This window comes from Anolis carolinensis, chromosome 3 (assembly GCF_035594765.1).
Source record: "Anolis carolinensis isolate JA03-04 chromosome 3, rAnoCar3.1.pri, whole genome shotgun sequence".
Classification (NCBI taxonomy): domain Eukaryota; kingdom Metazoa; phylum Chordata; class Lepidosauria; order Squamata; family Dactyloidae; genus Anolis; species Anolis carolinensis.
Genome location: NC_085843.1, coordinates 56,505,991 through 56,578,079, shown reverse-complemented (window position 1 = coordinate 56,578,079; position 72,089 = coordinate 56,505,991). Strand labels below are relative to the sequence as shown.

The following is a 72,089-nucleotide window of genomic DNA, read 5'->3' as shown; positions in this document are numbered from 1 at the left end:
TTCTTGTCTTGGAGTGTATCACGGATTCTGTCCAATTCATCCTTGGAAATGGTGTAGCTGAGTGGTTGGGCTTCCGCCCCGGTTCCTTTAGACATCCTGGCCTAGGTTAATTGGTGCTTAGGTCGGCGGAGTCAAACTGTCAGGACCCAGGCTGCAGAGCACCAATAACCATGCGCAGAGACCAGAATCTATCTAATATCTTTATTAAGGGAATATATAAAGTCAATAAAAACAAGTGAAGAATATAGTTCAGAAGTAGACCTTTCAGGAAAGGTCAATTATAGTCCAGAAAAACAATGTCCAATATGAGATATTAGAGTCCAAAGTTATAATCCAATAACCGAAACACACACTTTGCCAAGCAAAGTGTGGGGAAATGACAAGGTCCTTTAGTCCAATGGAGCTTGACAGCAAGGCTGGAAAAACAACTAGATTCTTGGCAAACAAGACTTGATACGAGGCAACAAGAGGCAAGAAGCAAGAACAAGGTCCGTGGCTAGGTCCGAAGAACAAGGCAGGCTTGGAACTAGAACAAGGTCCGTGGCAAGGTCCTGGAAACAAGGAACTGGAGTAGCGTAGTCCACACACGATCTCACTCCTGAAGCTGACGAATTGACTCCGCAAGGATTTCCTTGCGGTAAAACACCTATATAGGATCTTGTTTTCCCGCCAAGGAGCACTTTCCCTGGGGAACAAGAAGTGAAACCCAAACTGTGTCCAGATGCATGACTCCTTAAGATTTCCCAAGGGAAACAGGTTTAATCATCTAATTGTCTGACAGCGATCCTGGCGCTTCGGCGATTCGCCTCCCTAGCGACTCTATCTCGATTATAATTATCCTTACGAGAGAACGGGGGAGAATTTTGCCCAAGGCTTGTTTGGCTGACTTCTTGAGGGCAAACATCCTGCAGGTGCAAGGGCTCCGATTCTGGCTGAATCGGTGGGAAACCCAAGTTTTCCTCTTCGTCTGCCACAATAGTACTAGGAACGGGACTACATGGCCCATGAGACATCACAGACAGGGCCTTCTCGGTGGTGGCTCCCCGGCTGTGGAACACCCTCCCCACAAATATCCGACAAGCCCCAATTCCTCTGCATTTCAGAAAGGCGGTGAAAACATGGCTGTGTGCACAAGCTTTTAGTGAGTAATACAATAACATCAACATGGTCTGATTAAAGGCATTAGGCTTTTAGACAAATGGATCTAATTTATATATGTTTTAATTGTTATAATGTATTTTAATGATGTATTTTTATAGTTTTAATTGATTATATGTACTGTTTTTGTTTTATTATTATGTTATTGGCATTAAATGTTGCCAACTGTTGTAAGCCGCCCTGAGTCCCCCCGGGTGAGAAGGGCGGGGTATAAATGCTGGCAATAAATAAATAAATAAATATCTTTGACCAATAGCTGAGCACTTGGAGTGTCTCTGGTATTGCTATAAGAAGGTCCATCATTGTGCATGTGGCAAGGCTAATTGTAGTAGTCTCATTGTAGTAGGCTATTGTAGTAGGTGGTCTGTGGTTTGCTCTTCTCCTCACTCTCATGTTGTGGACTCCACTTTGTAGCCCCATTTCTTAAGGTTGCCTCCGCATCTCGTGGTGCCATAGATACTAAGAGCAGTTTTTTCATCTGAGTATGGATCCTTGTGAGTAGATCTGCGATGACAAACACATAATAATATTCAGGAAAGATTGAGAAAATTAGAGCTTTTCAGATATAACTGATTTTTTTGTTTACAATCATAGAATCAAAGAGTTGGAAGAAATCACAAGGGCCATGTAGCCCAATCCCCGGCCATGCAGGAGTACACAGTCAAAGCAGAAACCAGTCTAGATAGATAATAGACTGATAGATAAGTATACAGACAAATGAGGATGGGGAATGTTTGCAATCTTTGTTAATCACAGCCAAGGAATTGCAGGGGGCTGACTGTGAAGATGAAGTTCTGGGCTTCTATTTCTTCCTTCATTTCCTTCAGTAACTGTTTCAAGCCTTTGCTATTTTCTGCTGGTTCTATGATGTCCTCTTCATACCTTAAAATGTTGATGTTCCTCTCTCCCATTTTCATGCTTCCTCTGAATCTAGTCCTGCTTTATATATGATGTGTAAAATCAAACAGTATTGTTCTGCCCCGATGCTACCTTACTGCTTGGAAAGTGAACTGGTTGTGGAGGGAACAGATGGAGGATGCTTAGACAAACAGTCAACAAAGATTTCATAACTGATAAAGGCTTCAACCCCTTTCACCTCCCAGGTCTGACTGGCAAAGTCCTTGGAAGATAAAGTCCTTGAGAGAGAGCCTCTAAATTACTTATCTTCTCTGATGTTCTTCCTCTTGTTGATGTCTATCTGTTTCTGGAGTGATTCTGATATTTGACTTGACTTTGTAATAACTTGTGTGTGACGTGTTATTTTGTGGATCTTTCTAGCCTTCCTCTCTTCTCACCTTCCACTTGTGAAATGGCTGATTCTCCAAGGAATGAGAAGGGTTTTGCTGGAGGCTCTGCCATTGGGAGGATTCTTAAAGGGGCAGGGAGGGGGTGGGTTAAAGGAAAAGGGGCTATCTAGACTGACCCCCCACAAAACTATACACAAAATGCTAATTCCTTCTAACTAAAAAGGGCTTAAATAGGGATAAACAGTGAGAGTCTTTAAGGAGGACGGCAAGTATACAAGTTAAACAGGCAGTCTTCCTTGCCCCCTTTGCCAATTGGAAACCATCCAATTTATCTATATTCTGTGCTGACAGTAGCCTCTTTTTCTTGAGTAAAAGTTAGGCATCAGGACAATCAAATGTTATGGAATGCCCTTATTTTTTCATGATTTAAACAATCAAAAGGCTTTGCTATTAACTATAAAGCACAGGTGATTTTCTTTTAACATTCTATGCTACATATTTTCTTTACTGATGCATTTTAATTGATGTGTTGACTTAATACTGATTTAATATTGATTTGGTTTTCTGGGTCAATTGGTTTTTAAGTTAGTCTTACTTGGTGCTACCTTAAGCCCCACTTTTGTCAAAAAGGTGGGATATAATTCCCATCAATCAGTCAACAAATATAGCTGAACTCCCTGACATTTACTTGCAGGTGGAAGCACACAGATCAGGATGAGAGTCTTGGATTAACCTCAGATGCCCTTTTTGGATGAAAACCAGCTATTCTGTGCAAAACAAAACTGCAGAAAAATATATACAGCTTCTGGTTTGTCCTAACATTTTTGACAATGCTTTCATTTATGACATCATACCAATTAGAAAAGCTATGCAACTTCAGAAAACAATAATACTTGTAGAGTTCCTTACCCAAGCTAATCCATAACTCAATTTCTTTTCCTTTGGAGGAAAATGTAATTATTTCTCTGTGCACACAAGATGAGGTCTGAGGGGATGTCCTGCTGAAGGACTAGCTCTCCTTAATGCCCTTAGTCTTCCCTCATTATTCTGTTCTGTCCCATGGTAGAAACATTAATTTGACACAGCTGAATTGTGCTACCTACATTTCTTGTACAACATTCAGTGCCTGCGGCAGGGTTTCCTGCTTTCGGTGCTGAGGCCAGAAAGACTATCTATAAATCCCATGCTGTACAAGGAGCAATTAAGCTACAGGTTGTCTAGCTGTGAGCAGTTTAGCAGATGTGCCTAATAAATTATTTGATTATATTTATTTCCTGTCATTTTCGCTTTAGATGCTAGAATGGCTACCTTCTGTGTTTTCTCAGTCAATTAATATGTTTTAATTATGTAATTTAATGAGTCTTTTGCATGTGATCCAGTTCTGGAGAAAAGTGGGGTGTAAATCAAATTAAATCAATAATATAAATACATAAATACATAAATAATAGGCCTGTTTAATCAATGAAAAAATTCAATTCTCATTAAATTAGGGGGGGCACAGAGAATTGTTTCTAAAGTGTTTCTAAAATATCATTAGGTGTTTGTATAGTAACTATAACAATATAATGAATTCTTCATTACTTCTTCCTTGCCCGGCCATCCATCCAGGCATCCCACCCACTGGCCCTGGTCCCCATTTGCTGCCCCTATTGGGGAAAAAGCAGGCCTTCTTCCTTCACTCCGGCCTCACCATCCCCTTTGGGGCCCTTTGGGGGAGCCAAGCCCAGCCTTTTGGGGGAGAAGCGGCACCCACGACGGAAACCTGGAGCCATTTACCTGAATCCTGGAGCCATTTACAAGTCTTACATAATTTGTCTGAAAGGCATACATCAGTGTTTGGAATCTTAAGGGGTTTTTTTGCATGAGGGGCCCTGGCATTTCTTGAAATCAAGTCATATGTACAAAATTCATGAAATAGATCTGATAAATGAATTATAAACAAAGTTTTTCACACCCCTAGTAAATAAACATAATCTATGACTCTTCACTCTTGTGACTAGCAGTGTATTTGTTTCAAAAATATAGAAATAAAAAGAAGAGTGGATTCACTTGCTCAGGGTCACATGCTGGTTTAGCAGAATGAAGAAATAGGAACACAAAACATCCTCTTCCCAGCCCATTCTCCATGATTGTCAATCAGTGCAAATATTTTCCCTTCTCCCCCCCCCTTTGTTTTTCTATCTTCTGTCTATCTAGTTCAGCTTCTGTGTTAAGCTAAAATACTGAAATAAACTACCAAAGGTTATGTTGCAAAATAATTCATTCTGTTGGAGAATATATACTTTCTTTTATCAAGTTATCTATAGGTTCTATACAATTGCATACACACACACACACACACACACACACACTATACATTTACAGTTCTATGGGTTACAGGTATATAGGTTTTATACAATATATAAGATTACAGTTTATATACATAATGTTGCTTCCTTAATACATAAAAGAGAGTAACTGTGACATAATGTTTTGAGCATCCAAGGCAAGTAAATATCCCAATTCTCAGACTTGAGAACCACCAATCCACAGGGCCTTTGACTCATCAGGGTTCAGCATATTGGACCTCTTCCAGCTCATTACAGCAGCCAAGCCTTGCTCCGGCACCTTTATAGTTTTGACTGACTCAGATGACAAGGAGAATTAAAGCCAAGTATCATCAGCATATTGGTGGCACCCAATATTGATTTTTGTTTTCCTTTTTATATTGATTGTGGACTTTTATATCCCTGCTTTAAGTGAATGAACAATATAAGGACACCCTGTCATTTATTTTCTTTTTACATTTAACACTCTCATATGTTCATTAAACTAAGAGAATGCATTAGAACAAATATACAATTCAGTCATAATAGACCTTGTAGAAAATTTCAAATTCACCACTGGTTTGAGAATTTAGCTAACTTAGCAAATTATAATAATGCTGATTAGGCAATTACCAACAAGAGAACAACTGTGTTAAATATCCTACTCATACAAATGTGAATGAAGTGTTTATTTCTACTGTTCCAATATCATTACAAAATATTATCACCAAGCAATAATAATTAGGCAGTGATGCAGACTTCACAGAAAATGTGTGCAAACCATCTTGTAATGGAAGGTTTGAATATTCTGCAGTTTTTGGATTCTTTCCGAAGGATCCCAGGCTGATTAAAAGAAAATGAATTCAACCCCAAACATTACTAAAGATCTTTCTAGATAGTAGATATGAAGTCCAATATGAGAGTTCATTTCTGATTTATAATTCTATGGGGAATGTTTCAGCAAGAGAATTAGCAGCTTCGGTATATTTTAGAAATATACCATTTTTACTATGAAGATATAAAGGATGAAGAAACCAATGACATTCTCAATCAAATATGAACTCAAAAAGTGAACCGAGTAGCACTTTAGGTGTCATTTAGACAATAGTTAAAAAGGACAATGGTCTGCATGAATTTACATATGTTAATCTCTATGTTTCAATTCCAAAGCAGAAACAATAAATACAGATTATAAATTAGATGGATATATCTCAACACAGTAAGGAAGAATGGGACCTGACTGTTTTCATATCTTGCTGTCTGAAGGCCCATTTACATGGGCACCTAAATTTGGGGCTGGTCCAAAATATTGCTGCTTCAGACCAACCCTGGATTCTACCATGGCATCTATACTTCTCCACTCCCAAGCCACAGAATTTGGGCCAAATCCAATTCACTGAACATTTACTCTTATATTTTGCCTTGTTTGTTGCTGCAGCATTGGCCATGGAGCTCCAGAGAATTCCTGGCCATTGACAGGTGTTTTTGCAAATGTCAGTAAAGATATCTGAGTGACTTAGAGAGAGGAGGAAGCAAAGTGAGGCGTGAACCCTCTTCCTCTCTCCACATTACTCATCCCAGGAACTACAAATCAAAACAAAAAATGGATCCTTTGCCACATGAAGGCAACACAACCTTTGTACATTGGGATGTTGGGAATGAATCAATAGCATTGCTCAAACATATGTGTGGTTATATGCCTTCAAATCACCCATCAACATATGGTGATCCCTGAATTGGAATGAAATGACAATTTAGCTACTGACATTTCATTAGTCTGAAATATAGTCTACAACACTGTATAAGTGGCCTCTCTATTCAAAATGCTAGCCATATTCTATATTGACAATACTAGCATACCAGAATCAGTTCTCACATGTTCCTGAAATATTGATTTTCTTTGTTGACATGATCTGGTTAAAAAGCAAGACAGAACTTTCCCCAAACCAATTGTAGATGCATGCACTTAGAGTTCAAGTCAGAGCAACCACAAGTGAACCACAAGTAAACCAAAGAACTAAAATTAGTCATAGTAAGAAGCAAAGTGCTTTGTTTGACCTAAAAACTAAATAAAATTTAGCTCAATTGTAGGTTCTTACAACCTAATCACACTCACCAAATTCAGCATCCTTGGACGCTTCCAGTCAGTTTCAGGGATGGAGCCCCATGCCAGCCATTACATGACATCATGTGACTTCCAGCAGAGGCCCTGCCCCCAACTGGGGTGGAAGCATTCTTGGATGCTTCCCTCACAACACGGGAGGCTTCCTGTTCTGTGCTGACTCCAATGGAGGCAGCACAGATCCTCCCCAGAAGGGCGAGGCTTCCCACGTGCGGTGGGGCAAGCATTGCCAAGAAGGAACTGTGCGCAGGGTGATGAATTCGCCCCGACCCTCTCTTTCCTTCACAAAGCAAGGTGAGATGGGATGCTTCACCTGGCCTTTGTAATAAGGCAGTGGTTCTCAACCTGGGGTTCCCTGATGTTTTTGGCCTTCAACTCCCAGGTATGCTAACAGCTGGTAAACTGGCTGGAATTTTGGGAATTGTAGGCCAAAAATGTCTGGGGACCACAGGTTGAGAACCACTGCAATAAGGTCATTGGTCAGAACATAATTGTTTGACTTTATTGAACTAAGTAAGGATAGTGATATACTGTATTTATTCCTAAGGCCAATGTTTATTGTTCCTCACTAAGGACAGTTTCTGCATGTTCTAAACTGCATCTCCAAGAATCCTCATATAATGAGGAATACCTGTAATGTATCATATGTATAAAGTAAGCATGGCTGTTGCGGGCAAAGTATAGTTGTGGTACAGGAACAACAAAGAACAGATGTCTTTGCCCTACTTTTTTAACTCTGTGTTTTATCTCAATAGGATTATCTCAATATTTTGGCAGATTAGACAGTTCTTTGATATCCAAAAGATCAGCACTAGGGTATCTCTTTAGTGTATTTTGTGAGGTAAACTGGATTATCATAAGGACTCTGCTAGTCAATACTCACATGATCTCCAAATGTTTGTGAAGAATTTTACAATCTGTCTTTGGAATGAATTTTATTCAATGGTGGCTTACCTTAGATCGAGATAAAGCCCCCACAGATCTCTTTCCCTGCTTACCTCACAAACATCCAATCTCCCAGCAACCATACAGCTCAACTGCCTATGGTTTCCTGGCTAATAAAAGGGGCCAAGTGCACCTTTTAGTAGCTCACAGGCCACCCTTTGGCCAAAGTCAGAGGTCAGAATATGTTTTTCTTTGCCTCTAGAGACCATGGTGAAATTATAAAAAGTTGAAACCAAAGTAGATTTTGTATTAAATGCACAAAAGAAATTAAAGTACACATTTGTGTCATCCAAGTAATAGCTATGGAGTAACCTGAATAGTCTTAGATCATTGAAATGGAGAAGACTGGGGATGAGTAGTTCAAATCCCTATTTCAGTCACTGAAATATTATGGCAGTGGAAACTTCTCTTGAACTATAAATAAGAACTAGTAAGAAGTTTTGCGAGGTATGGAAAGAATTTTTTTGAACTTCTTTGCTGTGCTGCACAGTCCCAAAGCTGCTCACAAAATTAATGTAATGTCTAGACTGGTACTGAGAGGATGTATTGCTGTGTTGTTGGCCTTCAAGTAGTTTCTGACCTGAGGCACCTATCACAGGGTGTTCTTGGCAAAATTTATTCATAAGAGGTTTTGCATTACTTTCCTCTGAGACTGAGCACAACTTACCCAAGGTCACCCAAAGGGTTTCATGACCAAGTGGGGATTTGCACTTTGGTCTCCTGATATGGAACATTTATTCACAGTCTTTAGGATTAAAGTACTTAATGTACAAAATGTTAGAGGGGACATAGGAACCAGAGACTTAAAAATTCTACACACAATGCAATTCTACCTACAAGAGTTTTCTTTTCGACAGTACGAGATACAGTAACATCCAAATGTTGTTCTGTCTTGGTCATAAGATGTCTGTCTAGGTTCCAGGAACTACTGGAAGGTAATATTTTTCAATCACAATGTTATATGTCACTACCATGTAATCTCAGCCTGTGATTGATAAATCAAAACAAAATGTGCACACATTCTATATCAATCACTGGAAAGATGTGATAGATCTCTTTCCATTTAGTAATACACTTTTTCTTTTAACAAGCAAGGAAGGTGGAGAAATTGCAGTCTACCGGTCTTCCTAGAATATATATATATATATATATATATATATATATATATATATAATAAAAAAACCTACACAAACGTTTTGTTTTGTTACTAAAGAAACCTTCAAAAAGGTAGGAATTCTGTCAACAGCTTATTTGATACAGATGCTGTTTGGAGCTTGGAAAAAAAATAAAATTTATAAAACAAACTTGAGAGCTTCTTTTTTTTCCCCCAACAAGAATCAAGGCATCTGCAGGAAAAGATACACGTAACTAGAAACAAATTGCGTATTTTTATGTGCTTTGCAAATTCCTTTAGTCCATCATACATACATTTTATTAATGTGTGTCTCATTTAATTTTTATGGCAAAGAGGAATGATGATCTAGGAAAAGTGACCTTTAAGTGAAGGGCAAGTTTCTTCCATTCTAAAAGGCACATTTTTAAAGGCCCTATGATTAGTTTGAGCAAGACTTTCCTGATTTTCTATTTGCTTTGCTGCAAGCTCCACTGAAATAAATGGTGCCTGCCAGGTTGAGGTAGTATGCGGCTTTCAGCCAAAGTCCAGCTTCATCAACCAAGAACACAAAATGTATTTCTTAAGGGCGTTCATAAAACTAGCGCATATTTTGAGACCATTTAACTTGCAAACTCAGTATCTTTAAATGACTTTGCCCAAGGTAGAACAGATATTGGGGGTATCACCTCGGAAGGTAAATGGTTTTAGTATTTTATCATGGGCATCAAGATGTCCTTAAGGCATGGCATTTTTTTCAAAAATGAGATAGATAGATTAGATGAGGGTCCTTATTATTACAAACTGCACAGTCAACTGGGATTGGTACTAAATGCTCTTACTATCATAATAGCCAATCTTGTGTTAATTCTAGCCTGAAGCGCCTTGACTTTTTATGTGCAGAGATAATGGGGGGTAAAACTACATATTTTTTTTTGGTTATACAGCAGATTCTTTCCAACCATGTCAAATAAATTATACAGGCATGCAAACTCAAAATGGTTTGGGCATTGGAGGAATTCCCAGAAATAATATGCAAAAATTATTACCCTTGATAGTTAGGGAATGTTGTGCTCTTTGAATGAGAATTTTCTTTGTAGAGTCCTGGCAAATAATCTACGTTCTAACTTCATGTTTTAACAAACTACAAGGGAGTTTCTTTCAAACATAGTCTTTTATCTCCTTAATATTGTATATATATGTTTCATTTGAGTATAATGACATATTTTATTTACATTACACAGAGGACAGTTATCAATCTTTTTTACATATACTTTAGGTACACGATTATTTGCTCTTAAATTACATTAATGCTACATCTTTTTAACCTGCCATGCCCTTCATTATCTGAATTGCCTCAATTATTCCCAAACCAAACAAAATTACAGCACCCTTGATAACACAATTATTTAAGTCCTATTTGTTTAATTACTAGTAACCTTTTAAAAGTATCAAGACCCATATTATATTGTAGTAGAGTTTGAAACAGAATACAATGCATTTATAGAAATGTAGCATTTCAACCAAATTCAAACCAGTGGAATATATTCCACATCACAATACATATATTAAAACCTTATTTTGAATCCTACTTTGCTCCTCAGTGAAAATAATAGTTGATTAGAATAAAACAAGTTTGTATTAGAAGACAAACTAATGCCTTAATTTCTACAAAATGAGAATGAAACAGGTATAGTTATTACTATTTTTATACTAACTAGTATTTATTCACCCGGGTAAGTTGAATATCTCTGTCAGGTTTACAGCCTGAGAGTATATGAAATGGCTGTTCATGGAGTTAGTCTGACAATATGTTTCACATCTGCCCTAAAATGTGATGTAAAGCCATGGAAGTCACTAAAAATCTGTTCCCATGGCAGGCTCAGCCAGAAAGCCAGACATATTTTATGCTGAATTAGACCCTAAAGTGTTATAAAAAAATACCTTTTGCTCCCCCTCCCACTCTTTGTAATCACGACAAATCCACATGGACGTTATCAAATGCTTTATGGCAAATCTATTGTTTTTGCCTTGTGGCATTGCTACTCGCTGGGCCCTTGAACATAATCTCTCCCCCTCCACCTTTTTAGTATTATGAAATGGCCATCACTTTTCAAAATTCGAATCTATACATCATTTGTTTCCAATTTAAGTTCATATGTTTTAAAATTGAATTAAAACTGGAGTATCACTGGATTAGAGTCTAAAATTGTCATGTTTTAATCCTTCCAAAGTAAGTGAGAAAGTGCTGTCATTCTCATTAATTCAGAGAGACAAAAGGGTATACAGCAATCCCCTTCCACAGGGAGCTAAGCAATGGTGGTTAGGATGTGTACGAATTACTCCTACAAAAGTGAAAGGAATTGAATTATCTCCATGAAATGCTCTACAACACATAAATCTACAATTCCTGGCACATTGAGATGAAGACAGTTTTGGATTTGTTGGGTCCAACATGCCTTTAAGAAGATCTTTGGAACAGGCCCTATATTTACACCAGTTTTTGGAACTGTAGAGTTAACATCCCTACTCCCAAGTGATTTAAAGATTTAACCATGCAAAAGTGTCCAAGGAAGCCACTGCCATGTTCTGCCCTTGGTAGTAATGCTTAAGTGGGTGACCAACCTACTACTTATTCTTTTGGGTTGTTGTATGTTTTCTGGGCTGTATGGCCATGTTCTAGAAGTATTCTCTCCTGGAGAATTCTTCTAGAACATGGCCATACAGCCCGGAAAACATACAACAACCCTGTGATCCCGGCCATGAAAGCCTTCGACAACTTATTATTTTGTTTGCAATCATTTACATTTGTTGATTTAGCATGATGTAAATCTCACCCACTCACCCTCATACATAAAAGAAAGGAAATCCAAAGGTTTTCTCCCTGGCGTGTGAGACTATGAAAGTCCCTACATATCTCTGGTTTTATTTTTATTAAATTGTTTTGGGTCTTTTTGTATCCATTTATGGATCTTTTTCTGGTGAAAAATTCACACGCACAAAATACTTGTTTTCTGAGCAAAAAATGCAAGATGGGTTGTTTATTTACATAAAAGTGCATCATTTTGAGGGATTCTTTATTGGGGAGAGTTATTGAATGTATATAATCTTATAGCAGTTTACCATTTTCTAAATAGGGTGTCTTGACACATCAAAACACCTTTTCTCCTTGAGGATGAGAAACTGACACCTGTTCTTTTTTCTCTCTCTCCCATTCAGAATCCAACCACAGATATGTCAGTATGAACAGCATAGTCACCATTTTCTTTATACTTGTGTTAAATATTTGATGGTCCTGGCTTGGATCTGGTCACTTCTGTAGTGTTAGGACTTCTTAATCAATCCCATTCAAACTGGTGGTCCCTTGAGCCAATGGCAGCTAGGTCTACCGAGCGTCTAGGAAAGAAAGAATTGTAGCTAATGAGCTCAAACAACGTACCTTACCAATTGCTGATCCATCTATATCCAATAGGTTTAAGAAGCAAAACTCTAGTTGTAAGATAATTTTACTTGTTTCATGAACAATTAAGAAATCAGAAAATGTTGCTTTTAAATTTCCCCTTGCTATCACAAGTACTATGCCAGATAATGAAATGAAACCAATGAGAGAAAGACTGGCATGGGGAGGCACCATAATATGGAGGAATATTTCACTAAAATGTTTTTGCTAATAGCAAGATAGCATAATCTTGGCAAATAAAAAATATAGTCCTTCAAATGTTGTGCTTTTCTTCTTCAAATGATGGATTTATCTTTTAAATGCTTTAGAATAAAAATATACAGCTGCAGGGAAAGCAACTGTGCAAGGAGATTAATGTCAAGAGATAAAAGTAAGGAGTAGTTGTCTGCCAGTAGGTAATTTGTTGAGAAAGTTTATATGCTTGCAAATTTGAACACTGAATATGAACAGCTTACGCTTTTCAAAAAAGCATGAATTTATCAGAATTAAGAACCCATACATCTGGATTGTTTTGTCCAAAGGGAAGGATTCATTTATATTTCTTTTTAGGTTTTCCAAAATAATAATACTACGAACAAATATATCTCAGACTACAATCTTGTGTGCTTGTGGTAAGCCCAGAGTTGTACTTCAAAACATTTTAACCCTTCTCTCAAGTATGATGTATATGAAACCATTTCCCTACAATATCATAGCCAAAGAAATAGGCTAACAATTACCCCATAGGCATCCAGAGAACTTAATGAATAGTAGTGCAATCTTATATATGTTTACTCTGTAGTAAGTCCCATAAAGTTGAATGGGATTTACTCCCTAGTACATGATTTAGACGCAGTGGTTCCCAACCTTTGGGCCTCCAGGTCTTTTGGACTTCAACTCCCAGAAGTCCCAGCCAGCTTACCAGCTGTTAGGAACTGTGGGAGCTGAAGTCAAAAACACCTGAAGTCAAAAAAATGTTGGGAACAGCTGATTTAGAGCTTCAGTGAGGTTAGCGCTTCAGTGAAGTTTGAGAATTTTAGCTCTGGCATCTCTTTTGCCATACATAATCTGAAGGAAGACTATAATTCACATTCTAATAGAGAAGGAGGGGGTAGGCAACATAATGTAAGCCTTGTGCTGGAACACTGTTATTTCAGAAGGCTTTATATTGATTATCCAGTCATCTGTCATAATTACAAAATGCTGCTTAGTATTTTTATTGCGATATTGTCAACGTGGCTCAGAAATGGAGGAAGAATTGGTAATCCACATGATAACAGAGTACCAGTTCGGAACCAGAAACTTTCTGAATTGCATTTTTTAAAAACTATGGACCTCATCACACACAAAGCAGAAAATGTACTTTTATATGCAACCTGTAGTTTAACGCCAGCAGATAGGTTTACTTCTCCTAATCCGTCCTATGCTCCCTGGTGTCATTCCCCATCACCCCCCCCCCCCCTCACAAACACACACACTGATGGTGGATTTCTTTAAAAACCCAGCACTAGAGCATTCTGCAAGTTTTCCAAGGAGCAACATACATGAAACAGCTCTTTCAGCCCACAAAACAGGCAAACAAAGATAGAAAGGAAAATAAAAATGCTATATTTTATAGATTGTTTTCTGCCTTTGTGTGCATAGTAAAGCTTGAAACAGATGTTATTATGCTCAAAGAAATATAGACATGGCAGCGCAATTACACAGTTTGGAAGTATTTTATACCAAGCAGCTGATTTGCTCCCCCTTTTCTTGTTTTGCCATGATTTTATAAACATACTGATCTCTTGGTGTGAATAAACTGCAGAATTGCATAGTTTCAATATAAAAAAGAAAAAAGGGACAAGAAAACTAGAAGAGGAAATCAACGATCATTTTGTAGCCGTTCATGAGATCATTCCTCAGTAACCACTGGAAGTATAATGGCAGCTGCCTCCGTAGAGAAAAATCCTGGGGATCAGCAGAAGCCATCCTCAAACACCCCCCCCCCCCCCAGGAGACGTCAAAGACACAGCTGGTGGGTTGCATACAGGATGAATACTGGAATACAATCACACAGCTGAAGCTGGATGTCTGACACGCATTGAAGGGGAAAAAACACAATTTCAACTTTGTGTTTCTTTCCTTAGTTTCTGACACCCTTTGTCTATGATTGACTATAGGTTGCTAGCGAATGGGACCATGCATCATGTGATAGGACCGATAGGAACCTGTAGGCAACTGGTCTCAGAAACAGAGTATAAGACTGTGTGATGAGGTCCTCTGTCATATTTTTCCACAAAAGGTTAGACTGATTTGTTAAAAGTCTAGAAATTTTGATCAAAAAATTAACCCAAAATATCTGGGTCAACTTCTTCACAAACAAGTGTGACTACTGTACATTGATTCATATATCCTTCTCTGGATAAAATGGCAAAAGGCAAGAGCTTAGTTCGCCCTGGGAGAACTTAAATGAAGCACTGATCTGCTTTATTTTCTATGCTAGAATGATGCTAGTGGCCTTTTTGAATGTCTAGAAGGAGAAATGGTAGCTATAGGTGCTGGCCCCCTGAAGTATTTTCCCCTATCCATAGAATAAGCCTCAACTTATCCAGGGGTCATGACAAAATCCATAATTTTGGCCTCCATGCCTGCCCTTGACTTACACAAGAAATCGGGTTATACTTGAGTATATACAGTATATGCAACAACAAATACATGAGAAATTAGTTTGGTGTTATGCCAGAAACAATGAGTCAACAGCATAATCCTGTGTTGGGTAAGTTCCACTGTATTCAGTGGGGCTCACTCTTTCCTTAGAATACTTATTTAAATGTTTAGAAAATCACAGACCCAAAAGCTTGTTCCAGTTAATAAATGTTTTAAGATGCGATTCAATAATTGGCACATCCCAGCAACAGCTCTGTTAGTAATAGTGACATGCATAAAAGCCAGTTCGGCTAGTTCAGGCAGCACATGAGCAGGATTGTTTCATTATCACGAGTAAGAGCTTCTGCTGCCACACACGGTGTAGTGGTGTTTGTTAGGAAAAGCCACAGCAATGAACGGAGAGGCGTAGGACTGAGAAAAATCAACTTATCTTTTACTTGAATTTGAAAGTCAACCCATCGGAAGACATGGACATACAGGAACAAAATGAAAAGAATACTGGGATCATCAACTGACATACAGCTAACTATCTTGGAGCACTACAGACCTGAGACATGGCAGCAATAGGTTTTAATAGCTAACTGAGTGATACCTGCTTCATTTGTTTTGTCAATGCAGCTATCTGAGGATATACGCCACTTCATCACGACTCCTTGCAGCAACACAGATGTACAACACAGACGTACATGTAAGAATAAGATGTGGAACTACTATTGCAGGATAAAAATTTCCAAACCTGGGCTGCTTAAAGAGATTTGCATCTGTTTTGTATTGTTCTTTCAAGGCATTACTTTGAAACGAAGAGCTTTCTTCCACCTGTAAATTAACCAAACTGGTAAACAGACAGGCAAATCTATATATATATTCTGATATCTTGTTACACACACACACACACACACACACACACACACACATATATATATATATATGTATGTATGTATGTATGTATGTATGTAACAAGATATCAGAATATGAACAAGACTCAGCCAGCGATGCCTATTGTATCTCTGATTGCCAAGGTAATTATGTGCAATAACCTGTATTGATTATTCTTCTCCAGGAATTCTGAAGGTAGCAGCTAAAAGTGCATTACACAAAAAAGAGTAATGCTTGGACTTTTGAAAAATAAACCAGTTCTATATTTCTTCTTGTGGGGAAAATTAGACTATCTTTCTTTCTTTGGCATATGCTTGCATATCTTTTTCCTGTACATGATTGCAACAGAAATATTTCTATATAAGATTGATAAAGCTATTATATCACGAAATACATTTCTCTTTCAGCACAGGATAATTAATAATCAGTTGAGTACTCCACATTTCATGTTAAAAAGCAATGTATATAAAAAGAAAGAAAAATACAGTTTATGGATGCTGCCACTTTTTAGTGTCACTTTCAACTTTCCTGCTAAAATGTCCTACTTTTTCCCATTTAGATTTGGTCACCCTTTTAAAACATTCACTAATATTCATCAACAGTGTTCATTGCATGGTGTTTCATCAATGTGTGGGTTTCATGTCTTGTATGTTAACATTTTGCTCATTCTACTGATTTCATTGGCAAGATGGACAATGTGATTCATACTGTTCATAACTATTTACTTAAGATGTCATGCATGATTATCAAACATCAGTTATTCTACAATGCAGTGAATTGATAATGTAAGATTCAGAGACTAAAATCTTGTTATTCAGGCAGGTTTTTAAAGATGAAAAATTTTGAATATTTAATCAGAGGGTGCTGTGGTTTTTAACTTTGAATATGTTTTTGATGAATTTTAACTGTGATTTTTTTTAGTGCTGCTTGTGTTTAATTACGTTTTAATGTTTGTATTTCTGTATATTTTAAATTGTATACAAATGCTTTTATGTCAAGTTGCTTTGAGTCCCCTTTGGGGAGATAAAGCAAGGTATAAATAAATATAATAAGAAGAATAAGTATGATATGCAGAGGGTGTCTGACTCTCTGGCAGCAATGTTAGGGTACACTTAAATTATCCCAATGAAAAATATAAAAAAAGGTGCCCAGGCTATTCAAAATAAATATTACAATTTTCCCCCAAAAAATAAAAATTTGGTAAACAACACAGGTAATTTTTTCATGGAGTTTTCTCAGAAAGATTTGTTCAGAGGGGGTTTCTCTTTGTCTTCTTCTGAGACCAAGAGAGTATGATTTGCCCACCATTAGGTTTCATGGCCAAGTGAGGATTTGATCTTTGGTCTCCAGAATCCGAATCCAGAGCTCGAATCACTACATCATGTTGTCTCTTAATTATTATAAGTTTTTATTGAAGTTGTTTAATGTATTGTCTCAATTTGGTTTTTATTGGATTGTATTTGGTTTGGTTTGTATTGTACCCATGTTTGTACAAACAACTTTATAGCTCCCTACTCTCCACATGGCAATACAGGCAATTCCCAAGTTATGAACAGGATAGATTCTGTAGGTTTGTTCATAAGTTGAATTTTTTTGTAAGTCGGAACAGGTACATTTTTAAAATGTAACTCCAGCCAAATATATATATATAGGGATATATAGCATAGGGAAGGCTTAGCACAGCGGATTAAACTGCCAGCTAAAGATCTTGCAGACTGAAAGATTGGCAGTTCAAGCTGCAGACCAGGTGAGGTCCCGCTGTTAGCCTAGCTTCTGCCTACCTAGCAGTTCGAAAACAGCAATGTGAGTAGATAAATAGGTACCACTTTGGCAGGGAGGTAAAAGGCGCCCCTGAAAAACATGCCAGCAATTCAATCACGAAGGCGTCCATGGACGACAAGGCATCTTGGCGTGTAAGAATAGAACAGCACCTCCCCATGGCCGAGTCAAGCACAGCCTCCAGATACCGAAAATGAAAAAAGCGGGAACACTTTACCTCTGTTTCTGTACTGTCTGTCTGTACTTGTCAATTGAATAACGGCATTGAACGTTTGCCATATATGTACCTGCAATCCGCTCTGAGTCCTCTCAGGGAGATAGAGAGGAATATAAATAAAGTATAAATAAAGTATATTATTATATTATTGTATACAGTAGAGTCTCACTTATCCAACGTAAACAGGCCAGCAGAATGTTGGATAAGCGAAAATGTTGGATAATAAGGAGGAATTAAGGAAAAGCCTACTAAACATCAAATTAGGTTATGATTTTAAAAATTAAGCACCAAAACATGTTATACAACAAATTTGACAGAAAAAGTAGTTCAATACGCAGTAATGCTATGTAGTAATTACTGTATTTACAAATTTAGCACCAAAATATAATGATATATTGAAAACATTGACTACAAAAATGCATTGGATAATCCAGAATGTTGGATAAGCGAGACTCTACTGTAGTAATAAAAGTAATAACACTATATAACAAAATTTGAAAAAAAACATCTGTCCCTGGTTTGAAAGTGTTATTTCCTAATTGTGCAGTATTTATGTGTTGTTGAAGGCTTTCATGGCCGGAATTGCTGGGTTGCTGTGAGTTTTCCGGGATGCGTGGTCATGTTCCAGAAGCATTCTCTCCTGACGTTTCACCCACGTCTATTGCAGGCATCCTTAGGTTGTGAGGTCTGTTGGAAACTAGGCAAGTGGGGTTTATATATCTGTGGAATGTTTAGGGTGGGAGAAAGAACTTTTGTCTGTTGGAGGCAGGTGTGTATGCTGCAATTGGCCACCTTGATTAGCACTGAATAGCCTTTCAGCTTCAAGGTCTGGTTGATTCCTGCCTGGGGAATCCTTTGTTTGGAGGTGTTACCTGACCCTGATTGTTTCATATTTGGAATTCCTCTGTTTTCAGAGTGTTGTTTATTTACTGTTCTGGTTGTAGAGTTATTTTTAAAAATACTGGTAGCCAGGTTTAGTATATTTTCATGGTTTTCTCCTTTCTGTTGAAATTGTCCACATGCTTGTGGATTTCAATGGCTTCTCTGTTCAGTCTGATATGACAACAGTCCTTTCTGTTGCTATAGCAGGAAGGTCCCGGCAAAAAACAAAAGTTTTTGTAGTTTAATAAACTTTTTCAACATTTTTTTAAAATGATAAAACCAATTAGGACATGGCATTTACAACCCAGGAACAAAAATCGTGTTACATAGCAAGAGTAGTAATAACAACAACTCCTCCTCTAGCCTGGAGGTCACTTCCAATTCAAAGAATCTATGGCTGCAGCCACACTGCAGAGAATGAATGCAGTTTGACACCACTTTAAACTGCCATGGAATAAGGGATTTTTAGTTTTGCAAGACGCTTGATCCTTGCAAAGGGTAGATAAAGGAGAGGGCGGCAAACTCCCAGGATCCCGTGGCAGAGCCGCGGCGTCGGCAGCAGGGCGGGAGACCGGGAGCCGAACGGGGGGAGGCTCCTTCCGCGCATCCGGGCTGGGCTCCTCCTCCGCGGCTGCCCGCGGCGATTCCGGTCCGTCCCCGCCTCCCGTTCCGTCCTCCTCTTTCTCAGCCGCTTCCTGGTCACCTGAGAAGCAGGAAGGAGCCCCAGCAACAGCGCTTGGGAGGGAGTCGCTGCCAGGGAAGATGGCTTCGCTTTTCAAGAAGAAAACGGTGGATGGTGAGTGGGGAGAATGGGCTTTGTGCTTTCCATCCCCAGCCCTTTTCAAAAAGATAGCCATCCTCATCATCATCCTCATCATCCTTATCATCCTTGAGCTCTCTGGGTTGGCTTATGGTTTAAGGAAAAGGAGTGCCAACCCTGAGAGCTCAGTGGGAATCTACACTATAGACTTAACGCAGTTTGATACCCCTCCACCTGCCATGGAACCCAGGGGGATGTCGCTTTCCAAGGATCCAGTTGGGTGGTTGTTTGTGCCAATGGGCCCTTCCACACAGCCCCTATATCCCAGAATATCAAGGCAGAAAATCCCACAATATCTGCTTTGAACGGGGTTATCTGAGTCCACACTGCCCTATATTCCAGTTCTGTGGGATTTTCTGCCTTGATATTCTGGGATATAGGGCTGTGTGGAAGGGCCCCCAGAGAGAGAGAGAGAGAAACTGGTAATAATAAGCACGACTCATGGTGTATCATCATCGTGTGTGTCAGTGTTGCTTATTGGCACACAAGGAAGCATTTCAGGCTACAGATTCATTTTCCAAAAGAGCCCTATGTGTTATTTATTTTATGTTCTGCCTTTTATATTTTATTTTTACCATGTTACTGTGTATAATTGTGTTTTTATCTTGATGTATTTTTATCTGCTGATGAAGTGTATTACGTATGTGTATTATTTCGTTCTTTTGTAATTATCTGGGCTTGGCCCCATGCTAGCGGCCCCCGAGTCCCTTCGCGGAGATGGAGCCAGGGTACAAAAATAAAGATATTATTATTATTCTGATTATTCTGCTGCTGCTGCTTCTCTGTTTATGCTGTATAATCATAAAAACCCCATCTCCTATATATGGTGGATTGGCAGCCATATGGGGATTGGTGCAGTAGAGTCTCACCTATCCGCTTATCCAACGATCTGTATTATCCAACACAGTCAATGTTTTTGTAGTCCATGTTTTCAACACATTGTGATGTTTTGGTGCTAAATTCGTAAATACAGTAATTACTGCATAGCGTTACCGTGTATTGAACTGCTTTTTCTGTCGGTTTGTTGTAAAACATGATGTTTTGGTGCTTAATTTGGAAAATCATAACGTAATTTGACATTTAACAGGCTTTTCTTTAATCCCTTCTTATTATCCAACATTTTTGCTTATCCAACCTTCCGTCGGCCCGTTTATGTTGGATAAGGGAGACTCTACTGTAGATGTCAGATAAATGCAGTTTTCTGGTTGCTTGGGAGTTGCTATTAAAATTAGGCCTCACAATATCCCCCATACCAGGCATTGGCAATCTTGGGCCCACCAGGTATTTTGGACCGCAACTCCCACAATTCCTAATAGCTATAAATTAAAATTGCATACAAGCACATACAAGTGCCATAACACATAAAATTAGAGATGAAATTACATCACATATTAAACAATATGTAGGCTGTTAGGAATTGTAGGAGTTGAAGTCCAAAACACCTGGAGGGCCCAAATTTGCCCATGCCTGCCCCATACCATAAACTATGTATTAACTTGATATTCATCCTGAAATACAGCAAGTAAAAACAAATAAAGATAAGCATATTCTAGCATAGTTTTGCTTTATTATAAGAACAGCTTTCTGAATGCAATTTTAGTTTATTTAATTTTGAGACTGCTGGTTGTTTAATTTTTGGTTAATTAAAATTAATTAATTAATTAATTAATTAATACAGTAATCTACTGTATTACACATAGAGGGCCCTTCCACACAGCCATATAACCCAGAATATCAAGGCAGATAATCCATAATATTTATTTATTTATTTATTTATTTACTATGTTTATATCCCTCCTTTCTCTACCCCAAGGGAGTCTCAAGGCAGCTTACAAATGGCACTACCTTGAACATAAAAACATGAAGTAAGATTAAATCAAAATTAATACATAGAATATTATTAAAATACATTCCAATGTTAAGACACATCATCCCAAAGCAAGGTCTAAGGCTGTTCCATAATCAAATTGCACCATTTCCAGTAAATTTATTACACTGCACTATTTTTCAATATCTGATTTGAACTGGGATATCTGAGTCCACACTGCCATATATCCCGGTTCAGTGTGGATTTTATACAGCTGTGTGGAAGGAGCCAGATAGAAACACTTCAGGTTAGTAAAACACCATGTTACTAAGTAATGTGTGTATATGTGTGTGTATATATATATATATATGTGTGTGTGTGTATCATATGATTCATGAACTGTTTTTATATTGTAGTACTTTTACATTACAGAATACATGTTGTCTGGGAATGGCCTGCGGTCTAAACATACTAGTACCTACTTATCTATGGATACGTTTGAGCTGTTAAAAATTATACATTTGGTACATGCCTGACAGTAAACATCTTTGAATACTGTGGGATGTACAGTAGAGTCTCACTTATCCAAGCTAAACGGGCCGGCAGAAGCTTGGATAAGCGAATAACTTGGATAATAAGGAGGGATTAAGGAAAAGCCTATTAAACATCAAATTAGGTTATGATTTTACAAATTAAGCACCAAAACATCCTGTTATACAACAAATTGGACAGAAAAGGTAGTTCAATGTGCAGTAATGTTATGATGTAATTACTGTATTTACGAATTTAGCACCAAAATATCATGATATATTGAAAACATTGACTACAAAAATGGCTTGGATTATCCAGAGGCTTGGATAAGCGAGGCTTGGATTAGTGAGACTCTACTGTATTTTCATGTGGGCATGCATGGGATTGCAGAGTTCATGGAGAAGGATGCTTTCAGTTATTGATTAATTTTTATGTTGTTAATTTTATGTACTGCTTTTATATCGCATAATAATATATATCATGTTCTATAGATTTTTAAATTGGACTTTTTATAATGTGTTGTTTTAATCTTAACTGATGTTGTCATTGTTTAATATGTGATGTAATTTTACCTCTAATTTTATGGCAGTTGTATTTGCTTGTATGTGATTTTAATTTATAGCTATAAGTTAGTGTTTAGTTATTATGATTTTTTTCTATTATATGTCTGCCATTAATATGTTGTAAACCGCCTTGAGTCTATAAGCCACCCTGAGTCCTTCTGGAGATGGTGGTGAGGTATAAATAAAGTTAAGATTAATAATAATAATAATTAATTAATTATAAGTATGACACAGCAAACAGCATATCTATCTTGTTTGCTGTGTCCGTGCCAAATGATCTCAGCCGGCATTTGGAAACAATAGACATTGACAAAATCACGATCTGCCAACTGCAAAAGGCCACCCTACTGGGATCTGCACACATCATCCGAAAATACATCACACAGTCCTAGACACTTGGGAAGTGTTCGACTTGTGATTTTGTGATACGAAATCCAGCATATCTATCTTGTTTGCTGTGTCATAAATAATAATAATAATAATAATAATAATAATAATAATAATAATAATAATAATAATAATTGGAATGACCTACGGTCTAAACATAGACTATGAGTATCTTTGCTACTTAACTATTTATAAATGTGGGCTGTGTGTACATGCCTGAATGTAGACATCCTTGAATATAGTGAGATTCACTTTCATGCTCAACTAATGGAGAAGGATGCTATTAGTTACTCACAAATATGGCAGGCTTCTTACCAGCTCCTTTTTCAGTTCTGAGAAATGATTAGAAATATTTTTTCAATGAGTTTGAAAAAAATGATTTTTTTTCAAGCAGTGCACCAAAGAAAGACACCAAGAGGCACTGATTCATTGAAACATGTATTGCTTTTTCCACATCAAGAAATGCCAGAGCACATCAGTGCTGGCACAGACTGGGAAAGCTGGTTCCGAAGTGGAACAAAAGCTCTTCCTGTTCCCTTTGAAATGATGCCTTTTCAATTGTATAATTGTATATTGATAGATACAAAGACTGTCTCTTCATTGTTTCCTAAAAATAATTATGTGATGGGTGTACACGCATACTTTCACCTACTATAGATTGAGTATCCCATATCCAAAATGCTTAAGGCTAGAAATATTTTGGATTTTTTTTTCAGAGTTTGGAATATTTGTGTATTCATAATGAAATATCTTGGAGATGGAACTCAAGTCTAAATATAACATTCAATTGTGTTTCATATACACCTTCAACAGGGCCGTAGCCAGAAAAAAATTTCGGGAGGGGTTTTGAAAATTTCGGGGGGGGGGGGGGGGTGGGGGTTGAACCCCTAGCACACACCTCTCCCCGCTACAAACCTGTCAATATCTGCTTGAAATAGTGCCTGGAAGGACTCTTAATGTTTTGCATCTCATAGGCTTAGCATGGGGATTTGGTTAACCAGTTAAAATTCATGAGTAAACCAGGTTTTTTTATAACCTGAAAAATTTCGGGGGGGGGGGTTGAACCCCTAAAACCGCCCACTCGCTACAGGCCTGACCTTCAACATATAGCCTGGAAGTAATGTTATACATAATATGTTAGGTATTTTTGTGCATGAAACAAAGTATGTGTACATTGAATCACCAGAAAGCAAAGGTATCACTATCTCAGCCACACTTGTGGACAATTTTGAAGCATTTTGAATTTTTTTGATGCCTGGATGGATTTCTAAAACAGCAACAGCTACAGAAAAAAAAAAATAGAAATACAGTAGAGTCTCACTTATCCAACATTCGCTTATCCAACATTCTGGATTATCCAACGCATTTTTTTACTCAATGTTGTCAATATATCGTGATTTTTTGGTGCTAAATTCATAAATACAGTAATTACTACGTAGCATTACTGCATATTGAACTACTTTTTCTGTCAAATTTGTTGTATAACATGATGTTTTGGTGCTTAATTTGTAAAATCATAACCTAATTTGATGTTGAATAGGCTTCTCCTTCATCTCTCCTTGTTATCCAACATATTCGCTTATCCAACGTTCTGCCGGCCCGTTTATGTTGGATAAGTGAGACTACTGTACATTGAGAGATTTTTTGTTATTTCATGTCAGAAGAATGCTTTTAGTACCAAAAGGGTTACGAATCTGTTTTTTGGTCAGCTTCAGATTTGGTTTGGTTATCTGGAGTGCTGATTCAGAAAATTGCATTAGATAGACCACATTAACTCTAATTTCTGATACAGAACATATTCTACCCAATAGTGACCATCTTCTTACCCACTGAAATAATCTAGAGCCAATGTGGTCTATGCAATGCAATTTTCTGAATCAGCACTCCAAATAACCTCAGGAACAGGCTTAAAAATGAAGACACAAAGGTGCTCCCACTTTTAGGCACCACATGGAACTGCTTTGCTCAGGGGGAAGGAGGAGGAAGAGAAGCAGCAGTCAGAAGGCTTGTTGTCACACCTTTCATGGATAATCCGCCTCTCCCCTCCCGACATCCCTTTTTCCTTGGCACTATAAGAGGGTGTAATAACGGTGAGGCTGCAAACCATATTTTAGTTCTTGGGGACCATTGCATTAAAACAAGTGTCTGGGTATTTGGGTGGGGGGCAGGGGTGCCAGGGCTAAAGCAAATTACACATTTAGTGACAATAGGAATGTGAACTTAAATTTTCTACAATTGTGTACAATTGGATTTTAAATTTAACACTGTTGTGTTTACTGTCCCACAGACATTTATATTGTATTATGTGTTTTTTATTTATATGATGCCTTTCTTACAGGATGGGACCCAAAATGACTTCCAAAATTAGTTTTTTTTTCAGTAGGTTACAGTAAAAAAATTAAAATCATGTTCTTGAATTATTTTAAAATCAATATAATCAGATTGCAAGGTCCTAATAGGAGAAGAAGAAGAAGAAGAAGAAGAAGAAGAAGACGAAGAAGGCGACGACGACGACGACTTTATTTGCATTCCACCCTATCCCCCCAAGGGGACTCGGTGCGGATTCCAGCAAACACAAACACGAAGGCAAACATTCAATGCCTCTGCTTAAAAACCTCCAAAGAAGGGCCTTCCGCTGAAGTTAGAACATAGGCTCCCAGAAATTTTGGGGCCCTTTTATACCTATACCATCATAGTGCTAACTGAAGTTATCCATTATCATCTATGTGAAATATTTGTAGGTTGTGTTATTCATCACAAATCAAAATGTAGTTTTTCATTTCATTTTGAAATTATATATATATATAATTCAATGTACTATTGGTGCTTTTCAAGAATAATGGCTCTTAGAATAATTCACAGCAATTGGTCTATATACATAGCTACAAGCAGATTATGTCACCCTCACTCTGGGAAATTATAATGGTATGATTCATCCTGTGGATTCATGAGAATTATAGTTTGATAAGGCACTAGAATTCTCTACCTGAGATTTCTAAATCCCAAACTGCAAACCCCAGATGACTTTGTGTAGAAATTCAAATAGAATCCTAGCACTACAATGGTATAAGTATAGAAGGGAATAGAAAGGTCAGGTTTGTCTCATCATTTTGTTTCTTTCCCTCCCCTCTTTCCCAGCTGTTGACAAAGGATAAAGGGAGGAAAAACAGATATGTTTCCACTTCTCTGCCAATTGTGCATTTTGCTCCCACACTCCTATTAGCAGATGATTAGCAGATGCCACAAATGTGTATTATCTTTTTCTGCTATTCATTTGCATGTGCTTGAAGGAGCCATTGAGTGGTTTGAGTGTTATGGGTGCATATACCTTGGTGGAATTTATGCAAATTGGTGGTCATTGGTATGGAATCATGAGATTTGTAGTTTGGTGAGGCACCAGCACTAACTGTCATATAAGGCTAAAGACCATATAGAATCATGGAGTTGAAAGAGACCACATGGGCCATGCACTCCAATCCCCTGCCATGCAGGAAAAGCACAATTAAACCTACAGTTCACATTAATTCTATAGCATTGAGCCATGGCAAATAAAGTGGGATCATTTTACAGCATAGATATTCTCTCAAGGCCCTTCCACACAGCCATATAACCCAGAATATCAAGGCAGGAAGGTCCACAATATCTGTGTTGAACTGGGATATATGGCAGTGTGGACTCAGATAACCCAGTTCAAAGCAGATATTGTAGGATTTCCTGCCTTGATAGCCTGGATTATATGGCTGTGTGGAAGGGCCCTTCCTGGATAACAGGATTCACATCTCTACTTAGTAAGCTATGGAAATCCCATGGTGTGACCTTGGGGCAAGTCACACTTTCTCAGCAATGGCAAGCCTCTTCTGAAAATTTCTCTAGAAAATCCCTTGATAGGTTTGCCTTAGGGTTGCCATAGGTTGAAAATGACTTGAAGACATGCACAACAATGACAACAGAGACTTCCTACATATATTTCCCCCACCCTTTTTAAATTTATATTCTAGCCGTTTCCAATTAAAGACTCAAGGCAGTTTAAAACAATTGAAACATATAAAAGATAAAAAGCAATTAAACCATCATAATATTAAGAGAAGTTTAAACACATTGAAAACAACCATACATAAAAACCCAGCAGATTATATAAGGCTTTGACTCCGTAAAATAAAATTTCAAAGGCCCGCATGAATAAAAAGATTTTTGAAAAACTTGTGGAAAGGTAGTAAGGAGGGTCCTTATCAGGCATTTGGGGAAGGAGTTCCAGAAGTGGAGGTGTCCACTGAGAAGGTCCTGCATTATATGAGTCTATGCTGACCATAGATGGGACCCAAATGTACCTGTCAGGATCTCTGCAGAAAATTTCAAAACATGAACAGGATTGTATGGGAGAGTTTGGCCCTCAGATAACCAGGACCTGAGCCATATAAGGGCATTATTGGTCATTGCCTGTGCTTTGAATTCTGCCTGGAGATGGACAGAAATGGAAACATTCAATGTGTTACACAGTAACAAATAAAGCAAATTTAACAGCATTAAAATAATTATAAAAAGTACTACTGACAACAAAGAAAACCCATCAGAAGGACAATGTAAGAGCTGTATCAGTAAAAAGAAGGAATTTTATTTCTTAGGAGATAAGTTTATTATGTTTGTTTTTTGGGACCTTGATTCATTTTTAAACCATCCTTATGCTGTGTTAACTTGGAATTCAAGCAAGATCTGAATTCCATGGCTGGGTGGGTCTCTAGTTGTATACCTTCAAGTCGTTTCTAATTTATGGCAATCCTATGGCAGGGTTTTCTGGGTGAGATATGGTCAGAGAACACCCTTTGACCATCTTCTGAAGCTAAGATAGTGTGACTTGCCTATGGTTACCCAGTGGGCTTCTGTGACCAACTGGGGATATGAAATCTTGTCTCCAGAGACATAACCCAACATTCAAATTATCATACCACAATTGAATAGTCTAGAACTTGTGAAGCTGAACAGGACATATGTTCCTCTTGGCCATTAAATTATTTTTGTGGTGTTGATTTTAATAAATAACCTGATCTGTCTCAATGGCTTTTGAATTCACAGACAGACTTTGACATGGGCAGACAGACTGACAGACAGACAGACAGACCCCACCTTTATCTCTACACAGAGCCCATGTTGATACAACATTTTTTACCCATAAACTGGGCAAGGAGACCAAGGTTTGAATTCTTGTTCATCAATGGAAAACCACTGGTAAAGTGATAGTCACATTCTGTAAAAGGAAGGCAAATGCCTTCTGAACATATCTTGCCCCCCCCCCCCCCCGATGATAGGTTAATAAGTTGGAAAGGCACACAATGATACCAAATAGGCCAAGATCTAGTGAATATATATTCTGAATTATCTTTAATCAGACTGTCAATTTTTTTAGTCATGCCTTTGGATCATTTGCCAAATTATTGGTTGTTGTAGAGGACATTTCCTATGTTCCAGTATGGCAATGAAAAGCATTAGTAGCTTTGGGAATAACAGATTTAAATGTGTGTGTTACATCTGAATTTACTGGGATCGTTATTATAGTCCTTGGCTTTGCGTCCTGTTGTACTACTTACATTTTTTCCACTTTTGGCATATAATCAAATGGCTCACATATAACTGCAGAAGCAATTCTATTGGCACAAGTCCAAATGAACTCCATGGGCCTATTCTTCAGGCAAGGAGGGAAGGATCCAACACTGCCATTCTTGCCCCCTCCCTCTGCCCGATATTGGATCCTTCCTTCCTTGCAGGCCCAGGCAGCGGGGAACTGCATTCAAGAAGGAGATTACAAACAGGGCTCTGCCAGCAGCCTCCTCAAGAGCAGGTAAGAAAGGAAGGGTTCAACACTGAGCAAATTGAGAGGATGGGAAGGGAGGCATTGGAGTCTTCCTTCCTTGCCTGAGATTGAGGAGGCTGATGCTGCAAATGCCCCATTCGTAGGCCCAGTCGACAGAAGGGAATGCCTCTGTTGAAAGGAGACTACAAATGGGGCTCTGACAGAACAGCCTCCTCAAGACCAGGCAAGGAAGGAAAAACCCAGTGCCTCCTTTCCCACCCCTTCCCCTTGCCCAGCGTTGGACTTTTTTTTTCCTTACCTGCTCTTGAGGAGGCTGCTCTGCCAGAGCCCTAGAATCATAGAATAATAAGAGTTGGAAGAGACCACATGGCCATCTAGTCCAACCCCCAGCCGTGAAGGAAAAGCACTATTAGAGTACCCCTGACATATAGCTATCTAGCCTCTGTTTAAAAACTTCCAAAGTGACCCATAATTTTTGTAACTCTCTAGCAGCTTCATGGATCTCCCACATCCTAGTTCAATCGCTGCACTGATATTTTGTTTCTGTTAACCATGGTATCATTTGTCGGTTTGAATCAATTTAAAACTAATTGCCCAATAGAGATGCCAGGATAACTATTGAGTACCATTTTATTCAAAATGCAAAATATTCATAGTGATTTGTTAAAATTATTTCAAGAAGTTGGGAATCATAGAATCATAGAATAGGAGAGTTGCATTCTGAAAAGTTCTGCATTTGTTTCAGACTGAAATAGTTACAGGGCCCATTCTGGGGATATCTCTGAAATGGAGGACTTTGGGATCCATGGCCATCCCTGTTCGGATCTCTGCCATGGCCAGAACTTGTGTGCTCCATGGTAACTATCTCAGTCAGCCTTAGATAGTGGTTGACATTTCTTCTGATGGTCTGTAAACCTAATACTTCAAATAAGTCAAACTACTTCATCCAATGAACTGATGCTCCTCTGTTTTCTACATTTTGAATAAAATTTGGGTGTCTTCTTTTTGAAAGTTTAACATTTCTTAGCAAATAGGTTTCCTATTTGGACAGTCAAGTTGGAAGAGCAGATATATTCCTAAAGCTGTATTCAAACCTTTAGAAAGGAAAATACTTTGTGAATGAAGTTTTAACAATCTAATGCAACCATAATACATTGGACCTTAGAATTTAACATTCGTGAAGGAGATGCTTCTCTCTCTGCTATCAGCCCTTTTCTATTAACACAGTGGTTTTCAACCTGCGGTTCCCCAGATATTTTGGCCTTCAATTCCTAGAAATCCTAACAGCTGGTAAACTGGCTGGAATTTCTGGGAGTTGTAGACCAAAACACCTGGGGACCCACAGGTTGAGAACCATTGTATTAACATTCCTAACTACAAGTCATAGGTCAAATTAAGTAGACTGATAGATTGCTTTTTATCTTTCCCAAAATGTATTTATGCTGGCTGCAATTAATTTTTAGTTATTCTGAAATTCTTCTAAAAATAGGTATTCTACTCTGATTTCCCAAACATTCACTTTTGGATTCTCCTCATTCCATAAGATAATTGCTCCATTGTTTAACACATTTATTAGAAGAATTGTGAACAGAATTTAGCGTACATAATTTAGTACACATACTTTCCAGTCAATTCTTCTTATTGCAGATATAATTTCAATTGGGGATGACTTGAGACTGTGACTGGGAAGAGAATCTTTCAAGAAGGATTAATGTCAGCTCTAAAAATAAATCTATGGTAGCAGTTCATGCCTTATTCATTTTTTTACAGTATAGATTGTGAAAAGCAGCAGCAGTTCCTATTGTTACTGATAGTCGTTTTCTTTAGATTGTGAAAACAAGATGAAAACTTAGTTTTGGGAATGTTTCATTTTCAAAAGAAATGGGATTTTTAATAGAAAAAAGTATGATCGTTTCTGTATAAGCTGGAAAAAATGGCTGTCTTCTGAACAACTCCAAATAAATTATTTTTGCTTTATTGTATACTACTTTGAAATGGCCCCCGGCATCCCCCCTCCGAACACAAACTATACTCTTTTTTTGAAGAAATAGATAAATGTAATCCTGACTGACAGTCCAATAATTTAAAAACTTTATTCCATCTATAAACCATAGTTCTGCCTCTAGTTCATGAAAATGTGACTTCTTTTCCAGGGAGAAGGAGTGGAGATTTATGGCTACCCAACCGAGTTGGGTGCTTATGTGATATAAAAGGATTTTAATAGAATTGTTTCAATTATTTTGTAGGATCTAATTGCTTAACATACAGCTAGTGAAGAAACCCAATTATCTAAATGGGAATTCTAACTCTATTTCAAAATGTTTTTGGCAAACTAACATATGCAGTCATAAAATGTGCATATGGCTACTGAAAGCTTTAATTTAATGTATATCCTTATTCCATATTCTTGTATTATTTTTTCCACATTGAAGAAAACAACCCTTCATGAAATATCTGAACTATTTGCCTCCTAGGCGAATAAGAAAAGTATTTAAATGTGTTATTCTACCAGGACAAATGGTATTATACCTAGAGATCCTGAGTTGTTTTTATTTTATCCATTTACATTGGTTTCCCAAATATTGGCATGCAAGGCAGTTTTCTTGTGTGTTTTCACATAATTTCTAATTTAGAGTGGCTATAAGGCAAACTTATCACAGCGTTTCTTGGCAGGGTTTGTTCAGGATGGGTTTGCCTTTGCTTTCTTCTGAGACTATGTATGACTTGCCCAGGGCCACCCAGTGGGTTTTCATAGCCAAGCGAGGATTCAAATCCTGCTCTCCGGGGCTCGGATAAAACACTCAAACCATTTCACCATGCTTACTGTCTTCAAGATGGTTTACAGAATATCAAAATCAAAAACGGAGTAAAAATACAAAAAAATAGTAAAATGTGTACATGTTTTTTAACCTTGTTAATCTACAGAATTGATTTATAGATTAAAATATCCATTAAAGGGAAAGATGTAAAACAATAATAAAATGACACATCATTAAAAGCTCATTGCGGTCAGCTCCTGAAGATCTGTTAGAATAGGAAAGTTTATACATGTTGATGCAAGAAGTCTAAAGAAGGAACTAACTTAGCCCAGGAGGGAATTCCAGAGTCTGCTGGAAAGGCCCTCTCCCTCTTTATCAGTTCTTAGTTTTATGCAAGGAGAGAATCCACTGCTAGTTGCAGAACCAGTTGCACAAGTTGTGGAAAGCTTTGTGGCTACAAGAACAGTTGTGGTGCTATTTGGACAATTAGAAAAACCAACTGAGTAGTACATATGTTTTGCTGCTAACTTTATGTTGGATTTAAGTCTAGCACTGAAATTCTATGCAAGTCTGTTGAGTTGAGCTTTTAATTTAACAATTTCTCCTGATGGTTAAAAATCATAACATTTACAGATGAATTGATTTAGTAAATTGTTAATTATTATTTAAATAAATTGTACCTTAAGTAGTAGATATACAAAATATAATTTGTAAGCAGATCAACATACGTTTAATTTTTTTATGTTTGTAGAATAACAAAATAATGTAAAATCTATGATGATACAATAAAGATATCTATTGCCCCACTCACTTACCCCAACTTTTTATTTCTGGGAGGGATGACTTCCCGCTTAACTCAATTGTAACATTTCTAGTAGGTTTAGCACCACCAGGAAAAACCTGTATTTCCTACTACTGTATATTGTATTTTCAAACTGTGCCTAGAGATGCCAAGAACTGAACCTGGGATTGTCTTCTGTTTGCAAATCAAGCTATAGACTTTCAGTTCACATGGCAAATGGTTGTCAGTCAAAACAAATTCAATCTATATTGAAATCTGGAAAGAAAGGAAAATGCAATTGTAGCTTTTTCTAGTAATGTGGAAGGAAAATCTCAAAATTGTTTATAATTGGTATGTGTGTATATGTATGCATGTTTGTGTGTGTGTGTGTGTGTGTGTGTGTGGGTGTGTATTTACTGTATTTATATCCCTTCCTTCTCACCCTAAAGGGGACTAAGAGCGGCCTTACAAATAGGCAGCAATTCAATGCCATAAACATACATATAATAACATTAAATTACATTAAAACCAAAAACACTAAAACAAAACAATTAAAATCAATAATTAAAATCACGCCATACAAAATCATGATCCAAGGTTGTTGCTTTTGTCATATCGCTATTCCTTATTCTCTTATTGCACTAGGACTTTCTATCCAAAAGTTTGGTCCCATGACCATGTTTTTACTGTCTTTCTGAAGGACAGGAGGGAGGGAGCTGCTCTAATTTCACTAGGAAGGAAGTTCCACATCTAAGGGGCCACTATCAGCCAGTTTACCAGCTGTTAGGATTTCTGGGAGTTGAAGGTCCAAACATCTGGGGACCCACAAGAACCACTGATTTAGGGCTTTATAGGCTAAAGTCAGCCTATATAGAGAGAGAGAGGGGGGGGGGGAATGAAAATGAATAATACAGAGTTGGAAGAGAACACAAGACCATCCAGTCTAACCTCAACGTCTCTCCCCATATATATGGTATGCATGTCAATTTCCTATTAACACAATCTCTCATGATTTGTCTAGGCTGCACTTTGTTCAACAAAATGTGTGTATATACAAAAACAAACATACATATGCACTCCATATTTCTCCAACATGTTACCAGGCTGTTTTTCTCTTTCCCGAATACCCCACCCTTTTTAAAATATACAAAGCTACAACATACAATTTATTTCTTTTTATAAAATCATTTCTTCTATTAGCGGTATATATCTTCAACACAGTTTTATGACACTACAGTGACTTTGGAGTTGTGGTGTTTTAATTCAAGATGCTAGTACGAATTCTGTAATAAAATGTTGTAATAGACTACTAGGTCTTATGAATTATCCAGTAGTTGGAAGCATCTCTGTATTCAAGATGTTGATGATATTATTAAAGGAAAGGAAACATGTTTTATCTAATAAACTGTAGTGCCTCTCCATACTTCCTATATCCATGACATTAATTGTAAATATTTTATGTCTCAGATATAATTAAAGAACAGAACAAGGAACTAAGAGGCACACAGAGGGCTATAGTAAGAGACCGGGCTGCGTTGGAGAGACAGGAAAAACAACTGGTGAGTAGGGCAACGACTCTTCCATCATGTTTCATAAGTAACGCAACCAAAGTAATTGTGGCAAAGATGAAACACACCATTTTAACATTACCACTTAATGATTGTGTTCTCTAATTTTTTTTTAATTTCTGAATAATTTCCCCTTTCCCTGAAGGAGTATCACCCAAAAAACTTTGTTTTTAAAAGACTCGTCACTTTGATTTTCTACTTGTGTTGCCATTTCCTGAAAAAATTATAACGTTAGTGCTGAAAGGCTTAAAAGAGCACACACCATATAAACACAACTTTTCTTTCACTAATAGGAGTTAGAAATAAAGAAAATGGCCAAGACAGGAAACAAAGAAGCATGTAAGGTTCTAGCAAAGCAGCTTGTGCAGCTGAGAAAACAGAAGACTCGAACCTACGCCGTTAGCTCAAAAGTTACATCGATGTCAACGCAAACAAAACTGATGAACTCCCAGATGAAGATGGCAGGAGCAATGTCAACAACAGCAAAGGTAAGCAAATTATCCTGTAGTTGCCAGTCAATAGTGTTTTACTGCATGAAATGTAACTTACAGTTAGCAGTAAAAGTTATCAAAGTTATAACTTCAACTGTTAATAGATGGTCTTGTTCAAAGAAGCTAAACTGATATGTGGCTGACCATTAAAGTCTCAAAATGGGTGACAATATTATATATAATCTTATATACAACCTGGCATATAAATCTGTGGGGGGAATTTGTCTACTATTCCCCATCTAGTTCTCTCCGTCACTATTTTGCAATTTAAATGAAAAAAGTATAGTATAACCCTATTTTTGACTGAGTGTCCATGGAAACAATTGCTTTTTGACTCTTTAATGAGCTGTGAAAGTGTTAAAGGTGCATGTATGGAGGTAACAGACATGTGGCTTTTTACAGGTCAGTATTTTAGAAGGATTATGGTACAGTGTACTTACCATAATCCTTCTAAAATACTAACCTGTACATTTAGGGTGTGGAGTTAGAATGGAAGAATGTGGTGAATTCTGATTGGCTGGAATATGATGTTTGGAACTAGAGAATGAAAAATGACAGTTAGGGTTTAGATTTTATGGTGGGAGGTAGCTTTTGTGGGTAGGAGTAAATTATAGATAGAGAAGGTAGGGATTTAGATTTCAGTTTCTTAGAATAAAGATCACCAGAGGAAGGTAAGTGACAGTCTACCAGCAGCCACACTCCCCCTCCTGATATTTTCCTCTCTTCAAGATCTCAGCGGTCTCCATAGGTTACTAAAGATATGCATCAGGAATTATTGACATTATGTGGGCTGTTTTTAATTCTGTAGAGTCTTATTTCTAAATATGATTAGTTCTGTAAATTATTGTACATACAATCTTGGTATGGTATTAAGCATTTTGAATTGTTAGCCCCAGGTAACAATCAGCTTGGTGGGCTCAAAATCCAAGCCATAATGAATGCAGATATCTACTTTTTCAAAAGGAAAAACATTTATTCCAGAAATTCAACAAATGGAGTCTTTTACAACAATGGTTTTATAGTTCGCCTTATCTCTACCAGCTAACATAATAAGGGATATAACCTTCTGTTCACCCGTTGAACAGCCCAAGGAAATGACTGCTTTTTGGGTTGGGAACCTGCTCAATCTTTTTTTTAACTAGGCAGGCTTTGACAAATGGAGAACAAAAGTTTCAGTTGTCAATTCAAGGCTCTCAGATTGAGTGAAACTTTGCCTTAAGAAGTATTTCACCCATTCCAAAAGAGAATATACCCCATTACAAGTTTTTACTATATTTTTATTTAATTTTTTCTATGATAAAAATGAAGATTTGTCCCAGTGGATGACACCCCCTGCCCAAAAAACACCATCCACCGCATTTCCCCCCTCTTCTTTTTTTCTAATCTGTTCTCACATTAATATCCCATAGATTATGTTGGGTAGAATGTAACCAACATGGAGATATCTCATTTTAGCCTCATAACATCCCTTTGATTTTGGTGACAGACATTTGTTGAAATTGCTCTGTGACTGTATGGCAGAGCAAATATGTGAAGACATTTTCTTAACCTCCAGTTAGAGGCACTGAAAGCAAGAGCTGGTGGAGTGTCTCCTATGATCACTGAATTAAAATGCTTACCTTGGACTGCAGTTTGGGAGAATTTGGAATCATATGGAAGGGCTGGCATATGCCTTTGGGGAGCTTACCTTTCTTGAAAGAACCAGTAACAATAGCAGTTTTCACTGCATCAGAATTGAGATTTTTACTAGACTTTGAAGAATGTGGATAGTATGCCACCCTCTGTGGTGCAGCGGGTTAAACTGCTCAGCTGCTAAACTTGCTGGTTGAAAGGTCGGCGGTTGGAATCTGGGGAGCAGGGTGAGCTCCTGCTTTTCGGCCCAGCTTCTGCCAACTTAGCAGTTTGAAAACATGCAAATGTGAGTAGAGCAATAAGTACTGCTTCTGTGGGAAGGTAATGGAACTTCACGCAGTCTTGCTGGCTACATGAATTAGATGTCTATGGAAAAAGCGCTAGAGTCAGACATGGCTAGACTTAATGTCAAGGGAAACATTTACCTTTACCTATGCTCAAACACGTTCTGGTTCACTACAATGCCCTTATTCATCATTAAGACATGAGATTTTGTTTGCCTAACAAATGAGTGTTCCTTGTCCTTGAAAAGTTCCAGAACCAGACCTGTAAACTATTCTTGTAAACTAAGTTGTCACTATTTCTCAATAATGTTATACAGATTCTTTTTGTAGACAAATTGTCAACAAAATATATAAGAAGATGCCTGTTAATATCTCACAAAAGACATTCAAACAAGAACTTTTGTGCTGTCAAACCTTTTCCATTTTGCTGTGGAAATCAGGCCTCATCTACATTTATGGATATTGGTTTGCGTTCTGTAAAATTGATGTTGCAGGAAGGTGATACAATTTATTTCCATGTGTGTAACACCTTCAACAATAGGTATTTCAGTGTGGTTTACCAATCATATGAAAAAGATAAGTAAAATAATACAGAAACAAGCACAGTGGTAAGCTACATGATAAATTTCCCGTTTATTCAACAGTATATGAAAGATAGCTCAAAATCCTGTAAAATTCCTCCCACTCCCTAATGTACATAGTGGAAAATATCAAATGTATGCGGCAGCTAAAAGGTGAGAGAACACAAGCTATCTACATCAAAGAAAGTGCCAGGTAAACTAGACTTAAGTATGGTTTACCTGACACAAGTTAATGTCAGACTATGATTTATTAATTTTATTAGGAGCCCCAGGTGGCACAGTGGGTTAAATCCTTGTGTTGGCAGGACTGATGACTTGAAGGTTGGGGTGCTGACCTGAAAGTTGCCGGTTTGAATCCAACTCGAGGATGAGCTCCCTTTATCAGCTCCAGCTCCACGTGAAGACATGAGAGAAGCCTCCCACAAGGATGGTAAAAAAACATCAAAACATCCAGGCGTCCCCTGGGCAACATCCTTGCAGACTGCCAATTCTCTAACACCAGAAGCCACTTGCAGTTTCTCAAGTCACTCCTGACACGAAAAAAAAATTGAAGTTGACTTATTTCAATAAACCCTGATTAAGGTTAACTAAAGTTTGGAGTTAGGATGTGAAGCTGAACAGTGGTTAATTAAAAACCAGAGTAATAGCTTCTGTGCTGTTCTCATTAATGAGGAAAGAAGTGAGGAGAGGGCAGTTAACATGCCCAAGGCCTCTTCAAGTAATTAGTAATTTGATCAGACCACATCATTACCGGAAATAACTATTAGCAATAGCTAATGTGTGATTGCACAAGATTTGATTGCTATTCAGAGGTGCATTCCAGTGTGCAGGTTTTTATAGTTTTAAGTGATCATCTATATATATAAAAGGATAAAGTTGTTTGCACAGTGACTATAACAACACAACTAAACGCCCTAGAAATACGAAACTTGGCAACACAACGCAAAAGCCTTCCCTCCAGGTTGTAACAACACAACCACACCACAAAATCACAATCTGGACCCACAAAACTCACAACAACACATCATGACTATAACACAACTAAGCGTCCCAGAAATACGAAACTTGGCACACAACTAAACGCCCGAGAAATACGAAACTTGACATCACAACGCAAAAGCCTTGCCTCCCGGTTGTAACAACACAACCACACCACAAAACCACAATCCAGACCCACAAAACTCACAACGCATCGTGACTATAACAACACAACTAAACACCCCAGAAATAAGAAACTTGGCACACAACTAAACACCCCAGAAATACAAAACTTGACAACACAACGCAAAAGCCTTGCCTCCTGGTTGTAACAACACAACCACACCACAAAAGGACAGGTTGCTCACCTGTAACCATGTTTCTTCGAGTGTACTCTGTGAATTCACACTAATGGAGAAGCTGCGCCTGCGCAGGTTCCGACGGAAACTCTTCCAAGCTGAAGTTCAAATTTTGGCGGTAACCACGCCCCCCCCTTCCCAAGGGGCATATAAGGCGGCCCCAGGCGCCCGCTCTCCAGTTCCTACGCCGCCAAGGCAACGAGAAAGGGAGAGGTTTGCCAGAGGGGAAGGAAGGGCGGGTTTGTGTGAATTCACAGAGTACACTCGAAGAAACATGGTTACAGGTGAGCAACCTGTCCTTTTTCTTCGTGTACTCTGTGAATGCACACTAATGGAGACTGACACGCTAAGGTCCCGGATGGTGGGACAAGGCAAACTCGACAATTTAGTGAATGTCCAAACACATATTTATTAGGACATAATGAGATAACAGTCCCAAGAGACCAGTGCAATCAATTGTCCGAAAGGACCAGTGCAATGCAAACATGAGCATAGTAGAAGAGGAAACATAACATAGAAATTTTTCAATAAACATGATAGAAAAAAGCACTCAATTGCATATAGTGCATATAAACGCTCTCCCAGGGGGAAGAGGGACAAACACATCATGGTCTTTGACATATCCGCCAGGATCAATAAGGCGGGTACCAAGTAATAGAGCAACTGCTCAACACAATCAGGGGAAAAACACATCCCTAGAGGTAGGTATGGGGAAAACGACCGGCCGAAACTTGAAGGAGAGGTATAGAGAGTCGCCTGCGGGTGAATATAAGGAGAAAAGACGTTTGAGAGTCAGGAGAGGCAAGATGAGAGTACTGATCTTGCAAAGGCCGAGTCCTTTAAGGCTTTATTGTCCAGCCTGTAGTGAGAGACAAACGTAAGAGGGTTTGACCAGATAGCCGCTTTGCATATGGAGTCAAGCGGAATACCCCTAAGGAAGGCGGTTGAAGCCGAGAGGCCCCTAGTCGACCTCGGGCGGATGGATGGAGGAGGAGGTCGCTTGGCTAGTTCGTAGGCCAACTCAATGGCCTGAGCGATCCAGTGGGACAGTCTTTGGGAAGAGATGGGATTACCCAACTTGTCCTGGGCATAGGCGACAAAGAGTCTTTGTGTCTTACGGATGTCTTTGGTACGGTCCCTGTAGAAGAGAAGTGCCCTTCGAACGTCGAGAAGGTGCAGTTTTTGCTCTAGAGGAGAGGAGGGGTTAGAGAAGAAAGCTGGTAGGACAATGTCTTGATTGAGGTGGAAAGCTGACACCACCTTAGGGAGAAAGGTAATGTCCGGGCGAAGAACAGCGCGGTCATGGTGAAAACGTAGATAAGGCTCGTCGACCCTGAGAGCAGCAAGCTCGGATGGCCGTCGTGCCGACGTGATCGCCACTAGAAAGGCCAACTTCCAGGAAAGCAGACGGAGATCGGTCGAGGCAAGCGGTTCGAAGGGAGCAGAAGTGAGTTGAGAAAGTACAAGTTCGAGATTCCAGCCCGGCGTAGGTGGTAGCGACGGCGGGCAGATGTTATTGTAGCCTCGGAGAAAGGTTTTGATCAAGTGGTGAGAAAAGAGAGATGGCTGACCGTGGCGTTGAAAAGACCAGGAAAGAGCTGCGAGATAAGCTTTAATAGAAGCGAGAGAGAGTTTCTTCTCGACGAGGGTCATGAGGAAGTCGAGGACCACCGATACCGAGGTCGGGAAGGTGTCGACGTTACGGGATCGAAGGAAGGCGTGAAAGCGAGAGAGTTTATAGGAATAAGCCTTGGTAGTAGACGGCTTATGGGCTGCCCGAAGGACGTCTTGCAGGTCCTGCGGAAGGGAGGCTAGGTAAGAATCCTCCATGCAGTGAGATGAAGGGAAGGGAGGTCCGGGTGAAGAATTTTGCCGTCCTCCCTTGAGAGAAGGTGCGGCGAGGGAGGCAGAGGGCGAAACGTTCCTCTGGAGAGACGAAGAAGGGCCGGATACCACGGTTGGCGGGGCCAGGCCGGAGCTATGAGAATCGCTGTGACCGAGATCGAGAGAAGTCTTTCGAGAACTTTCGGTATGAGAGGAAACGGTGGAAAAAGATAAAGCATCTCCGCCGACCAGTCCAGTAGAAAGGCATCTCCTAGACAGCCGGGGAAGGAGTTCGGGGGAAGTCTCGCCCCGTAGCGGGGTAGCTGAGCGTTGTGGGGAGACGCGAAGAGATCCAGAGTAGGGCGTCCCCAGTGGAGGAACAGACCGTCGAGGATCTCGGGATCGAGCTTCCACTCGTGAGAGGAAGATGTCATCCTGCTGAGGGCATCTGCTAGGTCGTTTTGGGCGCCCGGCAGGTGGATTGCAGAGACCTGTACGTCGTGGGCTATGCACCAAACCCAGAGACGGGAGGAGAGGAGCATCAATTTCCTCGAACCCGTACCGCCCTGTTTGTTGATGTAGAATACTGCTACGAGGTTGTCCGATTGAATGAGGATGGACTTGTGACGGATGAGGCGGGAGAATGCTTTGAGGGCTTTGAGAATGGTTGGCTCTCTCGGAAGGGGACCAAAGGTCTTGAACCGTTAGACCGCTCATGTGGGCTCCCCAAGCGTAGGTGGAGGAGTCCGTGGTTATGGTTAGCGACGGCGGGGCTGGATGAAATGGGAGGCCCCTGCACACGTTTTGGTGAGACGTCCACCATGAGAGGGACTGGCGGACGAACGACGGTACCGACAGGTATCTGGAGTTGTGGTGGTAGAACGGCTTGAAAGTGTCTATAAACCACCTTTGCAGGACCCGAAGGCGCAGCCTGGCAAACGGGGTCGTGAGAACCGTGGAGGCCATGTGGCCCAGAAGGACTTGGATGGCACGGGCTCTGACCCTCCGGGCAGATCGACAAAGGGCGATGTGGTGGCGGAGAGCTAGGAATCTGTCGAACGGAAGTGAAACAGTCTCTGTGACGGAGTCGAAGAGGGCCCCGATGAACCGGATTCGGGTTGACGGGGAGAGATTTGACTTCTCGGAGTTGAGTTGGAGGCCGAGAGATTTTAGAAGACGCAGCGTGAAGGAAACGTGGTTTTCGAGAAGAACCGGATCGGGCCCGACGAGAAGCCAGTCGTCCAGATAAGGAAAGACCGTGATGCCATGTAGCCTGAGGTGGGCCGCTACGGCGGCGACGACCTTGGTAAAGACCCTCGGGGCCGTAACGAGGCCGAAGGGTAAAACGGTAAATTGGTAGGTTTGGTCGAGAACTTTGAAACAGAGGAACCGTCTGTGCGCCTCCCGTATCGCCACGTGGAAGTAGGCGTCTCGTAAGTCTATGGAGGCAAAGTAGTCTCCCCGCTGCAGCATCGGGAGGATAGAGGCAATAGAGACCATCCTGAATTTGGAAGGGCGAATGAATATATTGAGGGCCCTTAGGTCCAGAATGGGGCGTAGCCCACCTCCTCTCTTCGGGACTGTAAAGTATCTGGAGAAGAAACTTAAAGGGTCCAGTTCGGGAGGGGAGGGACGGATGGCGCCTTTGGCCAGTAATGCCTCGACTTCGGCCAGTATCTCTGGGGAAGGAGTTGAGTGGAGAATGCGACCTGTAGGTGGGAGGTCCGTGAACTCTAAGGCGTAGCCGTCTTGGACAATGCGAAGAACCCATGCATCTGAAGTAATAGACTCGCAGTGATTGTAGAAGGGGGCTAGGCGGTCTGCAAAGGCGCCGGAGGGTCGAGGCAGCGTGGGCTCTGCATCGGTAGCGGGCGAGGAGCTTTGGCAGGGGTTGGCGTCAGGTACGCCGGTTAGCCTGCGGAGGAGCGGGGGTGGTTCGACCGCATTGCTTTTGTGGATGAGGTCCCCGACGAGGTTGGTGATGGGTTTGATTATTCGAGCCCGAAGGCCGCCTGAAAGAGTGGTGTCTGAAAGATTGCGGCGGGAAGCGGCGGGAGCGGTGCGGGAACCAGCGGGTGCGCTGAGGTTGCGGTTGGTCGCCACATTTAGACGCAAGAATTTTAAAGTCATGATTAGACTTGAGTTTGTCATCGGTACCGGAGTTAAATAGTCCGAGCGCGTCAAAGGGAAGGTCTTCAATGACCTGTCTGGAAGATGAAGAGAGACCCGAAGACCTCAGCCAGGCGTGGCGGCGGATGGATATCGCGTGGGCAATCATCTTGCCCGCAGTATCACCTGTATGTTTCGCCATTTGTATTTGGTGGTGAGCAAGCGAGTCTGCTTCCTGTTGGAGGGTAGTGAGGACGGAGCGGTCTTCGTCCGACATCTTAGCGAAGAAGGGCTGTGCCTTCTCCCAGATAATCTGCTGGTAGGCACCCATGCAGGCTCCATAGTTCGCCATGCGGCAAAGCAAAAGGGCTCCGGAGTAAAGTTTTCGACCCACGGCGTCGAAGCGCTTCCCTTCTCTGTCGGCCGGAGTGTTCGACTGACGACCTGAGGATTGAGAGGCCTTAACGACCAGGGAGTTGGGGTCGGGGTGGTGTTTGAGCCATTCCAAGGTATCATCGTCGGTACGGTACCAAGTCTCGATCCTCTTCGAGGTCGGAGGAATGGAGGAAGGGGTTTTCCAGGAGGCCTGGATAACGTCCAACAGATAAGGCAGGAAAGGGAGTAGCGTGGCCGGCGGAGCTTGGGCCTGCACCCTTTTGAAAACTGGATCAGACACTGCTTTGGAAGTCTGCTTGATCTCCAAACCCAGGGCGTCGGCCATTCTGACCATTTGATCAGAGAAAGCACGAATATTGTCAGTAGGAGAAGGCGGGTCCGCCTCATACGCATCGTGGGGAGGAGAGAGGTCGAGACCGAGAGAGACCACCGAGGCCGAGAGGACAGAGTCTGGGCGGTCAACATCAACATCTTCCTCCTCAGCCCCTTGGGGGGACTGAGGGGGAGAAGAAAGCACAGTCTCGGGAGGAGGCATGGCCTCGCGGGAAGAGAGGGTCGGGAGCCGAGGATCCTTGGAGGCTGAGGCCTGAGCTGCTCGAGCCAGGTGAGCCGTTTGTCTGCCACGCTCCGGTGTCGAGGTGGGAGGGAAGAGCTGTTGGCGCGACGAGTGAGGCGGCGCAAGGGGCTCCGGCACCGGCACCCTGACCACCGTTTGGGTAGAGTGGTGGGGTGAGTCCTGCAGCTCCCCTTCAGACAGGGGGTGCAATGGAGATTGAGAAACATCTCTAGGCCTCTGTGCTGGCACAATTGGAGAGGATCTTCTCGAGGAGGTTGCCGAGGAAGATGGCTGGTCTCTCCTTGAGGAGGCCGAGGAAGAGGAGCGCTGAGTCAGCCGTTTCTTTGTCGGCGGTTGCTTGGATGCAACCCTCAAGGACTTGCCAGGTGTGGGAGGAACCACAGCTGAGTCAGATTGCGCTCGACGAGACTCCTCGTGAGCCCTTTTAAAGGCTATTTTGATAGCAGAGGAGGACGGAGGGGAGCCGATACGAGAGCGGATCGAGGTCACCGAAGCCAAAGAGCTCGACGTCGAGGAAGGCCCCACCTTTCCGGAGCGGGTTGATACGGTAGCCGTCGTCACGGTACACGGTGGCTTGACCGGCTTAGCGGCCCTGGAGGTCTTGGACGCCCTGGACGAGACCGAGGAGGCTTTAGCTGACGGAGGCTTAGCTGGTGGCGCCGACATAGCTCTTAGGGCTGAAGACGACGACGTACCCGACGTCGACGGAGTCGGTTCTGGCGCGAGAGATTTTTCGTAAAGTGCCGCTCTAAGCCTAGCGGCTCTGTTCTTTCTGGCCTGAGCTGTGAGAGCTAGGCAGAAACGGCAGGTACTGACCACATGAGCCTCGCCAAGACAGAAGAGGCACTTGGCGTGGCCGTCCGAGTCAGGAATTTTAGCAGCACACTGCGTGCAACGCTTGAAACGAGTAGTAGACATGCGAAGAGTCCGAAGTGAACCTTGCGGCGGAAAAAAAGGAACTGGAGAGCGGGCGCCTGGGGCCGCCTTATATGCCCCTTGGGAAGGGGGGGGCGTGGTTACCGCCAAAATTTGAACTTCAGCTTGGAAGAGTTTCCGTCGGAACCTGCGCAGGCGCAGCTTCTCCATTAGTGTGCATTCACAGAGTACACGAAGAAAAACCACAATCCGGACCCACAAAACTCACAACAACGCATAGTGACTATAACAACACAACTAAATGCCCCAGAAATACGAAACTTGGCAACACAACACAAAAGCCTTCCCTTGGTTGTAACAACACAACCACACCACAAAACCACAATCCGGACCCACAAAACTCACAAAAACACATTGTGACTATAACAACACAAGTAAACCAGATGGCCATCTTTATGAGGGGTTTAGGTGGGGTCTTCCGCCATGACAAAAAGAAAGAAAGGGGTTGGACTGGATGCAAACTACAAATCCCAGCACCCCATGGCATGGAGTCCATGCATTTCAATTAGAGGCCTCTTCCTTCTCCCTTTCCCCGCCATCCAACCCACTGACCTAGTTCCATGGCTCCGTGGGCAGGAAAGGCTGGGACAAATAGAACGAAGGAAGGAGGGAGGGAAGGGAAGCGAAGGAACGCCAAGTATAAGAGCCTGCCCTCTCTGCCCGGAAGGCCAAGAGCAAAAGGGAGAAAAAGACAATTGATCTGGTTATATTTATCCTCCTTTCTGACCAGTGTGTTCTTATCAGCGAGCTCAGGATCAAAGCAGAGAAAGGGAACAGCATAGGAATAAAGGAAACAAGGAGAGCACCCACGCTATCTATCCATCCAGTCATCTATCCATCCACTCACCCACTAATAATAAACACCTACACAGGCAAAACAAAAAAAAAGACTATTGTACCACAATAAAAATATAAACTGCACTCAGCAGAATCAGACATCACAATTAACAACAAACCAAAGACAACAGGGATCTCAAGCAATTATCAATCAATTCAAAAATTGAAGAAGGTAACAGACTTCAAATACTACTACTAATGTGAGTATAAAGAAGGGTGGAGGTCACAGCATAAATACAACCTAATGTAGACTGACCGACACCACCAGACTAAGCCACAGCAACACGTGGCCGGGCACAGCTAGTGTACTATAAGATTGCGTGTTCCAAATTACATAGGAAACACGTGAACTCAGTTAATGTCTTTTACTTCTTTTGAAAATTTATAAATGTGGCATTTACATTTCTATATTCTTAAATCTAAACTGTATATTGCTAGACAATGCAAGCTGTGAATAAAAAGATGGATCCACAAAAGACATTGCAAACTATGCAGAACTTCCAGAAAGAAAACATGAAAATGGAAATGACAGAAGAAATGAGTGAGTTAATTAATGTTATATTTTTAATGTTCCCTAGTTCTTTATCGGGTTGCTAAGACTGCAATGTCAAAATCAGGTTAATGGATTTCTGTTTGAATTACTTCTGTTTATATTATTAATTATCTGTGCACAGCTTGTATGTATATCTTCAAATCACCTGTCAACCTGTAGTAACCCCATGCATTTTATAGGGTTTTCCTAAGCAGAACTTCCCAGAGATGGCTTTGCCAGTTTCTTGCTCTGAAATAGGGCTTAAAGCGCCCGATATGCATTGGCTATCTCACATCTAAGTAACTAGAACTGATCCTGTTTAGCTGCCAGGATCAGACAGGATCTGATGCCTTTAGGGCAGGCATGGGCAAACTTCAACCCTCCAGATGTTTTGGACTTCACCTCCCTTAATTCCTACCGGCTGTTAGGAATTGTGGGAGTTGAAGTCCAAAACACCTGGAGGAGGGCCAACGTTTGCCAATGCCTGCTTTAGGTTATTTACTATTTAGGCCCTGTACACAGGTTAGTTTAACTTATCTTGCTTCTAAAATTTAGAGAAGGTAGTTTTTAAGATAAAGTCAGGGGGTGCTGTGGTTTTAGCTATGAATTGGTTTTTATTTAGTTTTCAGGGTTTTAACTATTTATTTCTAATACTGTTCATGTTTAATTACATTTCAGTGTTCGTTTTTTTTTTTTAAAAAATGTATTAGTTTTATTGTGAGACACTTTGAGTCTCTTTTTAGAGGGGAAAAATGTGATATACATAAAGAGTAATAATGATTATGATGTTTCTCTTGGGCTACAATGGCATAAGGAACAGAGAACATATAAATGAACAGTCAAGGAGGGAAATTTCCTAACTGTTATGATTCCTGGATGTGTGAAATTACTTGCAAGTATTCCATTAGAAAATGAACTCTAAATCCCCCAAAGTTCTATAAATTAAGTAAACAACAAAACTATCGTATATTGGGAAATAAATGTTATATTGAGATATAGCTGGCATGGGCAAACTTCAGCTCTCCAGGTGTTTTGGACTTCAACTTCCACAATTCCTAAAAGGCTACCTGCTGTTAGGAATTATGGGAGTTGAAGTTGAAAACACCTGGAGGACCGAAGTTTGCCCATGCCTGAGATATAGGATTACTATTCCTTTATTAATTGACTTCTGAATTTTATTTTATTTTTTTCAAGTCAATGACACCTTGGATGATATCTTCAATGATTCTGATGAAGAACAGGAAAGTCAAGATATTGTGAATCAAGTCCTTGATGAAATTGGAATTGAAATATCTGGAAAGGTATAAATACATTATTTCTCCCTGTCCTTGGGATGGAATCTCCCCGTGCCCTTGAAACATGTTTTTTTTTAGCAGCTCTCCTTTTGTCTGTATGTTTTGTCATCACAAGTGGTATATTTCTTGCTTGTCTCATTTTCTCTCATTTTTCTTTTAAATAGATGGCCAAGGCTCCTTCAGCTGCCAGAGGCATGCCATCTGCATCTACGTCCCAAAGTGCCACAATTTCAGACGAAGAGATTGAGCGGCAGCTCAAAGCCCTGGGAGTAGATTAACCTCATAGTGACATGCAGCCTGCCTTCTACAATCACTCCGGTGTCGGGGCACACATGAACATCCGACACAGGCTTCAATAAAAAAACAAAACCAAATTCCCTTGCAAACCTTGCATAAGCCATTACTGGTGACAGTAAACTCTAAGAATGGTTGGGAAAGCTGTAGTTGCAATAGGTTGAAGAGAATATGAAGTGCATCAGAGATGCAGAATTTGTGTATGTGTACACTTTATCAAATTTGGATCTGCTGGAAACAGGAGCATATGTTACATGTGGTCTAAATATGAATAGGTTACATTCATCATTTTTTTCACCCAAAAAAATCTACATTCAAGAACTTGTTATCTTTTAGGTTTCTGATTTTGCAATAAGTCTTTCAGTTACATCTCAATTTAAGTGCACCTCATTATGACTTTAAATGAAACCTCTTTTTATTTTTTCAGTTGGAAGGTGACAGTTGTTATCTTCAAGTGAAAGACATAAATTATTAGATCTTTCATTAAGCGACTTCTTGGAAAATCTACTCTTTCTTCAGCCTTATGTTTAATTAAATGTACACTTCTAGCATAGTCCAAGATCTTAGTACAAAACTTTTGTCCAGTTAATGGACTCTCTCTGGGTGCAAGGTTGTAGACTCACAGTAGTATGTGCTAGCAAAATTGGTTGCAAGGAGGGTACTAAATAACTCATTGTACTGTAACATAGCTAACTTGAAGAGGAGTCTGTGCCTTTGTGTACATAGTGCTTGATTTCTTTTAACCTTTGAATTGTGAAAGGTGTAACATTAAGCCATTATCTCAATCTACATAGCACTGAAGTTATGTGAACTCCACAGCAGTTGCTGCTCAAACTATGTACATTACTTCCAAAGCAGGAGATAGCATCTTTTTTCTTGGAATAACATTTGTATATACTGCTATGCAGCATTTTTCATTGAATGAGTATTAACTTTGAAAATATATTTCATTGTCCAACGTAGTATTTATGTTCTATGTTAAATCCCGTTCTTACACACTCACTGGGATGGTGAATGTTTTCCTATTTAAGGTTAATGGGTTTACTTGGGTTTGAATTGCTCCTAATTTAGTAAAATAGTTGGTATCAATGTAATATAGGAATATATTCATGTTGTTTGTGTAGCAACATTACTGCAAGATGGGGAAACGTGTTATAGAGCTGACACTAATCATGTAAATGCAAATGACCAAGGAAATAACTGCTGATTGTCACCAAACAGGACAAAGCAATTACTCTGACTGTATCATCTGGCCGTGTTCTCCATTTGAACAGAACATCAACGATATTTGTGAGCCTAGGGACTCATTGTTAAAATAGAATTATGTTCTTTTCTTGATCAAAAAAGGGTCGAAGGAGTCGCCAGTACATATAGAATTGGGTTTTATAATTACATAAAAAGACTTTACATAAGAAGTACCACAGTACTTTGAGTAAGTTTTCCTTTTTACAGATTTTGTAAAAATCAAATAAAAGCATTTTGCTCCTCCGGTGCCATATTCATTTGATAAAGCTATGTATATCACTGGAAGGAAAACAGTTCAGAAGTATCAAGTGATCAAAGAATTACACTGTAGTCTTATACCACTTACCTCAGAAGAAACACCATTGAACTCAGTGGAATTGTGTTTAAAAGAAACATCAAAACTGTCTTTAAAAAATTAAGACAGATATGTATATAATAAATATAATCATTGCTCACCTGTGGTCATATTCTTAAAGTTAACCAAGAATTCAAAAATAAATGAAGCAAAGAATACATGGATTCCTGCAGAAAGTTCTGTGTACATCAACTATGAGTATATAACCCTATTGATCTGTAAATATGTACCGGTATTTTATTTTAAGTTGAAAATACTTGCAAATACTGCTTCGGTTCTGTTCCACTCTCAGAAAATACTTCGTAATTGAAGGATGCTGAAGGTCAGGTCCCATATGGGCGTACCATAATTTTACAACGGGGGACAGTTATGTTGGTTCTTCACATCCGATAGTTTAAAAAGAACTGCAAGAAACTACAGATTCAAAGCAACCAAAACTATTGATCACATTGAGGAGGAGGGAAACTTGTTTTCTTCTGCTCTGGAGACTAGGACATGGAGCAGTGGATTCAAATTATAGGCTAAAAGATTCCACCTAAGCATTAGGAACTTTCTAACAGTAAGAGCTGTTCACCACTGGAATATGCTGCCTTGGAGCATGGAGTCTCATCTGGAGATTTTTAAGCAGAGACCAGATGGCCATCTGTTGGGGGTGCTTTGATTGTGTTTTACTGCCTGGCAGGGGGTTGGACTGGATGGCCCTTGTGGTCTCTTTCAACTCTAAGATTTCTTTCACATTTTGTTCAGTCCTAAAATATGCTAGAAGCTTGGGAACTGGAAAAAGCTTCATAAGCATCCCATGGATCTTTCAGTGCTTTCATTGAAATGTTTCACCTGAAAAACATCCAAATCTATTTTGAAAAAAATATGAATTATCAACCTTTATATTATTAAATGAAATCTACAGGAAAGTGGGCCTCCAGGAACCAATCATTCATCAAAACAGACGATGAGCTACAATGAAGTAAGACTGGTAAAGCTACCTAACTATTTTGTCTATTGAGTGTGAATTTGCAAAAGAAGGTGACTTGGGAGAACTAATTTGTGATTGCAAGGAAGAAGGACAGAAATGCAAAGTTTTAAAGTTCTGCTAATGTTCGCAGCCATAGTCCAATATAAGAAAAAAAAATCAAAAAATTAATGCAATCACTTTATTAATGAATAAACATTTTTAAATGGTTAGCAAACCCGTAGGAGACTCAATTTGACAATATTATACAACAAAGCAAAGGATTTTGACCATGTACATGTAATTTCAGATTGTTTTTTTAAAAAACAAAAAAACAAAAACCATTGTTCTTTCCGTGTATGTATGTTTAACTGAGCAATTTGTGCTTGAAGTATGGCAACCCTAAGACAAGCCCATCTTGGGAGATTTCTTGGCAAGATTTGTTCAGAAAAAGTTTCCTCTGAGGCAGAGTGTGTGACCCTAAGCTGAGTTAGAATTCAAGCCCTGATCTCCAAAAGTCCTAATACAGCATTGAAATCACTATAGCATCCTGGCATGGGGTTTGTGAACCTAAAATGATATGTGAGCATGTCTTGATAGGATGACTAAATAAGGTAGTAGAAGGTGGCTGCATTTCTAATTTCAGATTCTGTATTCCAGTGTCACATTTGAAGATTCATCCACAATCCCATTCTATTTGTAAAAACTTGTGTTAAAGATTCCTGTGCTGGTAGCGGCTGCTTAACAAACATATACAGTATATAACAGATAAAATCCTCCTCTTTTCTCATGATTTTTCTCCCTTACCCATGGAATTTTATTTGGTAAACATTAAATATGATGGCTGTGAAAACACAGGTGCCCTGCAGAAAAAATAATAGTGTGATTTTTGAGACTATTCATGAAACCATTAAAATGAAACCTGAAACATCAAGTTCGTCATATAAATTGGAAAACAGAAACAAATATAATAATTACACTAGGACAAAAGTGGTAAATATGTATGTGTGTGACAAGTTGAAAAATGTATACTCCGGCTAATAAAAATCTAAGAAGCATACATAATATGGTAGACATTTCAAACTGATGGATACCACAGACCACATAACAGAATGAGTATCATATAATTTAATCTAAATACAATTATAAATACCTACTTTTCCTAACCATTCCCAATTCTTTTTTATCAATTGAATAGTATTTTGAAAATATGATTTGAATCTTTTAAATGTACATTCTGTAGCAAAGTGCTTGTTTCAACCGAGTCACAAACTTTTCTGCCGATGCAACCCCACTGAAGATGTGGGGTGCCTATTAAATGGTCTCCTTCCGAAATGTGAATTCAGCTTGCATGATCCTTTGTATCCATTTAGAATAAGTTCTTGAAATGGATACAAACCAGTGGACAGGTAATTGCTGTCTTGTTTCCCAGGTATGACTCAAAGTAGGATAAGCAACACGTCTTATTGGGCCAATTTCCTTTTGGTAATTGCAAGCTCTTAATCCTCACTGAGCTTCTCTAAGCAGAAATAAAAAAGCAAGGGTAGAGTGAAGTATGTAGCTTAAATATGAATTTAAGAAGTACAGATAATGTCTTCACCCTAAGCCTTGCCTACATTAAAAATTATTGGCAATATTTTAACCAGCAGGGGTCTTCACTGTCTTCTAAAGCTCTCTTCATTAGGCCAACAGCTGCTTTAAGCAGCTTTTGAGTTAAGGACCTGTCATCTACAAGAGGTACTCATCAACTGGCAGATAAGCCCGGCCACAGTAGGAGCTGCCATTTGTTTCAGCCGTTGCCCCCGCCTCTTAGAAATCTCTTAATTCTTACAGTCTTTCCTCCCTTCCATGAAATCCCATGCTTGTTAAGAAAAAGACTACACGCTGTACTTTAGCATAGCTACTTCAGTTAATGTCCGTGGCACTAATGGAGTATTGGGATTACAGAACGACAACATAGAGACACAAGCAGAATTCCCTTGTAGTCTTGGGCTTTTAAATCTCCAATTTCTCTTGCTATTGGTTCAGATTGATTAAACTGGAGATTGAAACATGGTATAAATTAAATGGAGTGCTTGTAGACTGTAGGTCTTGACCTATGGTTCAGAGATTTGATTACAGAATCTATGGAGCTTCTGAAATGCATCTCCTGCTTCTGCCAGCTCAGTACAGAGAATGAATTTGTCAATATGGGGAGGAGGAGTAGGTTAACTGTACATACATCCAGGTTCAGCTGTGTTGTATTAAATACTTAAAATTATCATTCATGCTTCTAATACTGTTGCAGAGTGATGAAGCTGCATTGATCTGTTAAACAGGTGAGCCAGTATCTCCAGCTTCTCATCAACTACTCAGCAATATTTCTATTTGCTGAGTTTCCTCTCGCAGGCTTTCAGTTTAAAGGTTTCCTGGGCAGTGGAGGTTTTGTTTTTGTTTTTTGTGTATGTGTCAGGAACAACTTGAGAAACTGCAAGTTGCTTCTGGTGTGAGAGAATTGGCTGTCTGCAAGGATGTTGCCCAGGGGACACCTGGATGTTTTGATGTTTTATCATCCTTGTGGGAGGCTTCTCTCATGTCCCTGAATGAGGAGCTGGAGCTGACAGAAGGAGCTCATCCGTGCTCTCCCTAAATTTGAAATAGCAATCTTAAGGTCAGCAACCCAACCTTCAAGTCAGCAGTCCTGCCAGCACAAGGGTTTAACCGATTGGGCCACTGGGGGCTCCAGTGGGTATCTTTTATGCACTCGGGGAGAACTTTCCAAACATTAGTGTGCCGGCTGTAGTGTGTAGGCATGTCATGTGAATGTAATGAGAAAATCTTGGAAATGTAATTATCTTACAAGTCATACCTTTTAAATATATAAATGAAAGGTTTTATGAGATATGCTGTGTCCACATATATTTCATAATTACATTTTATGTATGTGTCCATACCTCGTGTAAGGGGTTGATTTAAATTCTGGTTTGCTTGCAAAGCTGAATTGCTATGTTGCAAAATGATGCATGTCTAAAAAGCGTGTCACTAACATGAAATCCCTGGAAAGCTCTGCATAGGGGTGTAAAGTTTGTTTGTTGTAGCTGTCAGTACATTGTACTGTGTTTGTCGCTTCAAGTCAGCTCTGAGGCCCCTTCTACACCGCCATTTAAAATCCAGATTATCTGCTTCGAACTGGATCATATGTCAGTGTAGACTCAGGGCCCTTCCACACAACCATATAACTCAGAATATCAAGGAAGAAAATCCCACAATATCTGCTTTGAACTGGGTAATTGAGTCTACACTGCTATATATTCCAGTTCAAAGCAGATAATGTGGATTATCTGCTTTGATAATCTAGATTATATGGCAGTGTAGAAGGGACCTAACTTGTGGTCACCCTCTCATAGGGTTTTCTTGGCACAAGAGATTCTCAATTGGATCTAATGCTGAATGTGTGTAACTTGTCTAATATCACCCAAGGGTTCCCATGGGTGATATTAGACAAGTCACACACTTTCAGCATTGTGAATGCTGGTCTCTTGGACATGTCGAATAGTCGAACCCCTGTCTACTCTTGCTATCATATACATGAATTGATATTTAGTGCCACAAAATTGTTCTTAAGTTCACCCTAACTTCAGAATGAATGAGAAATGTGAAGGAGAGTTGTACTGGTATTCATTGGGCCCTTCCACACAGCCATATTACCCAGAATATCAAGACAGATAATCCACAAAATCTGCTTTGAACTGGGTTATCTGAGTCCACACTGCCACATAACCCAGTTCAAAGCAGACAATGTGGGATTTTAAACAGCTGTGTGGAAGGGGCTGTTGTTCAGTCTTTGTTCTGTTCTAACCATAGAACTATAGTGCTAGAATGTTATCCATATGAGAAAGCTGCCCTTTTTATTTTTGAAAAAAAAGTGCAATCCCTCCTCAATAGCACTGCTATAAAACTCACAAGAAATAAGCTCAAAGACTGGTTAATGCAGTAAAACATAAAGTTTTTATGGTAAAATTGACATTTTTTAAAAGATTAGATGTTCCCCTGTCTCCTGCAATCTGCAGCAAGAGCAAAGAAATACCTGCCTACGCTACAACTAATGGCCCAGTCAACTTCAAATCAAGAAATATATTTCCAGCGTCTGTAAAAAAAAAAAAAAAAAGATAGCTTTGTCCAGCTTCCATATATCTGGTAATACCCTGTTTCCCTGAAAATAAGACATCCCCAGAAAATAAGACCTAGTAGAGGTTTTGCTGAATTGCTAAATATAAGGCCTCCCTCGAAAGTAAGACCTAGTAAAGTTTTTGTTTAGAAGCATGCAGGATCGGTAAATGTACATACCATAGATTGTTGTACATGGAAATAAAGGTAGTAACAAGAAATAATAATAATATAATAATAATAACTTTATTCTTGTATCCCACCTCCATCTCCCAGAAGGGACTCAGGGCAGCTTACACAGGGATAAGCCCAACAACATAAATTTACATACAAACAGAAATTTAAAACAGTAATTTTAAAACAGTATAGCAATAAAATATAATATAGAAATTCTTGAAAGGATTCACAGTTTGATTATGCTGTTTTGTGATGACAACTACTGTACAGTAGATAATAAATTTTCATTTTTAAAAATTCAACCATAAATGTGAATTCTTCTTTGTGGGAAAATAAGACATCCCCTGAAAATAAGACCTAGCACCTCTTTGGGAGCAAAAATTAATATAAGACACTGTCTTATTTTCGGGGAAACAGGGTAGCTAAGTGCTCTAAAGTAATTGTGCTAAGAGCTGCCATATGAAGGTACTATATCTCCTAAGGAAACATGCCATATTTAAAACAAAAGATATTTTTATGATGGAACCTGGGGAACTTCTAAAAGTGATAATTACTACATGCTCTGAGTTTCAAGCTCTTTTAAAATCTGGCTTTTAAACTCACTTTGAAAGGAATTTCTACTGGCACTCTTGATGATCCTTAATAATGGCATTAAAGGTGGTTTGATGTAAACTTGTCTTTACTCTCTTTTCTCTTTGTCTTCGATTGCAAAACCAAACTCTCACCACTTCCTTCTCCAAATTTAGCCCCTCTGCCATCCTCATGATCTCCTGGGATGAAGGCTTGCTTTGTTCTGTAAAATGGCTCTCTAGGGCTTCTTTAGCAGCAATGCTAGGAAGAAGAATACAGTTTTCCATCATATGCTTCAAAGCAATCTCGAGATGCATAGAAATCAAATGCTATTTTATATACAATATTTTCACACATTGATAATACTCTGAGTTAAAACAATATGGAAACTATATTTCCTTTTCACATGTTAAGACTTCTTATGAAATTCAGCTGGTCAAAACCAGACAGAATTACTTGGGGCATTACATTCCCCATACTTGGAGAATGTCCACTCACACCCATTAATGTTCACCAAAAGACAAAGGTAGTAACACCCATTACAAAGAGTTGAAGGAGGCAGATCACCACGTAGTATGTAAAAATAAAGTAACTGTTCTGTCCCCCAGGACGATGGTTTGCCTTACCTATTGGTCGTTTGTTTGTTTTCCCTCCTTTACATTTTGTTTCAGCCTCTGGCTGCAAAAGCCCAGGAAAAGTGGCTTGGAGTCTGCAAGAGCTGGCTGCAGTTTTCTTTGCAATGATTGGTCAAAGAGTACAAAATCTTAGGACTGCCCTTTTTTACCAGGGTCTAGTCTCCATTTTGGAGCCTCATTTTGGCTATAGTCTTCCAACGTGCTGCAGCTGTGCAAGCTAACTGGGACAAATCATCCTCAAAACCAGGCCAATCTAAGCCTATCCAAATTAGATAAGTATTGAATTATACTGATCTGGAATAGGAAATCTAGTTAGAGGAGCAGGGTTATTCCGTCGCTTCTAGAACTAATCTTTGCTGTAAAGATAGGGAAGGAAAGAGTATCTCCTTCTAATATAGACAGCGTGATTAGGGTATAGTGGTTTTATAATCACTTTTGCCTTCTGGAACCAGGGATAATTCTGTAACTAAAACCTATAGAAATTTGTTTCATTTTCTGTAACTTTAAGATCTGTGCCAGGTTTTCAACCTTGTATGAATAAACATCCTTTTTTTTGAAGTTTTCCAGACTCAGTCGTTCAATATTTTTAGGACAGCTTATAGGGATTTGCAGTTCGCCCGGATAAAGGACGGCACATTTCAGCTTTATAGTTTTTTTATTGTCTGGCGGACGGCACAGTAACTCTTCTCTGAAAGCCATTCCATAAAATGGAAAATTGTGCAACATGTTTGGGTGACATTCTTCCTTAGGAAAAAGATGGATTGCCATTTTCTTTGCTGATTGTTCATTTGATAAAGAAAGCTGGAGTATACAATAGTATTCTGCCAAATAAAGCTTGCTTATGCTAAGTTGTCACATATATAGCTTAACAATAGGTAGCACATGCTACATTCAAGTAATAGAGCTGCCACTGCTCACTGATCCAACTAACAGTTCTATATATCTATAGCAGGGATGGAGAACATATAGTTCTTCAGGTGTGGGACTGCAGCTCCCATCATTTTTCACTATTATGTATTCTTGTCTACATTATCCCCACCCTACATGAACTACTGGCTGTTTTCATGATGCACAGCGGCCTCCAGTGCATGGATATTATGGGGCTTCTCAAATAAAGTACCGTATATACTCGAGTATAAGCCAACCTGAATATAAGCCGAGGCACCAAATTTTACCACAAAAAAACCTGGGAAAATGTATTGACTTGAATATACGATGAGGGTGGGAAATACAGCAACTACTGGTACATTTCAAAAATAAAAATAGATACCAATAAAATTACATTTATTGAGGCATTAGTAGGTTAAATGTTTTTGAATATTTACATAAAACTGTAATTTAGAAACCTCCTTTTTGATATAATGGTAAGGCTTTTTGACATGTGGTGTGCAACCAATAGCTACAAACCTAGCAACAATTTTTTTTAAAAAAGGTATGTTAATCTAATATAAGAATGACAACAGCAAAAAAGACCCTACATCTCTTAAGGATTTTTAAAGATTGTTTCAATAGGAAAACAATTAAAGAACAAACATTCATTTAAGCCTGTCTTATCACAGTCCCTAAGAGATATAGGATATTTTAAACATATATATCAATATGAATTAACACAAAGCACAGGTCCTTCATACAGAGCAACACCCTAAGACAAACAGAGTGAAATGTACCAGATTTCCTCCTATAGGTGTAATCAATAATTTTGACCACAAGAGGACAGTATTATACCTTATGCTTGACATAAAAGTAGCACCTCCAATATTGTTTCTGATGAAAATCTCTTGATTTCGTCCCTACTTCATATTTTCTTTTTAGAGAATTTTTGTGGGTATAAGTGGTAGACCAAACGCCTGCTATTTTGTTTATTTGTCAAGCTGAGTAAACCTAATGTGAGGTTATGATACTCCACATTTCATAACATTGTAAATAAAAAGTTTTGGATTATAGAAATTCATTTTATTATTTCTGGTGTTCCTGAAAGCAAGAAGGTTTTGACAATGGACTGAAGTGTCTCAGTCCCCTTCTGCACAGCTGTATAAAATCCACATTGAACTGGATTATATGGTGGTGTGGATTCAGATAACCCAGTTCAAAGCAGATATTGTGGATTATCTGCCTTGATATTCTGGGTTATATGGCTGTGTGGAAGGGCCCTATGAAAGTGTTGGATTCAAGTTCATTGGTGGTATCTAAACAGAGGTGGCATTTAAACAGAGATGAGCACTTTCAGGATATGTTAGCTGTGGATTCCTAAACTGGCAGTGAAATTCATAGAATCACACCATCCCAGAGCTTCACACTCTTGAATAATAGAATGTTTGACATTTTTTCTTCTCTGTGGTTCTTTGATTTCTGTGTCCCAGAGAACAGTCAAATGCCTGGCCACAGGAGCAAAATGACCTCCTGCTGTTTTTGTTGCATAGCAATAGGTATACCCAACCAATTATAGAGGTAATATCCTGGCGAGTAGCCATTTGTCTAATCCTCCTTAAAAAATATTCAAGTTGATAACCATCACTACACTTAAAACTTAAGCAATAGCAGAGGAAGTACATTTAAGAATAGAATGAAAACTTTCAGTCTGCTTGCTGGACAGGTTGCAGCACAAACCAGTTGGTGAAAATATTATTTAGTGCATTTGTGAAAAAATGTTCAACATGCTGCAAACAGTCTGCTCCAAAATTTAATGGAATCATTTTTACCTAATAGTTGTCCTTCGCTTTCTCTTCCGTTCATTTACTCCAACCTTTTCACTGTATAAAGCTAAAGAATAAAACATTTTGAAAAACATTTTGAAAGTTTTGCCAGAAGTGAATTGTAAAATGGACACCATCTATAAACTATTGCTGTTTTATTTATCTGCACTGAATTAAATATACAAGATGAAGAAACCATGGTAAATATCTTCAGTTCACGGGATCCTTACAAAATACTGTAGTACAACGAACACATGAACTTGTAAAAATGCAAACTAAAGAATATTATGTGAGTGTACATACATGTGCACACATGATGTACCAAAATGTATATAGACTAAGCGATAATAGTAGCTATGGTGATTATTTGAAGGTTCAGTAAATGCATTTATATATTAAAGAATAAATATTATAATAACAATGTAATCAGAGTTAAATTCTATCTTAAATTACTATTTTAATTAAGAAGTTTAAATCCCTGTACAGTAAATGCATTGCTCACATTGTTGAAGCACATAGTTGCAAACCTTATTTACTCTTACAATTTCATGATACCTCTCTATTAATTAATTAATTAATATGCCGCTCTTCTCCCCCAGGTGGAGCTTTAATCCTGTTAAGGGTACATACATTTATGGGAGGACATCCCCCAACTTCTCTCCTATTTCTTTGTTTGTTTGTCTGTCTGTCGATCGATCTATCCATCTTCTGTCTAGATATAGCTGTGCAATGTATAATGTTCCCCAAAGTCAATTTGTCAGAATATTATAATCTTGTAAAATTGCATCCAAAGTGTACAGCACCGTACTAAAGGTGAGGAAATCCTTACCTTAAACCTGCCATACTGAATGCTAACAAAAGCAAGAAAGAATGCTAGCATAGTAGCCATCTCCCCAATGTCCCCTATTCTTTTCATAGTCCAATGCAAATGCCACCATAATAGGTACCTCAGGAGGGCATACATATGGACATCTATATACACTTCAAGTGTATTATACTTTTGGTGATCATAATGACTGTACATGGTGGCCACATAAACAGACTTTTTGAGGAGATGTTGGTTGTCACTTAGAACAATATGGTATTCACAACTTTTACAACTCTCTCTGTGCCTCATGTACAGCATATCTCTGGGACAATATGTTTTGATTCCATCATCTATGGACTGGAATTATGGTTTTGTCATGGTTAATATTTTATGTAGTCTAATGTAGACTTTTGATTAGTCTAACATTAGGTCAGTATAGTCTATCAGAACAATCCAAAGGGGCTAGCCTAAGAGGCCCATACTTTTTGCAAATGTTCAATGCCCCACTATCATTTTTATATCCAAATAACTAGAAGTTCTCCCTTAAACAGAATCATGAATTCTACTATACCTCCCACTTGTTCTGCTTCCTCCAGCCATTTTGTTAGAATTGATTTGAGTTTGCATGCATTCTTGAAACTGAGCTGCAAGTTTTCGAATCGGCAAATAGTTGTCTGACTGAATTCAGAACCATGTACAGCAGCCAGAGCTTCTCCCACATTCGTCTGTGTATAACCTGCATAAGGAAAACAATTAAAGCCTTCTAAAACCAGGAATTCTGCAATCTGTCTTTAATATTTGAATGCACTCCCCACTACATTTTCCATTTTACAACATTTTCCTTTCGCAGGAGTGCCTTCTGGTTGAACTTGGGGTATGTGGCCAGTGTATATGAGCCCTAAGACAATGGATAAGGTAAAAGTAAAGATTTTCCCTGACGTTAAGTCCAGTCATGTCTGACTCTGGGGGTTGGTGCTCATCTCCATTTCTAAGCCAAAGAGCCGACGTTATCCGGAGACCGCTCCAAGGTCATGTGGCCGGCATGACTGTATGGAGCGCTGTTACCTTCCCGCCAGAGCGGTACCTATTGATCTGCTCACATTGGCATGTTATCAAACTGCTAGGTTGGCAGAAGCTGGAGCTAACAGTGGCCGCTCACTCCGCTCCCGGGATTTGAACCTGGGACCTTTTGGTCTGCAAGTTCAGCAGCTCAGTGCTTTAACACACTTTGCCACCGGGGCTCCAAGGCAATGGATACCAGGGTTCAAATCCCAGCTTAGCCATGGAAACCACTGGGTGACTTTGAAAGTAAGATTCTCTCAGCATCATAGAAAAGCAAAGGCAACCCCTCTCTCAACAAACCTTGCCAAGAAAACCCTGTGACAGGTTCATAGAATCATAGAGTTGAAAGAGACCTCGTGAGCCATCCAGTACAATCCCCTGCCAAGAAGCAGGAAAATCACATTCAAAGCACCCCCAACAGATGACCATTCAGACTCGGCTTAAAAGCCTCCAAAGAAGGAGCCTCCACCACACTCCGGGGCAGAGAGTTCCACTGCCGAACAGCTCATACAGTGAGGAAGTTCTTCACTTTAGGGTTGCCATAGTTTGGAAGCACCTTGAAGGCACACAACAACAACAACAAGAACAACAACAGTTTAGAAAAGCTGCAATCCTGTGAATTGTTGTAGCTATGTTGAGAAGAACATGGTGGCTGTGGTAAAATGGCCACAGGCACCATGGGAATGGAAGTATGGTTGTGTAAGAAGTGGTCAGGAGAGAAAGCTGGCCTGCTCACAAAAAGGGAGCAGCTCTCTCCCTCAATAGGGATCCTTTCTGTCCCTTCACCACAACTGCACATTGCATCAAAAAATGACCCACACTGGCTATGCCTACATAAATCACCAAGAATATGCTGGCTAAAAATTATTTCAACTATAAAGCTAAAAAGTAAGCTTGAAACATATCACTACATTCCTTGCTAAATATGCTGAAATTAATAATTTACCTCGTGAAAACATATTCCCATGCACGACTTATAAATATATACCACTAATAAATATTTATGAATGGTATTGTTAGATAAGCCATTGTTATGATAGGTAAGGTATGTATTATGATCTATCCAGCTGAAATATTGCATCCTATCACATCATGATGTTAGCTCAAGAAGTGATTGCACTGATGATTATTAATAATTTATTTAGCACTATTGATGACTGCACTGATGATTATTAATAATTTATTTAGCACCATTGATGTATTCTCATGCATTCTTGAAAAGTTCAGTTTGGAATGTCCCTGCATAGTATTGTATTACTGAGATGCAATGGAGGCATCATTATTGTCATCACCATATCAGCCAACATGGTGTACTATCTTAATCAAAGCTGAAGATGTTAAATGAACATCCTTAGCTAAGTGATTCACATACCCAGTTTAATTCTTCTCAGTTTGAAATCATTGGCAAACTTTTCAAGTTCCCTGATTTCTGGAGAGTCCATGTCTATCGGTTCTTCAATGACCTTGTTCTTCTTGCGGAATTCTTGCTTAAAATCAGTGGAGGTTGGATCCTCTCCAAGGATGGATGGGTGCATGGGAGCGAAGCTGTGGCCTAGAGCACATGAACTTGCACTTAGTGCATGGTCAGGAAATTTATAAAGACATGGAGTGAGGCTACCTGTCAGAAAACAAAACAAACACAGAGATTCCTCCTCAGTAAAACACCTTTTTCTAGGTGTAAACAGCACCTTCCCTGCAGCAAAATTCCTCAAAATTAGATGAAGATGAAGCTATGAATGTAACAACACACTCATAATTTTGAGTGCACTGTTGTAAGCACCTTAGTTGAATTATGTTTCATAGAAATAATACATATAAGTTAGTGAGTAAAAGGGACTGACTTGCCTTGTAAAGTGCCAACTCCATTCACAACATTGGGATGGGTCATACTGCAGGTCTGCAAGATACGGCTTTGAGAGAGACTTGCTGCCAGCATATCTGGAGCTGCTGGCTTGATACCTATTATAGAAATAGAGCAGCAAAGAAGAGGCTATAGGAATATCAATTTGTAGATGAAAATACCACCACACCTTCAGTCTGGTGGAACTATTAGATGAGGAATATTTATGAAACACTAAAATACATTTGCACGATTACTAAATAACTGTTTGGTTGTAATTAAAAATAAAACAAGTATGAATAATGAGAGTCATCTAGTATCTCAAAAGCATTTGAATGAGGGGAAAATCATCCACCGTGTTTTGTAAGGAGGAGCCATTAGTGATAATAATACTTAGCAAGGATAAAGAGTTAATTATTGTAAGAGCAAACAACTTACTGCAAAACAAACAGAAACACATTCTTCAATCTGGTATTTCAGCAATGGCAGTAATCGGAAATAAGAAAACTACATTATATGGTGTTTACTATTTTGCATCAAACAGTGTAATGTAATGATTAGAACAGTCTCCCTTTTCCTGACAGGTTCCAGATGTATGTGTGTACTACAATGCCTATCAGTCCTTCCAGTATACCAATTGTCCTGCTGATGGGATTTATTATCTAAAACATCTGGAGAGTGCCAGAATGGAAAAGTCTGGCTAAAAGAGTTGGACTGTTCTTTAGAAATTTTGTTTCACACTCTCAACCATGAAGCCTGTTGCATGTCACTCTTTTTCTGCCTCATCACTTCATACAGCAGTTGTGGAGAAGAGAAATTATGTTTTGATATCTTGAAGGAAAGATAAGATCTCAGTACATGAATAAAATATAATACTTATTTTCCTTCTGCTAGTCATAGGAAGATGAAGAATTTTAAAAGGGATCAATGGAAATCTTATTTAATACATTTTATGGCTGCTGAAATTTTATCTAGTATTTATTGCTTATCTTTCATATGTGAATTAAAAGGAAGCATGGATTCCAACTACAGGAATAAAGATTCCACCTAAGAACTAAGGACAAGGTATTCACAACAAGAGCTATTTGATAGTGGAATATGCTGCCTTAGAGTGTGGTGGAGTCACCTTCTCTGCAGCTTTTTAAACAGAGTCTGGATGGCCATCAGTCAGGGTGCTTTGATTGTGTATTCCTGTATTGCAAGAGGTTGGACTGTAATTGTGGTCTCTTCCAACTCTATGGTTTTATGTTTCAGGAACTGAGACACTGAAGTTCTAGGTAGTTTGACTTCTTCCCTAATCACATCATACTAAACTGGCTGTTGTGGCTCAGCCATCATGGGCCAGGTTACATCGAGAGTTGGAGTCAGAAACAGATGAGGCAGTGGAATTCAAAGACATTCCTGCTCAGAACTAAGGCCCTATGGCCTTGCAGGTGCCAGAAATCATAGATCCGCTAATTGGCAAACATTCCGAATTCTCTCCAGCGTTAACCACACCAGATGGTACAGACTTGGGGAAGAATGGAAGTTTTAATCGGAGAGATTTTGTTACTCAAGATAGAAGTAGAAAACAAGGATTGAGCAGAAGTCAAAGACTCGCTCTCAAACTAGATAATGATTAGTTTTTCCCATGAAAACTTAGTGAGCCCTGTACTCCCTAATTCTTACAGACTTGGGATTCTGTTAAAAGTACTCTGCACTGTATTTTCATTGTGGTGTCAACATTGCTTTTCCACAGAAGAGGTTCCAGTTTCCAGCTCCTTGCCTTCTGAATCCGTGCCGAGTTTCCAGTTCCAGGGGAGCTACACCGAGCCGCGACTCCCAAGTAGACCTTGCCTTGTTACCACAACTTCCTTGTTCCTGAATCAAGATTGACTTCGCTTTGTTTACCTTGCTTCTTTGACTTTGCTGCGGGACTTGTCAAGCGGATTTGCAGTGCTTGTTTTCCACTATTGTTTCATGGACAAATTTTGATATTTAAGGGAAGCTATTGAGCTTCACTTGTGGATTACAAATTGGACATTGATGAACTCTTTCTGAATTGCAGTAGACTATATATTATGGACTATTTCTTACTTTGACTTTCCACCTTAAATGCGCATAGACCTATATATTTACTCTGCTTCAATAAACAGCTTGTGTGTTATATTGGCTCCTGCCTGGTTTTCGAGAGTGCTCGCACTACCTTGGGATTCAACACTGACATAGATTCAACACTATAATTGGATAAATTGCATCTGGTTGTTTGGCATGAAAAATGGAATGTTCTGCACAATAAACATTATTTTCTGCACAGAAAAAAATATTTCTGCATATTAATAGTATCTTCTGTGCAACAAATGCTGAAATCTTGTTTTGTACAAAACAACTACATACAAATTTTGTGCAAAATAAATCCCTCAAATTGTTGAAGGCTTCTGTAGCCAGAATCACTGGGGGTCTGTGAGTTTTCTGGGCTGTATGGCCATGTTCCAGAAGCATTCTCTCCTGACGTTTCACCAACATTTATGCCAGACATCCTCAGAGGTTATAAAGTCTTTACAACTTTTGAGAATGCCTGGCATAGATGTGGGCAAAACGTCAGGAGAGAATGCTTCTGAAACATGGCCATGCAGCCCAGAAAACTCACAGCAACCCAATTCCTCAAATTCCTCATTTTCAGTACAGAAAATATTTTTTGCATAAAACATTTATGTGTGGAAAATACAACTGCTATTTTATTTACAAAAGAGACACATGCAGTTTTTTGTAGGATAAGCCCTAAGCTGAAAAGATTCTTATTCATCCAGGATTTTTCTCACTTGGGTTATCCTTCAATCCCTATCAGCATTTTCTCTTCACATCTATGTACATAATAATGATTGAACAATAAAGAATAGAAACAACATTACAAATAATTACAAATAATTGAATTAACTTTTCTTGTAACTTGGAAAAGATGAAGTTACATTTCGAAAGTGGAGAGGACATTACTGGTGTAATGAGCAACATCTTCTATTTAATCTTAAAGAAGCATTTTATGGCATTATTGGATGCAATCTGGAAGAGATTCTTCCAATTTTGTGCTGGTTTTAATCCCACACCTTTTTTAACTCAAGGGGAAATGTGGTAAAATGTAACTAACAACAAACAGTACAGTGAAATGTTGTTGCTTTTAAAAACAACTGCATTACTTTTGGAGACACCTTTAGGAGTAAAGGAAATAACTACTTTGTAAAAGTAATGTTCCGAGCTCTGGTGCAAAGAACAAAAAAAGGCAAAACCTATATAATTCATTATATAGATATTGAAGAAACTAGAAACATACAGGAATTGTGATATAATTATTTTCCATTTCTATTGCTAGTTTATGCTAAGCAGGATAGCAGGACTATTTTGGGAAATGCCCCTTAAAAACAACTTTTCTAGGCTCTGCAAAAGGCATCAAGATAAAGATTTACTCTCACTCTGGCATGTTTATATTTAAGAGCCCAGAATCAGTTTTTGTAACAGATCTTGGCAATTGTCACAGTAAGCCACCACTGAAATTAACTCCCTAATGGGATAACCTTTCATGATTTGTCTTGGCTCACAACAAATCAATTGCGAGCAATAAAGAAAGCAGTTCTTACCTGCCATCACCCCATATGCAGCCTGTTGGTTTCCATAATGGCAGGAAGGGACAGAATAATGCAGACCTGCTTGACCATTTCCCCAAATTGTCATGGCAGAGCATGTGCAGGAACATTAAAAAGTTGGGATCAAACACAAAACAAATGAGACTGGTTAGAAAATGTATGAGGACTTTAGATGCCACCTTTCCATCAATTCCTGTCTGGAATTTGTCTTGAATTTGCAAACTGCCTATTCAACAAAATGTTAAGAATTTGAGTCAATTTAATCTATACACGAGACAAAGAAATCATCCATTTTCAGATTTCAGCTCAAATTCAGATTTACTATGCTAGAACAAAGCTGTAACAAATAAATTGGGTGAAAGCCCGGAAAATATGGGCTACGTCTGAACTGGACAGATGCTGGGGCCATCAACAGAGCACTTTGCCACATGTTGAACTATGAATGGATCCGTTCATCCCATATTTTCAATGCCAGTTTGGTCTAGGGAACTGGCTCTCCTCTTGGCTTCTATGATCATGAACATCATCTGTAGCTATTTTCACTTTATTGTATAGCATATCATTTAACATTTGTTTCCCTCCACATCAAATATGTAACATAGTGTAGGTCTGTGCAGCAGAGCAAATACTAGCATTATTAGATTGAGAGGCGGGTGTCCCATATTGGTGTGTTGGAATTGAAACCACTTGAAGTTTTGAGGCACTATAAAATTAAAAGGTTTTATTTGGCATAGGATTTTACAGCATTCAGTTTACAAGCTGCCATCCATTTGCTAGATAAAACTGGTTAGACTTTATTCTTTTTTGTCAGTTACTATAATAACTGCTATTGCCTACCTCTCATTTGGACTTATTGGCTTGAACTCAAACTGTTGGCAAATTCCCTGCTGGTATTTTGGGTCAAGGCTTTTGATATATATATATTACAAGGGTGTGGCCTCACTAATCATATAGTTAAAGTGCTGACTGTACTGGACTGACTATTGAGTAATGGTGGACAGGTTGAGAGTGTGTTTTATACTACCAGTTGCGCATTGCTTATTCAGAATTCCAAAATCCAAAATAATAAAAAAATCCAAACTTGTCCACATGAGTGGCTGAGACAGTGACACCTTTGCTTTCTGATGGTTCAATGTACACTTTTATGCTTTATGTATAAAATTATTTAAAATATTGTATTCAGGCTATGAGTATAAGGTGTATATGAAACATAAATTGTTATATGGATAAAGTTGGAGGATATTGGACGAACGGATTTTAAACACGTTTTATGTTTTATATTTTATACTGTATTTAATTGGTTGTATATTTTATATGTTGTTGTTTTTAATAATGTATCGGCATTGAATTGTTGCCAATTGTACGCCGCCCTGAGTCCCTCCGGGTGAGAAGGGCGGGATAGAAATATTTGAAATAAAATAAATAAATAAATAAATAAATAAATTTCATTTTTGGACTTGTGTCCCATCTCCTAAATTTCTCATTATCTGCATTTATGCAAATGCAGGAATTCCAAATTTAAAAAAATAATTAGTGATTGCTTGTCAAGACTGAGGGCACATTTGCATAAGCACTATACTCTGGAGTGGGCAAGAATTAGCTCCGTGGTGTTTACATTATGCACAGAGCCATCTGATGTGCGGGACAGTCATTTAATGCAGTTGTGTCCCATATTAGGCAAAGACAGGGAATGCTCAGGAGCGTTCTCACATTTGTGTGTGAACAGTGGGGGCGAGTGATTTAGAACCAGCTTTGTTCACACACCTCAGTGCTGTTATGCTGCTTTCCCCATGCTTCGCAGGAGAGGGCGGGGGAATCACCCTCCTTCTTTCCCCAGCTCCTCTCCAAGGCACACAAACATAATTGCTTACATCGGTAAAGGCGCCAAACCTCTCTGGAGCACTGCGGCCACTGCTAAAAGGTAAAGGTTTCCCCTGACATTAAGTCCAGTCATGTCTGACTCTGGGGGTTGGTGCTCATCTCCATTTCTAAGCCGAAGAGCTGCCGTTGTCCGTAGACACCCCCAAGGTCATGTGGCCGGCATGACTGCATGGAGCGCTGTTACCTTCCTGCCAGAGTGGTACCTATTAATCTAGTCACATTTGCATGTTTTCGAACTGCTAGGTTGGCAGGAGCTGGAGCTAACAGAGGGCGCTCACTCCGCTCCCGGGGTTTGAACCTGGGACCTTTTGGTCTCCAGCTCAGTGCTTTAACGCACTTTGCCACTGGGGCTCAGAAGCATGCTTCTGGAACATGGCCATACATATACAACAACCAAATGGAGAAAACCTTTTCATTTCTATTCTTTTCTGTCAATAACCAGAATAATCTCTTCTTTGCTCCTTATATTTTTCTTTCCCCCCCCTACTATTTATTCCTTTTGAAATCTGTAACTTTATAATACTTATATAAAGAAGAAGAAAATAAATTACAGTGTGCAAAACCATTTTTGATTTTCTTTCAGTCATGGATCTCTGCTTTAAAAAAGAAATAAAGGATATTTCTGAAAGGTTTCTCTTTCACATTAAATTAAAATCTCAGCACAATACCCGGCTCCCTTCTTCACCTCTTTTGAATTAATAAATGAGTTTTCTGCTGTGTGACTGCAAAAGTTTTGAGTTAATGATCTTTGAAGCAGATGAGCATAGTACAATATACTTTCAGGGTCATTCACTGTAATACCTGTCTTGATATTTCTCTAAAATTAAAAAAAAAAATTCATAAAAGTCTCAACCAAAGAGATTTCTTGGGTCAGACCTCTCAATTTATTACTTACCTAGTCTTTCCTGTATATTGTATTGTTAAAATATGATTGGTAGGAAATACTAGGGAGTGGAATTCTAGTGCTTCATCTCCAAATATCATAAGGGACTGAGTCAATGTTTTTGTAAATCTCATTGATTTTATGGTTCTTGTCTAATTGGGAGTAGCAACTGGACTTAAAGTGACGTGAGTAGTGATTAGAAATGTTGGACTACAACTCCACAGTCTCACCACAACTATTTCTGAAACTTTTAATCCCAAACTTGATTTTTACGAGTTTTGCATGGAAATCTGAGAGTTTTGGAAACAATTCAGAAAGGTAAAGGTAAAGGTTTCCCCTGATGTTAAGTCCAGTCATGTCTGACTCTGGGAGTTGGTGCTCATCTCCATTTCTAAGCCGAAGAGCCGGCGTTGTCCGTAGACACCTCCAAGGTCATGTGGCCGGCATGACTGCATGGAGCGCTGTTACCTTCCCGCTGGAACGGTACCTATTGATCTACTGACATTGGCATGTTTTCGAACTGCTAGGTTGGCAGAAGCTGGAGCTAACAGCGGCCGCTCACTCCGCTCCCGGGATTTGAACCTGGGACCTTTTGGTCTGCAAGTTCAGCAGCTCAGTGCTTTAACACACTTCGCCATCGGGGCTCCTCTCCAGAAAGGTAGGCATTAACAAAAACAATGGCCAAGCATGCACTTTTAACAACTATTTCATATCCTTTACTCTTTAGGAAGAGAAGACCAGGACTAATTGAACACGCTCCTGGAAACCTCAGAAAAAGACCTCATCAGACACCTTTGGTGGTTTCTAAGGTTATAAGTATCTCAAAATGACTCATTTATTCAGACTGAGAATGAAGAATACCCATTCACTGGTTGCATACCACAGCATTTCCACTGCCTGATGCCACTACCCAGATAATTACTACCAGTAGTTTACATGGGAGGCTTACAGTTTTGGTTTTTAATACATAAAGAAAAAAAACAGAATTATGGAATAAATCATATGACATTATCCCTCCCAGTATTAATTGAGAAAAGAAAAATGATAATGTGAAAGAAAGTCAAGAGCCTTACCCCGCATTCACCCATAGAGCAACCCTGGCTCCTATTTCTATCCACGTCTAATAGTTTTGTATCAGGGTTTGTCTGATAAGCCACAATGGCTTATGGTCTAATGCACAAGGTGCCAGAGTACTCCATTGCACCATGGCAAGATGATTGTGGGATGGAGCACTCTTGCTTGCTTAGACAAAGGGACACTTGTGCATACTCATCTACCAACCTATTCAGAAAGGCCTTGCTCCTTGTTTATTTGTTTGTTTATTTATTTATTTATGACATTTATACTCTGCCTCTCTCAACCCCGGAGGGGACTCCTTGTCCTGCAAGTGTCAGAAATACAATTGGTTAACATTCCCAGACCTCTAGGATTGGTTCTTAGGCCCTCTTCTTTGGTTCTCAGGTCATGGGGAAATAATCTCAGGAGAGTACTGCCTGTGCTTGTGTATTTCCTTATTGGTCAGAGATGGCCTTTTTATTTGAATTGCAACCATGGCTGATACTTATCTATTGTGCTAGATTGCATCGCCACAGTGTCCTTTGTGACATCACTATTACAACATCACCCCATGATTTCACAGGGCTTCCTTAGGTCTCAGGAATAATCTGAAGACCTGGGGGTAATCATGACCTGGCAATCTCAGGATAAAAGTTGAACAGAGCTTCATCCACTAGACTGTTGATGCCATCTCTCCACCCATCCTTTTGTACTGACATCCCTTTGGGTGTTGAGTCTGCAGCTTATACATTTTTAATATAAATGAAATAAAATTCCTCTCCTCTAAAATATTGCATGAAAGTTTCTGAAAACCTGTTGTATGATCAAATGCCACCCCTTACTGAAAGATCTTGACATGCCGAGATGTTTCAGTAAGGGGTGTTATTAGATTTAAAACATGTCATAGAAAAATTCCATGGACACTTTCAAATCTACCTTCTGGTAGGACTGAGAAAAGTAGGTTTTTTTTATTACAGATAAGAAGGGGGAAATGATGGGAAAGGAGCATGATATCCTTAGAAGTATTTGTTTGGTCTGTTAGGCAAAGGTGGGTCCAGTTATTTTAGAAAATCATGTTAAATTTCCCTCAAACATAGTTTAGGGAAGAAATTGCTAGTGCATAAAGGAATGAACATGACAGAATTCTAAGTGTTAAAAGAGAAGTACAGATTGAGTATTCCCTTATCTAAAACATTTGGGACTATAAGTGTTCTGGAAAGCAAAAATGTCACTATCTCAGTCACCCTTGTGAACACTTTTGAAGCATGTTGGATTTCACATTTTCAGATAAGGGATATGTAACCTGTATAATCATAAACATTTAGTTAGTTAGTATTACATCGAGCACTCATTTCAAACAAAGCAATCAATTTCTATTTACCAAATCTGTTTTTAGCCATAAGACATAGAATTCATTGAAATCATGACACACAATACATCCTTTGTATGTGTACGCATGTGCACAAATATATGTGTACTAAAGTTACCATGTCTGTTTTGTGGAACACCTGGAATAAGCCAGATTTTTTTTTTATTGTATCAGAAGCAAATAGAGACAAGTCGCATCTGGTGTGAGAGAATCAATCAGAAACAGAAACCATATCACTCAAAATTCATCATTACCATTAAGATGCAGCACTTCGCTAATTTGAATAGAACTTTAAATTGTGTACTACATTAGTTTTCAGAGATAATACCCTAGAATTAATTATTTTTACTTGAAGTTTTAAAGATCTAATACATTTGATTCTCTACAGTCATGTTTATGTACTCACAGATTTAGCACACACAGAGAGAAAGTTTCTTAGCATTCAAAGTGTTCCATATGTTGTATGATACACCTTAGATTAGAGTGAGGTTGAATGAGGAGTATGTAAAAGATGATTGGAGTATGCTCACAGTATTTTGACAAATAGCTAGATTTTGTTTCTTGAACAATATTGTTTCCAAGATAGACAGTATTACTGGTATTTCTAAACCACATCCTTGAATGAAAGATCTTAAATGAGGTTAATATTCTCTCCTGTTTTCTGCAAGTTGAATTCATTTCCATTCGTTTGAAAAACATAGATGAAGTCACATTTTCATTTACGGGAAGGAGATTTCATGCTTGAAATAAACTGATACTCTTGATCATCTCTTAATTAAATGAAAATACAAGCTATCTTATTTGGAAGTGCTATTGAAATCAAGAGGATATCTAATTAACTTGATTTAAGGCTGGCTCACAGATAGATGTACATGTCTACCAGTTATGGAAATCTTTGCTTTACACTATGTAAAAAACACACTTCAAAGTTTCCATTGAATTTGTTAGTTTTTAGTATGTATAAAATAAGCCACTGAGCTTGTAGTAAGGTAAAATACCTGCAAACTGAATCATTACATTCAATTATTTCAAAATGGTGCCATAGAATAAAATTGATTTGAATATGCTTTTGATATTGGTTATTCAGATTAATGACCAGGCAAATGTCAAATTCATGTGGCCAACTCTACGATTCTATGATTCTATAATTAAATACATTAAGCTAATCCAATGCATTTACAAAGCTGACACACTGACTGTTACTTGTTTTTTTTTCTCTTGAATGTTTTTTTTTATTAAATCACAGTTCAAGTAGCTCCCTTTAAACCTCCTGCTATTTCCATTTGTACTGAAAATAAAGCAAATGTGGAGTCAATAATATGGAAGACTAATAACACTGACAATCATAGCATTGTTATTTTTTAAAAAAAATGTACCTGTAGATACCACATTAGTGGCATGGTTGGAGACGGGTATGCACTCTGCCGCACTATGATGCATTATCAAAGGCAGAGTGGGAGATGAGTCCGAATTCAAAGGGATGAAGGTCTCAGCTGAAGGAAAGACTTGGCAACTCATTCCCACCAAGAGAATGAACAAGAGGGAAGAATGGAGAGATGCCTTGCCTTGCTTTTCACCTGACTAGCCTATGTAGTTCACAGCAGTTCAAAGTCGGCTGCCAGCTTCTTCACTTGCATATATACATAACATGGGCTGTGGTGTACACGGAGGTCGTGTGCAGGTATTTATACTACAAGGATATCCTTTTATCCATTTTAATGTGTTTTGCCCAGCCATGTTGCTTGATCACTTTGGAACCTCCTTCCTTCCCGCCTGAACATAACAGACACCCAATTAATGAGTGAGAAACCAGAGATCCAATTTTGCAGATTTTTTTCAAGCAGGCTTTTGTGAAGGAACAATACTGGATAAGGCTATTGGAGGCAGTTCTTTTATCCCAATTTCTGCTCATATGATCACTATAG

The 72,089-nt window shown here is 39.2% G+C and overlaps 2 protein-coding genes across 4 annotated transcripts; one reads left to right on the top strand and one right to left on the bottom strand.

Moving 5' to 3' along the window:
- The first annotated feature begins 15,451 nt into the window (after nucleotides 1–15,451).
- Nucleotides 15,452–48,376, top strand: chmp2b (charged multivesicular body protein 2B). 2 transcript variants are annotated; one of them, XM_062974971.1, is made up of 6 exons: nucleotides 15,452–15,665; nucleotides 33,653–33,744; nucleotides 34,047–34,241; nucleotides 45,196–45,298; nucleotides 46,484–46,590; nucleotides 46,749–48,376. In XM_062974971.1, exons 1-6 carry the CDS (start codon nucleotides 15,590–15,592, stop codon nucleotides 46,860–46,862), a joined length of 687 nt encoding a protein of 228 aa, XP_062831041.1. In that variant the 5' UTR covers nucleotides 15,452–15,589; the 3' UTR covers nucleotides 46,863–48,376. The 2 variants fall into 2 exon arrangements, with proteins under 2 accessions (XP_062831041.1, XP_003219173.2); XM_003219125.4 differs by lacking the exon at nucleotides 15,452–15,665 and adding an exon at nucleotides 19,219–19,527.
- A 5,223-nt stretch (nucleotides 48,377–53,599) lies between these two features.
- pou1f1 (POU class 1 homeobox 1) lies at nucleotides 53,600–69,273 on the bottom strand. Of its 2 annotated transcripts, XM_062974969.1 has the most exons (7): nucleotides 68,813–69,273; nucleotides 64,970–65,035; nucleotides 61,360–61,477; nucleotides 60,891–61,132; nucleotides 59,028–59,192; nucleotides 57,655–57,715; nucleotides 53,600–54,581 (listed from the first exon to the last, which is right to left on the bottom strand). In XM_062974969.1, exons 1-7 carry the CDS (start codon nucleotides 68,817–68,819, stop codon nucleotides 54,368–54,370), a joined length of 873 nt encoding a protein of 290 aa, XP_062831039.1. In that variant the 5' UTR covers nucleotides 68,820–69,273; the 3' UTR covers nucleotides 53,600–54,367. The 2 variants fall into 2 exon arrangements, with proteins under 2 accessions (XP_062831039.1, XP_062831038.1); XM_062974968.1 differs by lacking the exon at nucleotides 68,813–69,273 and having other exon boundaries at nucleotides 64,970–65,171.
- Between the last annotated feature and the right edge of the window lie 2,816 nt (nucleotides 69,274–72,089).

Bases quoted from the DNA above. Each gene is read 5' to 3' on its own strand.
- chmp2b (XM_062974971.1), top strand. From the start codon at position 15,590: ATGCAGCTATCTGAGGATATACGCCACTTCATCACGACTCCTTGCAGC. The intron at 15,666-33,652 runs GTAAGAATAAGA...TTTATGTCTCAG, and splicing joins TGTACAACACAGACGTACAT to ATATAATTAAAGAACAGAAC. The intron at 45,299-46,483 runs GTGAGTTAATTA...ATTTTTTTCAAG, and splicing joins GGAAATGACAGAAGAAATGA to TCAATGACACCTTGGATGAT.
- pou1f1 (XM_062974968.1), bottom strand. From the start codon at position 65,063: ATGACAATTTGGGGAAATGGTCAAGCAGGTCTGCATTATTCTGTCCCT. The intron at 61,133-61,359 runs GTCAGTCCCTTT...TCTGACAGGTAG, and splicing joins GTTGGCACTTTACAAGGCAA to CCTCACTCCATGTCTTTATA. The intron at 59,193-60,890 runs GTATGTGAATCA...TTCCTTATGCAG, and splicing joins ACTGAGAAGAATTAAACTGG to GTTATACACAGACGAATGTG.